We start from the raw sequence: 72,089 nt of genomic DNA, 5'->3' as shown, positions 1-72,089 counted from the left end.
ATCTTCTCTGCTGATGGCTGGGTGAGTTCTGCGGCTGCTAATGTATGTTGTTGTCTGCTGTTGTCTGCTAATCTGGTTGCTCATCTGTTAAAGTGCAGAGGGTAGCAATGTTGATGATGCTCATCTACTAGAGTGCAGTGGTCAGCGATATTGAGGATGTTCATCTGTTAGAGTGCTTTAGAGTGCTCATTTGGTATGGTGTTGTTATTTGGTTACAGTTCATGGTAAGGGTAAATGATGTATTGGTGTGGTCCCTGGTGTGTACATGCTGAAGTGGTAAGTTGTTGCTTTGGTTAGAGAGAAGACATCGCTAGGAGCTTCAAATTCTCTTTTGCACTTCCTATCATGTTGAACAAAGGGGAAGAAGGCATATTCTAGGTGAAGTATTGTATCAGTAATGGTGAATGAATGCTATGGTTTAAGTCTGGTGCTCTATTTAGTTATGTGTGAAATTGAGAAGGTGAAGTATTGTATTAGTTATTGTGGTTAAATGTTATAGCCTAGTTTGGTGTCCATCATTAGAAGCTATTGGTGGTTGAGAATGGTTTGCTGCTGTAGAGTTGAATTCAATCAGCAATATGTGCTGTGGCATTTGAGAGGAACATATCAGAATGGGATCTTTATTGTTGCTGCTATTGGTGTTGTTTTAACATACTTAGTTTTGATATACTTTGTTTTGTTACTGCTAATGCTTTGGTGATAAATGCTGCTTGGTGAGATGCTGCTTTTGCTGCTGCAGACTGCTCTAATGCCAGCTTCATGAATCTGTTCTGATCTGTTCTGTTTAGCTGATCTGAAATAGTAGTTTTATGAGCTGTTCTGTTTAGCTGAGGACTGTTATATGCTGAACTAATGCTCCAGCAAAAGGGCTTATAGAGGAATGGTCTTCAAGGGGTGTGTTATGTTAGGCTGATCTGTTTGTTAGGCCGATCTGTGTTATGGACGAATGGTCTTCAAGGGCTGCTGTGATTGTTTGTTCATGAATGAATGATCTATTTGTTTTGCTGATCTATTCTGCTACTAATGCCAGCCAACTTCACGAATCTGTTTCTGTGCTTTGCTGGATTAGCAGCTTTATGATCTGTTGGTCTTTAAGGGGTGTGTTATGGTTATGTTAGGCTAGGCTGCTATTTGTTCGATTATGAATTAATGATCTATTTGTTTTGTTTTCGTCTTTGCTCCTCTTGTTGGTTACTCACCAACTTGGAGCCTGGAGTTTGTGCTAGCAGATGATTTAGTGTGCATCCAGGTGCCAACCTAGTTGGGATCTTAATGTTTCACTATGATGTTTTTTGCACCCTCCTTCTTATTGATGTACGTTTTCATACTCTGTATGTTTTTCCATCAATAAAGCTTCTTCTTTTTCACTGATCAAAAAGAATCATATGTAATGAGGACATACAGTTTAGTATAAAGGGTTTGTTCTAATCCAAAATGATTCATGCCATGAATATTCTTAATGATATTCTTGGTACTTGTAACACAATGTATCATTAGTGTCCTAATATTAATTATTCATAAGATAAATCAATAAATCATTGTTAGAAGATTGATGATAATAACGTTAGGTCTCACACTTTCATACGAAAAACAATACGTGGTGTACCACAGTTTCATCTTTAACATCTTATCTCAATTGAACATTCTCAATTAATTTTATACCCTTAACCACAATCTTGTCTGATTGACGATCACATCTCTTATTACCCAACTTAATACCATTCAGCAATCTCACTAAACCTTTATTATTAAATTTAACGTCCTTAATTGTTCATCGTACAGTTATAACTTCCTTACTCCCCTCTTAGTCTTTTTAATATATCGGGAAAATATTATGTATGTACCGTCTGCGTACATACGCCGCCTTAAAAGATGCACGACCACGGTAACTACGCTTATATCCACTGGTCGCCGGTGTCTTTGACCTCTAGTAAGCAAGGGGAGTCCGATACTGGCTGCTTATTGCTCCTTCCATTTTTGATAAAACACTCCAAATCTTTTATCTTACAAATTTTGCAGATTCTCTTACCTCTGCTAACCCTTCTATTCAATATGCTTTTGCAGTGGGATAGCTATTGTGATGAAGTTGTTTTCTGGTACATTGTTTCGTCCCTCTTTTTCTGTCTTTCTTTTTTGTTGATTGTATTGGTATACAATGTTATACTCCTTAGAAGAGTATCTCGAGAATTACGGGCAGTTCACTCAAATGTGTGTAGATCATTTTTGACGTGGCAAATAGGACTTTGGGAAGAGAGCCAGCGGTCAACTCCGATGAAGTTTGTTCCGGTGTACGAGGAGCAGAGGGAAAAAAATATCAAAGTTAAGGTGTCTGAACAAAAAGGTTAGTAGAGGTAAGAGAATCTACAGAATTTACAGGATAAAAGATTTGGAGTGTTTTATCAAAAATAGAAGGAGCAATATGTAACCAGTATCAGACTCTCCTTGCGTACCGAAAGTCAAGGGCACAGGCAGCCAGTGGATATAAGCGTAGTTACTGTGGTTGTGCACCTTTTAAGGCAGCGTATTGTAGACACCCCATTTTTTATGGCTCTTACGACTTGGACTTCATCGCATGCACACCCAATGGTGAGTCTATGTGCTTGTCAAGTGCTCGAAGTCCTCAGCGAAATACCACAGCTTTGAGCCTTTCAAACCTTATACCCCTGTTGCCTTTGTTTTTGGACCAAACACAATGTCCTTCAAGCCTGCAACCCTTGGTGGCCTGCTGGCCACCTTTTTGGGCTACCAGCCATCACTCTTGGTTGACGGCCACTGATGTGGCCTGCCGACCACCAGTGATGGCCAGCCAGCCATTACTATCTTTTGTAGATATTTTGTGATAGTTGTAACAGTTATGCTAGCTGTTTGCACAGATGTATGCATCTACTCCCACATGTAGGGCTGGATGTTCTTGAGGGTAATTCATGTTTTCTATATATAGAAGGCCTCCCTCTCATGTTTTAAGGTTAGAAAAATTTTAGAGCAAAATTTTTCCTCTCTCTCTCTCTCTCTCTCTCTCTTCCAAATTTCTACACTTTTGCTTACATATCCTTAAACTTTGCCTATACACCCTTAACCAAATCTTCTCATCTTTGAGCTGAGGTACTTTTGAGCTTGGCTTGAGCTTGGCTTGAGCTCTAAAAGGGTGTGTTGTCTTGATTTGTTGCCTAGAATTGGTCTTCTCTTCAAGAGGTATAAGGCTTTGCTTGTTGCTTTGTTTTATTTGCTATTATTCTTGCTATTTTACAACTGTTTTTGGGCTATAAAAACTCTGTATTTTTTGGTTGAAACTTTGGTTTTAAGGCCATTAAAGGTTAAGGGGTGGCTTACCCTTCTTTGCACCTTGTTTTAGAGGCCTTTTCCCTTGTGGTTCTCATCCTTTTACTATATTTTTTTGAGCTTTTAAATACTATTTTTCAGAGTTATTTCAGTTGCCAAAATCATGTTTTGAAGTCTAAATTTGGAAGGGTAAACCTCCCCTCCTCGTGTCTTGCTTACTAGCTTAGCTTGTGCCATGTTTTAGCCTATTAATCTAGCTATTTTTGTCTTAATTCTAGCATGTTTTAGGACTTATTTTGGACTATTTTGACACTTTTTTTGGTTGATAGTTGCATTTGAGCAATGCTTTACATGCTTATAGTGTAATTATCCTCATGAGTTTGGTGTTCTGGGCCTTAGACACCATCTTGTTTGAATTGATTGCATTTATTTATGGTTTTCCATAATTGTAATCACTCTTAATCACCTCTGCAACCTCCCTCCTTTCTTGGCTTTTATTTTGTTTTGAAAATAGTTCAAACAACTTGTTTGTTTAAAGCATGAGATTGAGATGTCATGCTTAATGGTTTAATCCGTGAAGGGGTTCATTACCAATGGTATGATATCTTTTTCATGCCTAAAACAACACTTGATTTGAGCCTTCTTTCCATTTAGAGGACTTAAACTCACCATTGGACTCAATGAATTAAAGAATGGTTAGTAATCTAAATTAGAGTAATAAAATGGGACTAAAATGGTGCAAGATAATAACAAGTGTTGTGTTCAATCGGACGTTAATTGAACATATGGAAGCTTGAGGCATTTCATACTCATTAGTGATGAAATGTTTCAAGTATCTAAGGTCACCACTTCCCTTGACCAATTTATGAAAATGAGGAGGTTTGAGTCTTGTTTTGTTGCATTTATTGAAATTGCACACTTTGGTTCATAAGCCATCATGCAATGAAATTGCTTGAGTTGGTGGTTTGTGAACCAAGTTTACTACTCCTTGAATTTGTTCATGAAAAGGAGGGGTGAGTTGTGCAGACAACCTGTCACGACCCAAACCCGCCCCTATGGATTTAGCACCGTAACCGGCCAGTAATCCGAGATTACCGAAGGCCTGCTTAACAGTAAAACAGTAATACAAAGTACAGGGGCTGGCAGAAGCCAAAACAGTAATTAAAAGATGTCCAATGAGTTGTGACAGTCTGTATGCAAAAAGACTTTATTAAAACATATTCACATTCAGAACAAAACAGTACTATACATATATATACAAGCATTCGGGTCAGGGACCAAATCCCTACCATAACAGTACAGTACGAGTCTATACAGTCTATACAATACATAGACAGAAAGGGGGAAATCTAAAACGCCCCGAAGCAGTCTTAGCTTGGCAGCACTTGGAACCTCACAGTGAGGCACAGTGGTTGGCTTGACAAAAAAGGAGTTTAACCCAACACTCCTAGCTCCGATCCGGTGCCTGGACACCTACATATATATATAAACAGTAAGCTAAAGCCCAGTGAATAACAGTTGTGTAAAGGGGTTAAGAATGAATGTCCTTTCAGTATTTAAAACAGTAGTTTAAGCAGTATATCAATTATTCGATCATAACAGTCATAAGTGGTGCATCCCATAGCAAACAGTACAGTAGGTCTTAACAAACCGAACAGTTAGTCGATGGCCATCATATCAGTAAACAGTAGTGGTTCCAACATAGGAACCGACAGAGATCTCTGTAACAGTAGCAGTAACAGTTCAGTAATAGTAAATTGCTATGGATGCCACGAATACAGTTCACAAATAGGACAAATATTCATTCAGTAAACAGTGTCATTTCATAAAGCAGTATAGTCGTTTATTCAGAAAATAATCTCAATTGAGCATATCTTTACAACATAGTTACTCACAGAGCGCTGGGCTATAAGCAGCTAGAGCGTCCTCGGATGCCAACCCTACAGTTACAAAATGAACACACACTAAGCTACACAGTTGGAAAAATAATAACTTAATCCCTAATTTGCCTCGGTGTAGTTCTACATCAATATCCTCACTAAGATGCCTTAAACTAGGTCTAGGAGTGCCTAGGATGGAATGAGGATGCAAAGATGCACTTTAAAACACTTTTCAGAATTTTTAGAAAACAGGGGTCTCGCTCAAGCTTGGCTTTCTACGCTCGAGCGGACATACAGACAAAGGATCTCCGCTCGAGCGTGACTTTCCTCGCTCGAGAGGACTGTAAAAGTACTGGATGGGTGAAATTCACGCTCGACGGCCGCTCGACCCTTGCTCGAGCGTGAGACACAAGTCATCGCTCGGGCATGCATTCCTTCGCTCGAGCGGACTGTAAACACATGGAAAGTGCTAGATACACGCATTTCACGCTCGAGCTCCACTTTACTCGCTCGAGCGGACTCCATGAACACAAGGCGTACGCTCGAGCGTAGAGTTCCTCGCTCGAGCGTGAGTCCAAAATCTGGAATTTCCAGATTTGAACCTCAAGCTCAAAACTCAACTTTAATGCATCAAATTCGATCCTTTTAGGCTAATTTTCTGGAAAACACTTGTAAACTCATAATATGACATGTTTTGAAGATCAATTTGCAAAATCAAAGCCTAAAGGTAGTTCAATTAAACACAAATTTCAAAGAGGTTTTCATGAACATCAAGAACAATGCAAATTCAACACATGCATGGGTTCCTAGGAACACCAATGCTACAAAACAAGATCAAATGCAATGTTTAACTTCAAAACATGGTGAGTTCATGGATCAAGACTCAAAATATGAACATGCATGAAGAAATCCTCATGAAACAACTTCAAAATTCAACAATATGAACATGCATGCATGAATTCCTACTCAATTCAACATATTAAGCCAATTCTTGGCTTTAAAACTCTAATCTTCCAAGAGCCATGCAAGAACTAACTTGATTTCACAATTAAAAATGATGAAATCCTTACCTTGGTTCTTCAATTTCAAGTCTAGAGGCTCAATTATGCAATTAACCTTCAATATCTTCAAGTCTCCAAGCTAAATGCCTAGATGAACTCAATTTCTCCTATCTCACTCTGTCTAGTCGGTTATGTCCTCAAAATGGCTGAGCAAAAAGTATGTCTAAGTGTACTCAAGCCTCAAGGTGTTGGAGAAAGTGGCCCACTAAGCATGGCAATTTGGTGAATAAATCCAACTCTTGTAAATTAGCATTATTTAATCCAATTTAAACATACAAAATCAAATTTCAATTAAATATACCATAAAATCACATAAATTCTAACTAACACAAAACACTAATCAATTTCAGATTCGGCCGCCGATAAGGCCTTCAATTTGCAGTTTAAACATAATACACGAACAGATAATTTAGCAGTCAACAGATAGACATGCATTTAAACTAATACACTCAATCAATCAGTTTAGAATTTCAGTCAATCAGTCAGTTAACATGCTTAATCATAGATTAGCACTAATCAGTGGTGAGGGTTGTCACACAACCCTTGAGAATACCCTGTGCATGCTCTGTTTGTTCTCTATTGCAGCAAGATGAACTGGGCAGCAGTGGCTGCAGGCCACCTTTGATGGTCGGCCGGCTATCACTGGTGGCCCGCAGGACTCACTCCTGGCCGGCCAACCACTGATGCAAAATTTAGGAGTGTGTTCTTTGAGCAGACCAAAGCTATTCTGGAAGTGGGCAAAGGTGTTAGTGTTCTACTGTGTAACAGAGACCTTCTGGAAGCAAAACAATGGCTTTTCGAGTGGAAATTGAGCACGTACATGAGCATTTCTTGCGTATCGAGCATGTTTAAGTTTAAATATTTAGTTTAAATATTTGTTGTAATTAATTAGTTGTAGCTAGTTAATTTTGTAAAGTGTTGTGATTAATTAGTTAGTTAACTAGTTGTTCGATTTCATCTTGTAATTATTCATTTTGGTTTGTAATAGTTAGCTTAATTAGCTTAGTTTTAATTAGTTAGCTAGTTTATTCGTTCGGACTCTTCTTCGTGAGAGGGCAATGTTGTAATAACGTGTATGTCTTCCAACCCCATGTCTTTCTCCCTTTTATTTACTAGCTTATGATGGTTAGTTTAGGGACATCATGTTTTGTTTAGCATACTTCATGTTTGCATCCACTTGTATTGCATACACCGAGGCTCGGTTCATCATTCTAAATGCATTGTTAGTTTAAATACATTCTTTGAATACGTGCTTAGACCGCATGCTATTTAACTAATTCACATGCTATGCTAGTAGCCGAGCCTAGTAATTGCACATCGTATGTGTTGCATTAGTCATATTACATAAGTTAGGATCACGCATTTTTCTAACTCATTTATCTTTTTTGGCTTGGAGTACTAGGTGAGCCGTTACTCGCTTTACCATAATTGCATACGTGTGATTGTTGCCATGTTTAGCATGCTTGCCGTGAGGCTAATTGCTTAAGTACTATAACTAATTGAATGCTTGTAGATGAAGGCTTGTTGCTTGAATTGGAATAATTTGAGTAATGTTTTTATGCGATCACTTTTTTACGTGGTACATATTCAAAACAATTTTCAAAAACAAACATGAATCAAGTGTTCCAATTCTTGCAAGTTAGTCTCTACTTGTGTGTGCGCATCACATTTTAATGCTAGCCTAAGAAACCGGAAGAAGAGCATATAATGTACATAAAATTCATATCATGCTTAGTAGAGGCCGATCTTTGATTGGGAGAACGGGGGTGCTCAATTCATGACCTTCCCCTCTCGTACCCAAGTTCCCGAGCCGAGGCAATCTTGGTGATGGCGGACACGTGGTTGGCACGAGTTATGGGTTTCCTAAATTTCTCAAAAATATTTAGGTGGCAACTCTGTATTTGGCAAAGCAGTCCATTTTTGGAAATTTGATTCAAAATCGTTTTTCCAAAAGATTTGTCGGAATTGGACTCTTTGGTGTTTATCTATTTCACATTGCACTTGTAAGATTAGATTCAGAACCGCGGGAGTCCAAACTGTAGTGCTTATTTTGACTTCCGAAAAGGGGCGCAAAAAAATCGAGCTATAGTTTCTGGCGACTCTGCTGGGGAAATTAGAGAACTTGACTTGAAATTCATAATGTAAAATTTTATCTACACTTATATGTTTCTTTGCATTGCATTTGCATTGGTGCGTTTAAGTCACTGTGTTTGCCATCTGCTATTCCTGGACGATTTGCCAGAGGCTTTCCTAAAATGCTTGCCAAAAGGCTGACCGGTCACGGGCTCTGCCATGATGGGAACACAACCCTTGGATCTGGACTACCGTTGTACCGTTTGATCCTCCTTTCACTTCTCGGTGTTAGGTGCGAGTGGTATTTTAGGTAGTCTTGCTGAGGTACCCTTTTGACCATTTGGCCTAGTTACATATCGAAAGCCGTAGAGACTGTTCCAAACTAGGACATGATGCTCACCCGAATACAAGATTGCGTGAACCGCTTTGTTTGAATAGTGAAACCGTAGTTCCTGATAAAACTAGGACAGGGTAACCCTACCCCCTCATAGGGGTGTTTTAGCTTTCACTTAACTAGTATGTGTTTTACAATGAAACTGTACAGAAATGTGCGTATCATTGCGTATTAGTTTTTGGGGCAGAATTCAATGTTGAGTGCAGTCCTATAGCTTTGATTACATCTGTGTATTGTTAATATCTTAGCTAAGGTGCTGTACGGTTTCTGATTGCTGCTTTCTTTTTGCTTTATTTCTTTTTGCTAGGCAATATAACACCATAGCTTCGGAAAGTTCGGATATCCCCCAAGTGCTCTAGACCTGAGTCAGAAAGCTTTGCAAAGCCGAAGATCTTGTTAATGGATAGCCCATGTTTACTTCGCTTCCACCAGTTACTAGACAAAGGAAAGTCAGGCAGAGTTCGCTAGTCCAATTTCTACAGCAGTCACCCCTTAATTCACCTGCATCTAGTCAGGCTCAGGGACAGTCTCCTACATGTAGTCCAGTATGAGATCACTCGCCAATCCTGATGGCACAATATCCCCCAATCAGCATGAAAGAACTAATCCACTACCTTTAGCAAACATTTGAAACCATGTGGCAAGACGTTGCTCGTCAAGCCAAGGTCACAGCACAACAGGCTGAGGTAATAAACAGGCTGCAACAACAGCAACCACAGTCGGCAACAACTTCTGCATCTCATGCACCTCCTACGGGTATCCCAATACCTGGAGCCACTGCCCATGTTGAGAATCAGGGCAATCCAGCAGAGCCGATCCCACCACAAGCCTCCAAAGCACCTGTGTATCAAACCGAGGCTCCATTTGAGTTTGAGGTTGACCCGACCGTGCTTAAGGTCAACAAACTGGAGAAGCTCTTCAAGAGAGCATAGGGTGTTAATTCTATCCCCGACATAGAAGATGGGTATATCGACTCTGTAGTGACATTGCCAGATCAGTTCAAAATGCCACACATCGATTGATTCGATGGTTCCAAAGATCCCATGGTTCATCTTCGGCTGTTTTCAAACATCTGCAGCCAATAGGCCTGACCAGACTGCAGAAACTCACTCTTTGGCCGGACTATGTCGGGAATAGCAGCTATATGGTATGCGAAGCTAGAGGATTCTGTGAAGTAGAGTTGGGAGGAAATGACTGAGGCCTTTGTTGCACAGTACTCGTACAACACACAAATCGAGGTCACAACTTGTGATCTCGAGGCAACGCACTAGGAGCCAAATGAGGGCTTTTCAAAATTCGTGACGAGGTGGATGGCTAAGGCTTCAATGATGACCACACGACCTTCAGAGAAAGATCAGATAATAATGGTAGTCTGCAATCTGCAGAGGAAATTGCTGCAAAAAATGATCGTTCTACCTCTGTTCACATTCACCAAGGTCCATGAGATGGGGGTTCAGATTGACGATGCCATGAAAAAAGGGTTGATTACGGATGAGAAAGAGCAGGCCAAAAGGCCTTTTGTGCACAGTTCCAATGCAACCACCAGTGGTAGCACAGCTGCACGACCGTCAGATATGAATATTGTTACCACCACAACCAAGAACGCCAATCCCTTTGCCAATACTGCTCCACAAACTTCAAACAACCCTACCCGATCCTAAAGGACCCTTACCAGCTCTACATGCCCTTATCTCAAGCCATGAAGGTGCTGATAAAAAAATAGCACCTCAAACTATTAGTGCCACGCCCACTACCTAATCCTCTTCCACCCAAACACAACCCAACGAGGTACTATGCTTTTCATCAGCAGTATGGTCACGACACCGACCAATGCTTCAGACTACGTCATGAGATTCAAGACCTCATTGACAGTAAGGTGATTGCACCGCCTCAAAAAGAAAATGTAACTACCAACCCTCTCCCGGCCCACAATCAAGTTTCTCCACCCCACAATCCAAACCTAATCCATACACTGGCCATCCCCTACAACCCCAGCGTATATATTACCCTTTTCCACCTACCCAGACCGACGGTGTTCATTCTAGAAAGCACAGATTTGCCCATGATGGACACGTCCACACTTCAACCGAAACCTATGGTGATGACAGTGGCAATAGAAGGGAGGTTGACCTTAGCGAAGAGTACGAATCCATTGCCCGAGTGCTCTGAGGACTTATCTAAGGGGATGTATGATCCAAGCTGCTACATAATGTTGATTGATCAAGTCAAACCGGAAGTGGTATTGCCAACTATAATGGAGGTCAATATGGTTAGGGAGGATAGCCCGAGCCAAGGGTTGGATGATCTGGCAGAGCTTGAGGAGGACTTAGACAACCTGTAGTTCTTTGACGAACAACATCAAGGAGATGTGCAGATTGACTGGTTCAATTTGAATGGATCAGTGAAAAATTCTAGGTGGTTGAGTGATGAACCGGACAGGGTGGAAGGAACTGAAACAAAACTGGAGGAAAAGGGAGCAAGAATTGCTATAATGGCCGAGATGGCCGATGAAAAGGGAAAACTACCAGAGGACACTAGCGTACCAAATTCAGCTCAGGAACTGGGCACTGTGAGTACTATGGATACAGAACAGGAAGCTGCGCTGAAGTAGTATGCATAAGAGATGGTTGAAGATAACCAGAAAGCAGTAATGGACCAACACGCTGCAGGGGAAACTTGTGAGGTTAAAGTGATCCAAACGGAGCCGGACAACTGTTTGTTGGCTGCTGGAGGTGTATGGTGGGAGGATGACGATCTATTTCTGGCCCACGCCGACGAAATTGGGGTAAGTGCCTCCCAGACAACACATGGTATACAGAAGAGATAAATCACATGACGAGAAGTGGGCTGTATTTCAAGCCACCTCACTTTGATCAAGTTGAGGCATCTGGGAAAGACAGAGAAGTTGAGAAATAGAAAGAGAAGCGGCTGGAGGAAGAGGCAGTGTTGAAGCAACTGAAGAAAATACAAGCTGACATCTCGATTTGGGGTCTTCTCATGGCCTCTCGGTTGCATCAACAGGCAGTACTATCAGCAATGGACAAAGCTAAATTGCCCATTGACACTACTCCTAAACAGCTTGTGGGATTAGTCTTCCTAAGTGGTGTCGGACCAACCCTAACTTTTTTTCACAAAGAACTGCTGCCGAAAGGCTCAGCTCACAACAAACCCCTATACATATTAGTTGAGTGCAAGGAAAAGTGGGTACCGGTGGTGTTGATAGACACCGTTTCAGCTATCAACGTCTGTCTTTCTGGCACAGCTTATGCCACCGGCCTTAGACTGGTAGACTTTGTGCCCACATCCCAAGTAATCCAGGCGTATGATAATACAAGCAGGGAGGTCATAGACATGGTGCAAATCAGAGTCCAGATAGGCTTGGCTCAGCAGGATATCAAGTTCCATGTCCTGGATGTCCCGGCCACCTTCAACTTACTACTAGGTAGATCTTGGTTGCATCTGGTAAAAGCAGTCTCTTCTACCCTCCACCAAATGCTGAAATACCCTCACAGGAAAGGAGTGGCAATTGTTTTCGGGAATTTTTCTATCCATCCCCCACCAAAGGTAACTACACCAGTGTGGGAAATCGTTCATGGCGAAGAGGATGTATTCGTCTCAGGGTTTGCGCTAGCTGAGGTCCAGGTAGTGCAAATGGTCGTTGATGAGGGCTTGTATGTCAGAGCCCAATCAATCAATGTCATGAACAAACTGCAGCATGTGCCAGGAATGGGACTTGGAAGAAGTGATCGGAGAGGCGTCACAGCATTGGCCGATGTGCCGCATAATCCACATGCCTTTGGTCTGGGATATGTACCCACCAAAGAGGACTAGATCAAGAAAAGAGAAGAGATGACTGGCAGAGCTAGAGCTAGAGCCAAGTAGGTTGGAAAACACTATGAGCTTATCCACAGGCCATTCCGAGGAACGCTGAATGGCCACTTCATTTGAGAGGGAGAAGATTTCCCATTTTGCGACTTTCTTAAGCCCTGGATGAATTCTGTGAAACAGCATATTCCTGGATTCGAAATTTTCTTTGACTTACAACTGCAAGATAGTGATCCCGAGGAAAAAGCTGAGCCAAGTACTGAAGTTGAACAAAGCATAGAAAGTGACTCAGACAACAGCGAGCTTGGAGTAGGGGCAACATTGGCATGTCTCCTTATAGGTCCTCTGGCTGACTCAAAAAACTTAGAGGATAACCTTACCATCTCCTTGATTGGGGACCAACCGGGTGTGAACCCATCCAGCAGCATTTTGGATGCATCGGAAGCACCATCTCTTATCTGGCAGTTGGAGGAGCACTACCTGTCTAGTTCTGAGTCGGGTGATGAGCTAGAATCTAATTCCACAGAATCTGTGGAGTCAGAATCAGATTCTGGTTCTTTTGAGTCTGAGTCTGGTATTCCTAAAGGTGATAACCTAGATGCCAAGGTCTTGTCCAGGTCCTCTTTCTCTTCTTTTTTTTTTGAGTCGATTGTAACCGAAGATCTGGACCTTATGAATGAGAACGCTACCGATTCTAAGTATATCTCTGTGCCACTTGTTTATTGTATTGACCAAGATTTTCAGAATTTTAACAAAAACGAATAGGAAAGAATTCCCCTGGTTTTGAAAAAATTGATTAATCGAGAGGATGAGAGGTTTGCAAAACCCTATGCTAATGAAATCATAATTTTTAATATGGGTACTGAAAAGGATCCGAGTCTGGTCCAGATCGGGTCCACATTGTCTTTGGAGGAGCGCGAGTACTTAGTCGCTTTATTAAAAAATTTCAAAGATGTTTTCGTGTGGTCCTATAAAGACATACTTGGAATCAATCTTGAGATTGTACAGCATTAGATCCTTCTTGACCCTAAGGCCCGGCCCGTTAAGCAGAAGTTGCGAAGAATCCGTCCGGATTGGGCATTGAAAATCAAGGAAGAGGTCACCAAGCAGATCGAAGCAGGTTTCTTGTTAGTATCTGAATATCTGACTTAGTTGGCCAACATCGTCCTAGTGCTGAAAAAGGATAGTAGAATCCGAGTGTGTGTGGACTTCCGAGATTTGAACAGAGGCAGTCCAAAGGACGACTTCCCTCTGTCACACATTGATGAATTAGTGGACTTCACTACGAGCCACACACTGCTATCCTTCATGGATGGGTCTTCTGGGTACAACTAGATTTTGATGGCGCCCGAGGACAGAGAGAAAACTGCATTTACTACACCGTAGGGTACCTACTGTTATCGGGTTATGCCGTTTGGGCTGAAGAATGTCGAGGCTACCTATAAGAGAGCTGCAACCACTATTCTACATGATATGATCCATAAAGAGGTCGAGGTGTACGTGGACGACATGATTGTCAAGTCTAAAAAAAGAGAGGTTCACTACACCGCCTTGAAGAAATTCTTTCAACGAATTAGAGAATACTAGCTGAAGTTGAATCCGTAGAAATGTACTTTTGGCGTAACAGCAGGGAAAATGTTGGGCTTTTTGATCACACAGAGGGCATCGAAGTAGATCCTTCTAAAATCAAGGCCATCCTAGAAATGTCACCACCCAAGACTGAAAAATATATGCAAGGCTTTTTGGGTAAAGTGCAATTCATAAGACGGTTTATTTCCAATTTAACCTTGACTTCTAAACCATTATTTAGTCTCCTAAAGAAAGGAAAGAAATTCTGATGGGATGATCGATGTCAATTCATCCTTGAGCAGATTAAGAAGTACCTTCAGAATCCACCTGTGTTATCGCCACCAGAGCCAGAAAAGCCTTTGATTCGGTACCTATCAGTAACAGATGCGACTATAGGATGCATGCTTGTTCAGGAATCTGAGGATAGGGTGAAGAAAGCCATCTACTATTTGAGCAAGAAAATACTGGATTACGAGACCCGTTACACTCCTTTGAAAAAAGCTTGCCTAGCCTTGGTATGGGTTACTAGGAAGTTGAAGCACTACTTGTTAGCTCACACTGTAATCATGGTTTTAAGATTAGATCCCAGCAAATATCTCTTTAAGAAACCAACGCTTACAGGTAGGCTAGCATGTTGGTTGCTTCTCCTTTCCGAATATGATCTTAAGTATGTTACCCGCAAGTCGGTCAGGGAGAGAGCTGTAGCGAAGTTCCTGTCAAATCACCCAGTAAAAGGGGATAAAGCGGTGAAAAACCTGTTCCCAGATGAAGTCATTCTGCAAGTTGAGGAGGAGACTTAGATGATGTACTTTGACGGAGCGTCCAATCAATACGGTTATGGGATAGGTATGTTGCTGATAGCACTCGACGACTCCCATATACCCTTAGCCTTCAAACTCCGGTTCAAGGTGTCCAATAATGAAGCAAAATATGAGGCGTGTATCGCTAGTTTAGAAGCCGCCCTGGAACTAGGGGCAAAAAAGTTGGACGTCATCGGGGACTCAAACCTAGTTGTTTCTCAAGTAAATAGAGACTGGAAGGTCAAAGAAGAAAAGATGAAGGCTTATCACCAGACCCTGAATGTTCTGATTTCTAGGTTTGAAAAACTGACTTTTACGTATCTACTAAGAGAAAACAACAGGTTCGCTGATGCTTTGGCAACTCTATCTTCTATGGTAGTCATCCCACTAGGAGTCCGGATGTGTCCGATTATCATTAAGTAAAAGTACACACCAGCCTATGAGACTATCGCCGCAATAGATGAAGCGCAAGACAGAAACCCTTGGTACTACGATATTTGAAACTTCTTAGAAAAGAAAATTTATCCACCAGGGGCAAATGCCAAGGACAAAAGGGAAATATGGCGAATGGCCATCCAATTTATGATCTACGAAGGTAAACTGTACAAAAGAGGTCATTGGGAATGCACAAGTTATGTGTTGAAGAAGAGGAGTCAAAGCGCCTGATGGAGGCCATCCATGAAAGAGAGTGCGAAGCGCACATGAACAAAGTGATGTTAGCCTGAAAGATTCTCAGGCAAGGTTACTACTGGTCCATAAGAATTGTATTGTTTTGTTCGGCGATTCCACAAATACCAAATTTCTCCTAATCGATGAACATCCTGCCGTCAAAACTGTACAACATGACTTCACCATGGCCTTTCTCAGTCTGGGGAATCAATGTTATCGATGCAGTCACACCAAAAGGGTCGAATAGGCATGAATATATTTTGGCGACAAATGACTACTTTACAAAGTGGGTGGAAGCCCAGTCCTATGCAGTGTTGAAAGCATCGCATGTGGCCAAGTTCATCAGAAACAATATCATTGGCCAATATGGAGTCCTAAACGAGATCATATCACTTCAAGAAAGAGGTGATAGACTTGTTAGAGAAATACAATGTGGCTTTCCATAAGTCATCTACGTATAGGCCGTAAACCAACGGAACTGTTGAACCCGCCAACAAGAACATCAAGAATATCTTGCAGAAAATGGTTGAGACCTATAGAGACTGGCCAGATAAATTGTCATTCGCACTCTGGGGCTATAGAACTTCAATCCGGATGTCTATAGGGGCAACTCCTTATTCTCTCGTCTACGGAATGGAAGTTGTTCTGCCAATTAAAATAGAAATCCTGTCGCTGCGAGTTATGGCTGAGTGTAAGATAGCTGAGACAGACTGGCAACAGAGCAGATTTAAAGAGTTGATGTTGTTTGATGAGAAAAGGCTGAAAGCATTGTACCACGTTCAGAGCTACCAGTGCAGAATTGCCAGGGCTTTTAACAAGAAAATTATGTCCCGGAATCTCAAAGAGGGAGATATGGTGCTGAAAGACAACCGAGCTCCCATTCATGACCTTAGGGGCAAGTTCAGACCCAATTGGATTGGTCATTATATTATCAAAGCTATCTGGTTGGGTGAAGCTGCTATTCTTATGGACCTGGATGGCCTGAAATTTTCACAATTGATCAACATGGATAAGTTGAAGAAATACCATCCCTGAGAGGCTCGTTAGGCCGAAAACCCAAAAGGGCGACCTAGGCAAAAGTTAGAGCATGAAAAATTAGAAACAAAGAAAAACTAAGCTCACAAGGTTGAAAACCCTAAAGGGCGACTTTGGCAAAAGTTAGAACGCAAAATGAGAGAGTTAATACTTAAGTGAACCTGAACTGAACTACGTAAGGCATGATTCCTATCTTCGGGATACGTAGTCAACTTCATCCTGAAATTCGGCCGTAATCACCTCCAACTCAACTGTCCTGTCCATATGTCTGATCAGGTTATCTTTGTCTGTCTTTTACTTAGGAGCTCGGTTGTGATCTTTACTCTAAGATAAAAGTTGGTTACAATGCTAAGCACTAGTGTTCAATCAAGGGCAGTTCTGATTTTGTGATTCGGGGTTGTACATCTTGAGGATGGATTCTGTGCGTGTCAGGTGGTGATCCTTTTTCGAAAATGGTTTTGGAAAGTTTTAATAAAAGTTGATTTTGTTCAAATTTTACCTTTTACAACTTAGACGATGTTTGGACCAAAAGGAAAATTTTCAGTGCTCACAACCTTAATTTCATTGATTTCAACATAAAGTTCTCCAACTCTCTGATAAAAATCAAAGTTGCTTTTATTACATTCAAAAATACTTGAAAAGAAAGGTCAAAGCAATAAACTAAGGGCATAGGTGAGTCAGGTGCTCCTACGTCCTCTCCTCATGCTTATGGAAGCTTCTGAAGCCAAAGTGGGCCCAGTTTGTGCCTCGTCCTCGAGCCAGGCCAAACACTCACCAGAAAGAGCGCAACTAAAACTAGGGGTAGAGGCCAGGAGCTCTCTCGTTCTCCAAGCAGTGAGATACCTAGCCAAGTGTGAACCGCAGATGGGGAATGAAACCAGGTACTCTACCCCCTCCTTTGGGCGGGTCTGATCATGCCTAAACTAATGTCTGAATCAGAAAAGAAAATAGAACACACAGTGCGTAAGGCCGATCAACTGTATGCTAGGTTGCCGAGCCATGTTATAACTCATCTTAGGTAGATGAAGCTAGGGGTAACGCCAAGCTATGTCAGCAGCAGACCTTTTGCACATCCGGTGGCACCACTATTCCTCATTCAGGAAATCCACTAGTCGATGACGGAAGAAATAGCCTCGAGCTAAGTACTCAGGGCAAGAGTCCATTACCTTCAGCTTATCCATAAGCCACACCTGGGAAGGGATGAAAGAAAATAGAGATTAAAGAATAGAGAGATATATGTTGAGAGAAAAGTGAGAAAAGGACTTTGAGAGAAAAATAGAGCATGAGTGCCAAGCGATGTGAGAAACACATGCGAGAAATGGTGGGAAACAATACCTGAAAAAGTAGTCGGCTCCCCGCAAATTTGGTAGTCTCTCGCCAATGAAAGGCGTCTAAGCCCATTAAAGTCTCGGCCAGCACCAAGCCAATGCAACTCTTGAATTTTTTCAAACCTTGGGCCACTTCGATCAACCGAATGTTGGACTCGCTGAAACTAAGGGCAAGATGGAAATGAGCAAGCATACATAAGCAGAGGGCATGTTACCGAAAACCTCGCCAGAGAAGGTTGCCTCTGTCACCGATGTCGGAAAATTGATGAATCAAACTAGGGATGTCTAGTCCTCCATTATGGGCCAAAGATCGAGCCTCGTACAGAGTAAGCCCACACATCCGTCCCAAAGCTTGGGCGTGGCCAAAACGGGGCTGAGACATGATTTTCTTATCGTGCTGGGATTCTATTAATGCTTGAAATTCTTCAATTGTCGGGCATATCTCCTGTCCCCCGAAGCTAAAGACATGCATAATCGGGTCCCATCATCATGTCGTGACATGAAGGAATGGAAAACAAAATGGAGTACAACACAATAGAAAAAGTGCATTTATGTCAAACTCCTAGAAATTTACCTTTTCCGTGCTATCTAAAGTCGCTATCTAATCTGAGAGCTTTTCGGCAAAAAATGGCTCCATTTGTGGAAGAAATTGCAGTTGAAATGAGGTTTTGAAGAGAAACCACGAAGCTAGACCTTTTGTAGAAGATAAGGCTTTGAGTGGAAGCCAGCTGTCAACAATCTGGCGATTCTCATATTTGGTGGCCGGTAGGCCACCATCTATGGCCTGCAAATGCCCTCTCTACCCGGCAGCCTTCTTTTCAAGCCTACCATCCACTTGTGTGCTGAGCAGTGCTAGAAGTATGTGGTTTGTCTTGATCTTTGTTTGTTTCAAGGTCTTGTTTTGAGTCTTTTTAGTGTTAGCAAGTTTGTTTATTTGTACTTGAGTTGTTTTTGCTTTGTTTATCGAGTTGTATGTTGTAATTTGTATTTCGTTTGTTGGTCGGTTCATTACCCGATTAAGAATGTTGTTTCAATCAAGTGCTCTTGGCCAATTCAATTCCATGTCTATTTCATGCAAACATGGTGCTCATGATGCAAAAACGACAACACTTTTTTATAAAAACTGCAAGGTTTTATTTGGATCATGGTTTTTACAAAAGAGAAGTACAAGTTTCAAAGCAAAATAAACCTATCTGAAGCTATACATCTGCTAATGCTATCAAACAAAAAGAAACTAAGGAAAAAATCAAAAAATCAGTGCTAATCGCCTCAGGACCCAGAGGTCCTCTTCGTCCTCTTCCTCGGAGGAGAGGACTCGGGAGCCCTATCTCCATCAGCGCTGCTGTCTAAATCAGTCTCTGAGCCAAAACCAGAGCCAGTATTGTCTCCGCTCTCTACCCCAGAACCCACATTGGCATCATCGCCTCCACTCTCGGAACCCGAGCCAGCATCATCGTCTCCACTCTCGGATGACTCAGAATGCCAACTCACTGCCTCTTCAGAGTCACTGGTCTCAGCATCGTCATCGCTCAAGATGGGCTCTAGAGGACTCCTCTGGCCTTGGGTGCCCCTATTCCTCTCTCTCCTCCCTGCTACTGGAGGAGGTACTGTCGGTGCTGGTGATACTGCCGCCATCACTGGAGCCATCGGTATGGATGGGATCTGAAAAGACAGTTGTCAACATATTAGTTACAATGTGTGTATACAAGCACAATGTGCAGAATAAGTGGTATGCATAAATTAGATACAGTATGAGTACAGTGTGCCAATGTAGTGTATCAGTGTAGTTTGGGAAAGACTACAGTTGAAATGCCAGTGTATCAGTAGAAATCTGATAGCATGAAGTGCAAACTGAAGGAAATTACCTAGATACCGTGGAGACCAAGTAGCGTCTCCCTCCTCTATACCATACCCATCAAGGAGGCTATCAGCTCGAGAGGACTCCCCGTGTACTCTATGGATGCCTGCAAATGCATTTGGATGATTAGTCTCTGTAATAAACATATCTAAAATGAAATTTGGGATGCAAATTGTAAAGTATGGTCCATACCTGAGACGAACCCTGGACTCCGACAAGCTCGTGACCAGCCGCTGCAGACTCAATCGAAATCTGATAAGCCGCCCCAGTATGCCGCCAGCATGTGAGCGCGGTAGGAAGCTTTGGCCAACGGGTCCTCTGCTCTGTAGGGGGAGCCCCTCTAGCACGGGTCCTGGTCGCCCTAGTCACCTCTCTCATTGCAGTAGCCCTTGCCCCCTCATCTCCGCAAACGCCTGTCAAATGTGGCATGAGGTGTGCCTAAATGAAGGTCACGTAGTCGCCCTCTGCCCTAAAATAATCAACATCCAAGCCCACCATGAAGTGAGTGACTGCATCAACGGATAAACTGTTTGCTGATCTGATAGACTCCGGAAGTGGCATCGAAACAATCAGGTCCGGCAAGCCCACGGTTTGGAGGACGAACCGCTCATTCAGGAATCAAGCCTGGCAGACTAGACCCTCAAGCAGTATTTGGAAACGAGAAGTGGCCCAAGCCCCAACGTACTAGTCCCATACCCCAGTCAGCATCATGGTTCAAGGCTACCATATGATCTGTAAGTAGAGAGTGTACAAATTGTTAGTTTCTGTCAGTCGCTAAAGTGTGAATTAGAACAGTTGTAAAGCAAAATGACTATGTTTTAAGTTACCTTGTGGGCGGCCACTGTGTCAAAATAATGGCGAAATAATGCGAAAGACTCGCGGCTCCTGTGCTGACATCTACCATCATACTGCTTCGAGTAGGGAATTGCCAGTAGGAGCTCCTCCATGGGCTCTGGGGCAAGAGCTGGAAAATATGCATAAACCCATAGCTACAAGAAAAGTGCAGTGATATGTGATCAACAATGCATGAACAAATATAGAAAGTGCAAAGCAGAAAGTAGAATGCATGAACAGATATAGAAAGTGAAGCACAATGCATAAACAAATACAAAGCGTGCAAAGCAGAAAGCACAATGTATGAACAGATACAGAAAGTGCAAAGTAGAAAGCACAAGTGTTGAACAGATATAAAGCAGAAAATGTAAAGTGCAAAAATAGAACTTAAATGCATACCTCTCAGGCTTGCCAGTAGCCTCCGATTAGCTCTCCCCTCAGGCGGGAGGTAAAGCTCATATATCCGTACAGGGTGCCAAGGCTAACTCTACCCCAGTCATAGAAGCACACCCGGGGAAAGGTTACCAGGGCGCTTAACAGATATAAGCCCACAGTGTTCCACCTGTTCGAAAACAAGGTGGTATAGAGGACAAACATCAAGAAGCCCTTGGCATACTGCTTCATCCCTTTTAATGTCTCTAGCTCACTCCCTCGGAACTGCTCAGTGAACTAGTTATATCTGACCATAGCGGGCCAGTACAAGAGTGGATGCACTCCTAGTAGCTCGATCTAGGTGGCCTTCCATTCCCCCATGTCGGTGTCGAAAGGGATTGGATCACCTCCTACTTCTAAGCCGGTGATCATGGCAAAGTCATAAGAAGTCATCGTCATCTCCCTGGTAGTGGAGAAGTAGAAAGAGTTACTGGTGTTCCACCACCTCTCCACTAGTGCTCCTAGAAGAAGACGGCTCGCAATGACCCATGTTAGGCCAGAACAGAAAAGACCAAAGCCGGTCTCGTCAACAATAGCTCATTATACCAATCTCTCGCCATCGTAGCTCCGTACCCTCTGTGGGCACAGGACTCTCCCTGTGGCAAAGAACAGATGACTCAGATAAAGCAGTGATGAAAGTACAGTCAGATAAAAGGTAGTGCAAGAAATGCAGTGAAAGAAAGATAGGAATGCATGAAAACAGAGTTCATACCTCAGTGGCGCTGGATGAAATGTGGGAAGCCGGCTCCCTCAGCAGCAAGTCCTCCGGTACACCTCGAGCAAAGTCGCTGAACCACCTAATGCCTTCAGGTGGCAAGATATGTGTGCGGGGATGGTACCTCGTTAGATCAAAAGGCCATACCCTCAATGGTAGCGGCTCCAGCTTAAGCTCAAGCTTAAACTCCGCCTTGAGGTCGGCCTCAATGCCCTCAGCCGTTTCGTCGGCGTCAGCAACTGCCGACTCGTCTGTCTCAGCAACAGGTGAGAATACAGGGGAAACCTCGAGAGGAGCCCGTCATGTGGGAAATCATCTGCCATTTGGAAAATGGGTGAAAAGTAGGTGAAAGGTGAAGAAAAATGGAGAAAAAAGGATAAACTTTGAAAAAGTCAACCCTAGGAGAGAGAAAATTAGAGAAAAAGTCAAAGCCCGGGAAAGTTCACGAAACCTGAGAAAAACTCGAGGGGAACAAGCCTAGAAAGGTGGAGATGAGGAAAAAAACGTCGAAATCAAAATCCAATCAGTTCAAAGAGAAGAGAACTAAGAGGGTTTAGCGAATAAAGTTTGCGTGGGGCGTTGGACAACGTGTATAAAGCTCAAATATAGAGAGAAGAAGCACCTAGAGAGAGGGAGAGCAATTTCAAAATTGTGGGTGTGTGGAAATGCAACGTCTTGGTCTATACTTAAAGTCCCGTGCACGAAAGGACCAAATTGCCCTGATCTACCATCGGTGGCCAGCAGGTGGCCGACAGGACACATTGGTGGCTGGTAAGCTGTTTTGATGGCCGGCAGCATCCCCTGGTGGCCAGCAGGTGGTCGGTGGTTCTCAGGTAGGTCTTGGTGCTGTTTGGGGCTTCTTCTTCCTGAGTGATTTGTAGAAGGTTCTATTTTGGAAGCTTGCAGTCGCGTTCCAGTGTGTGAACATGTCCCACTTGCTCCTCTGAATAACGTGTATCCTTTTGAACGCGTTGTAACTCTTCCGAGAGGTAAATCGGAAGTTGTTATTAAATATCGTTTTATTTGTTTTGTTAAATTATGTCTTTGCTCTCTTTCAATGCATAGAACGTGCTATCAATCATGCATAGAATATGCTTTTGTATATTGCATAGAACATGCTATCCAATTTCGCAGAGAACATGCTTTTGTTTCTTGCATAGAACATGTTTTCACTTAACATCATGCGTCGGTTGTTTATCTTACATGGAATATGCTTTGTGCATCTATCGCACACCTTCACTTTGTGCATCTATCGCACTTGTTCACTTTGTGCATCTATCGCACACCTTCACTTTGTGCATTTATTACACTTGTTCACTTTGTGCATCTATCACACACCTTTATTTTGTGCATCTATCGCACACCCCTCTGTTTCATCTCGGGACGAGTGAAACGCGAGCCCGAGTGGTTTTCTTTTATCTTAGGATGCGTGATGTGTGGCCCTGGGCGTGTTTCACCTCGGGATGCAAGAAGCATGAGCCCGAGCGATTTTTCTTGTATCTTAAGATGCGTGACGTGCTGCCTTGGGCGTGTTTCATCTCGGGACGCATGAAACGCAAGCTCGAGTGGTTTTCTTTTATCTCAGGACGCGTGACGTGTGGCCCTGGGTGTATTTCATCTCGGGACGCGTGAAGCACAAGCCTAAGTGGTTTTTCTTGCATCTTAGGACGCGTGAAGCGCGACCTTGTGCGTGTTTCATCTCAGAACGTACAAAGCGCGAGCCCAAGTGATTTTTTTCCACTTTTCATGATTTCAACGTGATTAGAGTATCTCAATACGCATGACGCGTAGCCCTAGGTGTGTTTCATCTCGGGACGCATGAAGCACGAACCCGAGTAGTTTTCTTATATCTCAGGACGCGTGACGCGCGGCTCTGGACGAGTTTTATCTCGGGACACGTGAGACGCAAGCCTGAGCGGTCTTTCTTATTTTTCAAGATGCGTGAAACACGACCTTGAGCAGTTTCTTATTTCTTGGGATGCGTGAAGCGCGACCCCTAGCAGTTTTTGTTCTTGGTTTCTCAAGATGTGTGAAAAGCAATCCTGAGCGGTGTTTTCTTTCCTCGTCTCTTGTTTTGGCATGATCAGAGTGTGTTTTAGACCTTTTTGCATGAAACCTGTGTTGGTTTTAAGCTTAAAGCTGCTCATTCATTTTGTTATCTTGTTATTGCTTACTGTATTTGTTATTGCTTATTGTATCATTTTGCATGATCATGAGTTTTCAAAATAGTCGGCTTCGCGAAACATATGAGTCCAGCTTTCAAAGTTGTATTGCGCATATCATTTGCATCTTGCTCCAGAACTACACTAGTTTGATTCCTTGCAAAGGGATACGTAGGCAGCATACGGGCTCAACTATTTATTTCTGTCTTGATTGTTTGTCCAAGTCTTATGGCCTTATCAAAATGAGTCGTCTCCAGGCTTTGACATTCACTCACGTCATTTCATGACTCCGAGTTCTGTCAAAGAGGGGCAACTGTAGGCACCCCATTTTTGACGACCCTTACAACTTGGACGTCATCGCATGCACAACCAATGATGAGTCTATGTGCTTGTCAAGTGCTCGAAGTCCTCAACGGAATGCCACAGCTTTGAGCCTTTCAAACCATGTACCCCTGTTGCCTTTGTTTTTGGACCAAACCTAGTGTTCTTCAAGCATGCAACCCTTGGTGGCCTGCCGGCCACCTTTTTGGGCTGCCGGCCATCATTCTTGGTTGTCGGCCACTGATGTGGCCTATCGGCCACCAGTGTCTTTTACAAATATTTGGTGACAGTTGTGCCAACTGTTTACACACATGCATACATCTGCTCCCACATGTAGGGCTAGATGTTCTTGAGGGGAATTCATGTTTTCTATATATAGAGGGCCTCCCTCTTATGTTTTAATGTTAGAAAAATTTTAGAGCAAAATTTTTCCTCTCTCTCTACAATTCTCTCTCTCTCTTCCAAATTTCTACCCTCTTGCCTACATATCCTTAACCTTTGCTTATGCACCCTTAACCAAATCTTGTCATCTTTGAGCTGAGATACTTTTGAGCTTGGTTTGAGCTCTAGAAGGGTGTGTTGTCTTCATTTATTGTCTAGAATTGGTCTTCTCTTCAAGAGGTATAAGGCTTTGCTTGTTGCTTTGTTTTATTTACTATTATTCTTACTATTTTTCAACTGTTTTTGGGCTATAAAAACTCTATATTTTTTGGCTGAAGCTTGGGTTTAAGGCCATTAAAGGTTGAGGGGTGGCTCACTCTTCTTTGCACCTTATTTTGGAAGCCTTTTCCCTTGTGTTTCCCATCCTTTTACTATCTGTTTTTGAGATTTTAAACACTATTTTTTAGAGTTATTTCAGTTTCCAAAGTCATGTTTTGAAGTCTAAATTTGGAGGGGTTAGCCTCCCCTTCTTGTGTCTTGCTTACTAGCCTAACTTGTGCCATGTTTTAGCCTATTAATCTAACTATTTTTATCTTAATTCTAGCATGTTTTAGAACTTATTTTAGACTGTTTAGCACTGTTTTCGTTTGATAGTTGCATTTGATCTTTGCTTTGCATGCTTATAGTGTAATTGTTATCAAGAGTTTGGTGTTCTAGGCCTTAGACACCATCTTGTTTGAGTTGATTGCATTTATTTATGGCTTTCCATAATTGTGATCACTCTTAATCACCTCTGCGACCTCCCTCATTTCTTGGCTTTTATTTTGCTTTGAAAGTCGTTCAAACAACTTGTTTGTTTAAAGCATGAGATTGAGATGTAATGCCTAATGGTTTAATCCTTTAGGGGGTTCATTACCAATGGTATGATATCTCTTTCATGCCTAAAACAACACTTGGTTTGAGCCTTCTTTCCATTTAGAGGACTTAAACTCACCATTGGACTCAATGAATTAAAGAATGGTTGGTAATCTAAATTGGAGTAATAAAATTGGACTAAAATGGTGCAGAATAATAATAAGTGTTGTGTTCAATCAAACGTTAATTGAACACATGGAAGCTTAAGGCATTTCATACTCATTAGTGATGAAATGTTTCAAGTATCTAAGGTCACCACTTCTCTTGATCAATTCATGAATATGAGGAGGTTTGAGTCTTGTTTTGTTGCATTTATTGAAATTGCACACTTTGGTTCATAAGCCATCATGCAATGAAATTGCTTGAGTTGGTGGTTTGTGAACCAATTTTACTACTCCTTGAATTTGTTCATGAAAATGAGGGGTGAGTTGTGCAGACAACCCTTAAGAATACCTTGTGCATGCTCTGTTTGTTCTCTATTGCAGTAAAATGAACTGGGCAGCAGTGGCCAGCAGGCCTCACTCCTAGCCGGCCGGCCACTAATGCAAAATTCAGCAGTGTGTTCTTTGAGCAGAGCTATTCTGGAAGTGGGCAAAGGTGTTAGTGTTCTACTGTGCAACAGAGACCTTCTGGAAGCAAAATAGTGGCTTTTCGGGTTGAAACCGAGCACGTACATGAGCATTCCTTACGTATCAAGCATGTTTAAGTTTAAATATTTAGTTTAAATATTTGTTGTAATTAATTAGTTGTAGCTAGTTAATTTTGTAAAGTATTGTAATTAATTACTTAGTTAACTAGTTGTTCAATTTCATCTTGTAATTATTCATTTCAGTTTGTAATAGTTAGCTTAATTAGCTTAGCTTTAATTAGTTAGCTAGTTAGCTAGTTTATTCATTCGGACTCTCCTTCGTGAGAGCACAATATTGTAATAACGTGTATGTCTTCCAACCCCACGCCTTTCTCCCTTTTATTTACTAGCTTATGATGGTTCGTTTAGGGGCATCATGTTTTGTTTAGCATACTTCATGTTTGCATCCACTTGTATTGCATGCACTGAGGCTCGGTTCATCATTCTAAATGCATTGTTAGTTTAAATACATTCTTTGAATACGTGCTTAGACCGCATGCTATTTAATTGATTCACATGCTATGCTAATAGACAAGCCTAGTAATTGTATATCGCATATGTTGCATTAGTCATATTGCATAAGTTAGGATCGTGCATTTTTCTAACTCATTTATCTTTTTTGGCATGGAGTACTAGGTCAGCCTTTACTCGCTTTAGCATAATTGCATGCGCATGATTGTTGCCATGTTTAGCATGCTTGCCATGAGGCTAATTACTTAAGTGTTATAACTGATTGAATGCCTATGGATGAAGGCTTGTTGCTTGAATTGGAAGAATTTGAATAATGTTTTTATGCGATCACTTTTTCAAGTGATATATATTCGAAACAATTTTCAAAAACAAACATGAATCAAGTGTTCCAATTCTTGCAAGTTAGTTTATACTTGTGTGTGCACATCGCATAGTAATGCTAGCCTAAGAAACCGGAAGAAAAGCATCCAATGTACATAAAATTCATATCATGCTTAGTAGAGGCCGATCTTTGATCAGAAGAGCGGGGGTGCTCAGTTCATGACCTTCCCCTCTCGTACCCAAGTTCTCGAACCGAGACAATCTTGGTAATGACGAACACGTGGCCTTTAACACGAGTCATGGGTTTCCTAAATTTTTCAAAAATATTTAGGTGGCGACTCTGTATCTAGCAAAGCAGTCCATATTTGGCAATTTGATTCAAAATCAATTTTCCAAAAGATTTGTCAGATTTGGACTCTTTGGTGTTTATCTATTTCATATTGCACTTGTGAGATTAGACTCAAAATCGCGGGAGTCCAAACTGTTGGGCTTATTTCGACTTCTGAAAAGGGGCGCGAAAAAGTCGAGCTATACGTATGTACGCAGACAGTACGTACAGAATCTTTCCCGATATATTAAAAAGATTAAGAAGGGAGTAAGGAAGTTACAACTGTACGATGAACAATTAAGGGACATTAAATTTGATAATAAAGGTGTAGCGAGATTGCTGAATGGTATTGAGTTGTGTAATAAGAGATGTGATCGTCAATCAGACAAGATCGTGATTAATGGTATAAAATTAATTGGGAATGTTCAATTGGAACAAGATGCTAAAGACGAAGCTGTGGTCCACCATGTATTGTTTTTCGTCATAAGTGATAATAGTCCGTTAGATTCGATCCTCACACCGGAAAAGATATTTATTAGAGTTGGCAAGGGTAATCCTAAAACCTGGATTGTTGATCCTGACCAATCCGACCGATTTCGGATGCTAAAGAAAATAAGATTCAAGCTCGTTGGTGGCAAGGACAAAGAATATGTTTGCCACGAAATAGAAGTTATGGACCGGTTCTTCCCAGTTGATGTCTGGAAGGACTACAAAGACACGTTGTTGGGAAATGTTGGAAGTATTCAGAAGGGTGCCATATATTTAGTGGCTGTTACTGTTAGCGGAAAAGAATGCAAAATTACATTAAGGAGTCAAATGTACTTTAAAATTGTTTAGAATTGTAATTTATGTATTTTTATTTGTAATGTTCTGGTGAATGGAGGTGGACAATATAAGAACTGGTGTTGTTGAAGGTGTTTCAGCAAGTGATTTCAATTGTATTGAACTTGCTTTGCCTAATTTATTTTCTCAGTTGAGGTTAAGATACAAACAAAAGAGTATTAAGGTTGATAAAATACTGATAAAATGTTCTCTCCTTTACTCACCCAATGCCAGTGGGTTGGTCAAAGTAAATGTGTATGACAGGAGGTTAGATAGTAATAACAGTTTACAAGCATCCTTTATTTTTTCCGTGGATTGCCAGTGCGAATTAGTGTATTATGGGAATGATTATTGTTCAATTAATGACAAACAGGTGTCATGGATGGTGAAGTATCGACTTGAAAATTCTAATATTAAAAGGGGGATTACGTATTGTAAAAATGAAGGGGTATTTGAAGTATTCTACGAATGACATGCCAAAAGATTCGCAGATGAGAGCTCCATTTATTATTGTGTTATCTTAAAAATATACTAATGATAATGTTGATGTTTGGTACTGTGCTCCAACTAAGGCCATTCTGATTCTAACACGGACTATGTCTATGGGTTTACCGAAGAGGCGAAGTGATTTGTTGTTAGGAGGTTTTTGGGAAAGTGGTTCAGTTATTCATGAACACAGAGGTTGTTTGAGTTTGTCTAAGATTGATGTATGTAGAGGTGGTGATGAAACTAGTGATATTGATCCTGGTATGTCGATTTCGGAGGTTGGTGTTAGAAAAGAAAAAGTTGATCGGAGAGGATCAGTTGTTATAAATCGAGCAGAATTTTCTGATATTTTACGAAATGTAATAATTAGTGTAAAAAATAGTGATGTGACTCAAGATGTAATAGTTGATGATAAAGGAAATGTAGTAAGTAAATAAAAGTTTGAGTGGTTTCATAAATAAAATTAATAAAATTTTTCATTAATCATGACAATGGTTACATTAACATCAAACCATTCTCTCATTTTTGAGGATATTGCATCTAACCAACTGCTGTCTCCATTAGTTAATATAATACAATGAATTCCTCCTCTAATAGTGAGATCTGGTTGGAATTTAACAAATACATGGAAGTCTCTCTGGCAACCTACGAAATTTTTCATTAATTCAATAGGGACTGTCGAGTATTTGATGTCATCTATGACGTTGTAGATGGCATCTTGATCGTAGTCCTTGAAGCTTATTTTGCCAGACAAGTAATTATGTCGTTCGAGACTTCTGGCCCAGGCTGTTTTTCCTGTTCTTGGGGGTCCTTCAAGGTAGACGGAGATTGGGCGGATGGGCCACTATTATGGATCCTGTTATCAAAGCAAAAGGAGAGTTCTTCGTCAGTACATAAATTGTTCATATTATTTTTGTGTATCCCTAATCTAATCTAGTCGTCTTCCCTCCAAACAGGGAGATAACAATTTTGACATAACTTATATTATACAAAATTTTGACTTACAAACAAAATATTATTTTCTGTCCATTTTTTTACTTCTTCATTTAAAAAAGGAAATGAATTAAAGGGGCTAGTATATGGGAGCCTCTCTCGTTTGTAATGATCCCTCGAAAATGTTTTTAATTAGGGATATTTTGTGATGTAATCAGTTGGACATCTTTCTTTGCAAAGTGCAAAGAATTGTTCCTCCGTTTCTGCTTCTGCAAGTATTTCCCGCCAGAGTTCATCTCTGTTCTTCGAAGGACTTTTCCCCGTAAATGAAAATTCTCCCCATTCTAGAAAGTTGCCCCCTTTGTGTATATACTGTCGACTTGCTGTTATAGAATGAAGTTTTTTATATTTAGATGATAGATCATGTTGTTGCTTCTAGTGAGATCAAAAAATCTTGGGTTGGAGGTTTAGATCTTCTTCATGCATTGAACCATGGCATGAAGGTGAGGGTTTCTATCTTCGTTTAGCTCCCTTGTAACAAGTGTGTAGTATGCCTGACAAGCTAGTTGGAGAAGGGATTGGAGGAGTTCTAAGAGTTGTTCTTTTGGACAAGGGCATTGTGGGTAGGTGAGGAAAACATTCTTGGCATAAAAACGGAAAGAAACTTGGCCAGGCATTTTATAGTGGTAAACAGTGAACTCACACCAGTCGTACAAGGCCTCTCTATTAGTTAAAAAACGTGGCGTGAATGGTGTGAGTGGTGTGACTGGGGGGGTTATATTAATATTACCAGCGCCCCCCCTCCCGGCACTGATCTGGGCCGTCCATTGTTGTACTTGTGGACACGTGTATGGATGGGGTTAAAAGGAAGTCACACCTGAGCCTAGGTGTGAATGGTGTGAGTACTTTTGATTCCTTTGTCAGATAGTGCGATACGCGTGTCGAGTTTTTGGTGGTTTGCGTGGTTGTAAAGTAAAGATTTTTGCAAAATGATAGACATAAAGCAAAGGCGGGAAAATGATTATGCTTTTGAATTATTTTGATTGGGGAATCTTCATCCTTATATGCGGGCCACTTTTGCTATTTATTTGGTATTAGAAAACATTTGATAGCAGAGAGGAATATGCTTTTGCAGTGGGAAGCTATTGTGGTAAAGTTGTTTTCTAGAACATTGTTTCGTCCCTCCTTTTCTATCTTTCTTTTTTGTTGATTGTATTAGTATACAATGTTGTATTCCTTAGAAGAGTATCCCGAGAATTACGAACAGTTCACTCAAATGTGTGTAGATTGTTTTTTGACATGGCAAATAGGACTTTAGGAAGAGAGTCGGCGATCAACTCCGGTGAAATTTGTCCCGATGTACGAGAAGCAGAGGGAAAAAATATCAAAGCTAAGGTGTCTGAACAGAGGGTTAGCAAAAGTAAGAGAATCTACAGAATTTGTAAGATAAAAGATTTGGAGTGTTTTATCAAAAATGAAAGGAGCAGTAAGCAGCCAATATCAGACTCCCATTGCGTACCGAAGGTTAAGGACACTAGCGGCTAGTGGATATAATGTAGTTACCATGGTCGTGCACCTTTTAAGGCGGTGTATGTACGCAGACAGTATGTACAGAATATTTACCGATATATTAAAAAGACTAAGAGGGAAGTAAGGAAGTTACAACTGTACAATGAACAATTAAGGGACATTAAATTTGATAATAAAAGTGTAGCGAGATTGCTGAATGATATTGAGTTGGGTAATAAAAGATGTGACCATTAATCAGACAAAATCGTGGTTAAGGATATAAAATTAATTGGGAATGTTCAATTGAGACAAGATGCTAAAGATGAAGTTGTGGTCCACAACGTATTATTTTTCGTCATAAGTGATAATAGTCCGTTAGGTTCCGTCCTCACACCTGACAAGATATTTATTGAAGTTGGTAAGGGTAATCTTAAGACTTGGATTGTTAATCTTGACCAGTCTGACCGATTTCGGATGCTAAAGAAAATAAGATTCAAGCTCGTTGGTGGCAAGGACAAAGAGTACATTTGTCCCGGAATAGAAGTTGTGGATCGGCTCTTCCCAGTTGATATCTAGACGGACTACAATGATACGCTGTTGGGAAATGTTGGAAGTATTCAGAAGGGTTCCATATATTTATTGGCTGCTACTGTTAGCGGAAAAGAATGCAAAATTACATTAAGAAGTCAAATGTACTTTAAAACTGTTTAGAATTGTAATTTATATATTTTTATTTGTAATGTTCAGGTGAATGGAGGTGGACGATAAAAGAACTGGTGTTGTTGAAGGTGTTTCAGCAAGTGATTTCAGTTGTATTTTGCCTAATTTTTTTTCTCAGTTGAGGTTGAGAAACAAACAAAAGAGTATTGAGGTTGATACAATATTGATAAAATATTCCCCCATTTGCGCACCCAATGCCAGTGGATTGGTCAGAGTAAATGTGTATGACAGGAGGTTAGATAGTAATGACAGTTTGCAAACATACTTTATTTTTCCCGTGGATTGCCAGTGTGAATTAGTGCATTATAGGAATGGTTATTGTTCAATTAATGATAAACGTTTGCCATGGATGATGAATTATCGACTTGAAAATTTTAATATTAAAAGAGGGATTACATATTGTAAAAATGAAGGGGGTATTTGAAGTATTCTATGGGTGACATGCCAGAAGATTCACAGATGAGAGCCCTATCTATTATTGTGTTGTCTAAAAAATATATTAATGATAATGTTGATGTTTGGCACTGTGCTTCAACTAAGGCCATTCCGATTCTGACACGGACTATGTCTATGGGTTTACCATACTAGCGAAGAGATTTGTTGTTAAGAGGTTTTGGGGAAAGTGGTTCAGTTATTCATGAACGCAGAGGTTGTCTGAGTTTGTCTGAGATTGATGTACACAAAGGTGGTGATGGAACTAGTGATGTTGTTCCTGATCCGTCGATTTCAGAGGTTGGTGTTAGAAAAGAAGAAGTTGATCGGAGAGGATCAGTTGTTATGAATTCAGCAGAATTTTCTAATGTTTTACAAAATGTAATAATGAGTGTGAAAAATAGTGATATAACTGAAAATGTAATAGTTGATGATAAGGGAAATGTACTAAGTAAATAAAAGTTTGAGTGGTTTCATAAATAAAATTTTTCATTGATTATGACAGTAGTTACATTAACATCAAACCATTCTCTCATTTTTACGGACATTGCATCTAACCAACTACTGTCCCCATTAGTTAATATAATATAAGGAATTCCTCCTCTAATAGTGAGATATGGTTGGAACTTAACAAATACATGGAAGTCTCTCTGGCAAACTACTCAATCAACCCACTGAATTTGATCAAAAAGTTGCTGCACCATCCACCAAGCAAACGAATGCCACTGTGTATATCTTGAAAGAACAAAAACAATATATTAGGGAAAATAGATGATTTCCCACAAGTTAATTAATCAATGGGAATAAAAACTAGTGTGGAAAAATTAAATCACCAATGACACAAGAATTTTATGTGATTCCCTCAATGTGAGATATGTCTACGAGATCGAAATTCGATTCTACTATAAACCAAAGAGTTTTCAAACAATTACAATCGAGGCATGAATGGTCTCACAAAACCATCCTTAGGTGAATTCCAAATAATCAGAAATAAATTAGAGGAAAGACGTCACCAAATAGATGAATAAAAATCTTCAAAACAGAGTTGAAGAAAACCCAAAATAATAATCCAAATCAGAACCGAAAACTAAACCAAACAAAAAAGTAGCACTATTACTTGTTTGCCCAAGCAATACACACACAGCCACACCTTGAATATGCACCCAAGAACAGCACCCTTGAATAATGCACCCAAAAAAACCAATCACACAGCAAACTTGGTATATATTCACCGAAGCAGGCACTGTCTCACCGAAAAAGAATTTGTTGTTACTACTCTCAAAAGAACAAAAACAATATTTATATATATTGTTGAATCTTGGACTTTTTTTTATCAAAATATTAGTTGTCACCAAACAAATTATTAAATACCCATTGGGCTTTCAAAGGTTAGATATAATATATTATAAATATATTATAACCAAAACCAAACCAAATTAAATTCTTTTAATAAACCAATTGGGTCTCATACTTCACTAAGGAGGTATACCCAACAAAATAAACTTATAACCACAAAAGATATTAAATTTCTCTCCATAGAAGTTGAACCTAAGACCTCACATCACGAAGGGTGTTATACAACCACTAGACCTGATTCTTATTATATATGAAAACCCACTACATATAAAATATATTAATGATGTAACCTCACGAAGTATAGTACAATAATCTTATTATACATGAAATATCTAAAAACTCTTGAGATTTTGATTTGTAATTTAGATTCAATTTCAATAATGAACAACAATTTTCAATCAAACAATCATGATCTAATCCAATTATAAAAGAAATTGAATTGGATATATCATCAAGCAACAATAAGATGATAGAACAATTTAACATGGAAAAAATCACAATTGGACTTCTCCAATTGTGATAAAAAATTATGGGCCAAAACTATAAAATAATCTACTAGGAATACAATAACTTTACACAAGAGAATCCTCAATTATCTAATAAATCCATGCCCAAATTAAATCTAATTCATTGTGCCTTTTGCAACACCATCTTGATCTCAGAATTGCTTCACTCAATATTGAATCCACAACGCCAATGTCGAATCTATGATGATGAGCCACTTCGGACTCCACTAAACCTTCCAAGCTTAAGTTCTTGAGAATTCACTGATGAACATCCCTCTAGAAAGTGTATTTGAATAATAAATCCCTTGATGGTCTTCAAAATAAATCTCGTTGATCTATATATTATTATCAATTTATCAAGGTAAAATTGCTATGTTTTCGCACTGCAGGAATGAATAACTGAGAGGCTCCCTTATATCTGATCCAAAAACGGACTCTTAAGTGACTGTAACTACCTTGATCGCTCAAGCACCAAATTCACCCTTGCAGTTTTCTCTGAGATTTTCTCGAGATGCTACAAACACACAATGGTTGCTTGAGTGTTAAGATGATCACTCGAGCGAAGAAACTCCCTTTGTTGTATTTTGAAGCACAATTGAGAGCTTGCAAGACATTCCAATCCGCTTGAGTGACACTTCTTTTGCTAGAGCAAGAGATCAAGCTTCGTGCTACAAATATTCACCCACTTACCCTCACAATGATACAAGGAAATAAACAAACTAGTACGTGGACATAAGCGAATACAACTCGAAGTTTTTGTCACTTGGATTGTTAGAAACAAGGACCTAAAATATATATATATATATATAAGGAAATTTTATAATACACATTTCAAAAAAGGTGTATACTATATGATTCAAATATGGTCTTTTGTGATATTTAGTTCTGATCTTTTGTGGTGCTAATAATGACATGATTATGACTCATTGTGGTGCTAGTTATAACTTACTTACGACATTTTGTAATTATTATTTTGGTTATAACCGAATAGGTTTTTGGTTATGTCTCAAGTGATCATTTTGATGTTAGTTATGACTTATTATAGTTGTTATTTTAGTTATGACCGAATATATTTTTAGTTTTACTTCAAGTGGTGCTTGGTTATATTTCATTGTGATATTTTTAGTTATGATCGAATTGAATTGGTTATGACACTTTCAGGTAGTAACAACGTAATTTGTATGCAAAGGCTTATGTGGATAGTTTTCACGAATTTCAACCAATTGTGTGGTGATTAGCTAAAAACTATTTAATCCTTTTATTATTTACACTATTTTTATATTAAATTTTATTGCGTTTATTTATTTATTTTATTTTTTAGATTCAATACATATATTAATACTTGTGTATTTTTTTATTTATTTTTTTACTTGAATTATATACGCATCATGTGTGCCTAACCGATAGTACCTAGAAAAGATAAGGCGTGTTTCTGACTATAGTTTAGTGTAGACGCCTCATGAAAATAAAAAATGATTCATGTCCGTAAATATTCTTAAGGATGTTATTGGTGCTTTTAACCATAATGTTTCATTGTCATTATAATATTGATTATTCATAAGATAAATCAATAAATCAGTATTAGGAGATTGATATTGGATTCAATAACTATAAGGATCTCACTCTCATATATATAAAATCAATTTTATCTCACTTTCATTTGTTTTAGTTTTTCATTAATTTAGCTACCTCCATTCGAATAATCTCTATTGAATTGATTTAAAAATGGATTTATGAAATTCTTAGTATTTTGATTGTGGATCAACATTTGCATTTTAGACGCTATTCAACTAATCTATACTATTGCGAGATTTATAAATATTAAAATTATTTTTGTTTACAGTAAAATAAATCATAAGGCGGCAGTAGTAATGGTGGAATGAGTGAGTAATTATAGTAATGGTAGAAGAAAAGATGATAGTGGAAGAGATGGTACCTATTTGTGGTTCACTATAATGAATGGGAATGAAATGGGATGACCATTCCTTAGGTTCTCATATGGAATGATCATTTCTTTGAAATGGTAAATGATAATTCTATTTATAATGTATTTTGGAGTTGTTTGGGATGACTTAAATAAGTACATTTTTTGTCTTTTTACGAAAAGATGTGCAGAAAAGTAGAGAGGTGATGTGATGGAAAAAAGATAAAAAGATAGATTATATTGGAGTTGCCAAACTTGGCCATTATTTTATTAGTCAATCAAATATTGAAATGATCATTTCTTTGAAATAGTAAATGATAATTCTATTTATAATGTATTCTGTCATTATTTTATTAGTCAACCAAATATTGGAATGAATATTTTGATGGAATGATCATTCTATTCTGTTTCATTCTAATGAACCAAATTGATGGATATTTATTAGGGATGTAAGAAAAATTGATGGAATTGAGCCGATTGATTGAGAACGACTGAAATTTCAATTTTTGGTATGTTTTTCACAACATAAGGTTTGTTTTAATTTTGAAAATCTTTATTCTAATACAAGCTAAACCAACTGAATATTATATTAAAATAATTTTTATATTATAATTTTTTGAACATTATATAATAAATTATTTGATAAGTAATTAATATAATGGGAGTTTTTTTGATAAGTCCTCTTTTTAAGAGTTTTATTCTATCCAACTCATATTTTTTTTTAACTATTCTATTAGATCTTATTTGAGGTAAGAAGAGCAAAACACCCTCAATCTCTCATACCCTTATTAATGTTGATTGTCATTATGTTTTGGTAGTTCTCATCTATTAGAATGTTGACTGTCATTATATTTATAGCGATCCCGGTTGTCCCTTTTACTGTTCTGTTGTATTCCGGACTCGATTCCGTGATGTTGGTGGTGGTATACCTTGTTGTCATCCTTTAATTCCATTTGTTCGGGTTTTAGGATGTGTTGGGCAGAGTTGTTACAGGTTGGATTGGGCTTTGGTTTTAATTCTTTGTTGCCCAGTTTTTAGGAGGTCCGCTTGAGCGAGTCTTCTTGCGCTCGAGCGGAGATTGCACGCACCCAGTATTTTGGTGCTCTGCAGAACTTCTGCAAGCATGCTTTTCACGCTCGAGCGGGTTTCTTTGCACTCAAGCAGGTATTCTGGCGCTCGAGCGGGTAGTACTTTTTGGTTTAAGTTTTGGGAGGGGGAAATCTACGCTCGAGCGAACTGGTTTTCGCGCTCTGTACTTTATTCTTGTGTCTTGGCGCTCAAGCGGGTCTTATTGCGCTCGAGCGGACCTAGTTTTTGTTCTTGACGCTCGAGCGTTATGTTCTCCGCTCGAGCGGGAATGTCGTATATCAGTTGGCAGCTAGGCATTTTAAAATCACTTTTTACATTCACACTCTCTCTCTTACTTTTCCAAAACGCCATTTAAGAGCTTCTCTCTCTAGAACCTTGCCTTCTCTCTAGGTATTGATCTAGTTGGAGTTGTTTCCTCACCTTTGGCCTTTACAAAAAAGTTGTTGATCGTCGAGGGCTATCTTTTGATCCGAGAAACTTGTGATTTGGAGCAACTTCGTTTTTATCATCTTCTTCGTTGGGTGTCAACTTTTGAGGTAGGGATTCCTACTCACTCTTATGAGTTTTAACCTAGATTTTGAGCATATTGTTTAAATGGTTGATTTTGGGACTTACGGTTTCAAAATGTGTTAAAGAGGGTATTGTGATTTTGGGCTCATAATATGTATTTTGGGTTTCAAAATGGTGTTATTGTCGTTGGTTGTTGAAATATAGACCATTGGGTCAATATTGGAAAATGGGGTAGAAAACCTTAATTGGTTGTATAAATTAATTGGTATGATTAATTTGAGAAAATGGTGGTTGTACGGAATTGAGTTGGAAATAATGAAATTGGCTCGTTATATGGTTGAATAGTGGAGTTAGATTTATTAATCGCTCACTTTTGAAGACATTGATATTTTATCTGTTGGAGCTTTTATTATCTGTTTAGAAATAATTGCTTGGGCTACCGGTGGAGGGTAGTTTTGATTGTTGTAGACAATGCATGATGATTAGGCAAACTAAAACTAATCAATTGGTTATGTCATAGAGTATGACGGTTGATAGAATACATTAACGTTATGTATTGATTGATTGTGTATATGACCCTTATGTATATACGTTGTGCGTGTGGGAGGAGATAGGGGATGTACTCCACGGTTTAAGGGAAGATAGGGGATGGACCTCTAAACCGGATGATGTTTGGGAGGACATAGGGGATGGACTCCACTAATACAGCTCATATGCTTGTCAGATAATGTGTTGATATAGCTCATATGCTTATCTTTGGAAGTGTTGATACAGCTCATATGCTTATCTATGGAAGTGTTGATATAGCTAATATGCATATTTGTTGAATTGTGGATACAGCTTGTATGCTTATCTGTTGAGATGTTGATACAACTAAATGTTTATCTATTGTAAAATGGGAAGTGTTTAATATGAGTCATTGTCTCATATAAGTGGTTGGCCAGGTTCTGAGCCGTTGATGTAAATTGTGAAATTGATAAGAAATGGAAATTGAAATGAAATGGAAATGGGTTATGAATTGATTTATGGAAGTTGAACATTTATCAATTGCTAATGTCTTAGTTATTACTTATACTGTGTTTAGCATATCTCTACTGGGCGTTGGCTCACCCTTTATGGAACATTATTTTCAGGTACAGGTAGTATGCCACCTCCAAGGACATAGCTTGGATGATGATGAGAGTTGAAGACTCTTTTTGTTTATTTTGATGTATTACATGTAAATTCAAGCCAAGGGCTTAATATGTATTGAGTTAGTACTCTTCCTTTGTGTAACCAAGTGTTAACTTGGAAAGCTGTAAACCCATAGGGCATTTACTTTTGTTATTAACATGTAATACAGTTGTAAAAATTACTCTGATAAATAGAAATGGTTGATTTCTTTTATATCAATGCATGTCTAAAGTGATGGGTTTTGTGTATTATTTTGAGGGCGTTACAATATTCATATTAATTTGAAATGAATTTTTATCATTGTATTGTCAATTACATGATGTGAATATTAACATCATGTAATTGAAATGAATATTCACATTATTATATTCATATTAATTTGAAATGAATTTTTATCATTGTGTTGTCAATTACATGATGTGAATATTCATACTAAAACATATGAATGTGAATATTCATCACTAGATTAGATGAGAGAAAATGTTTATATGTGGTGAACGTTCACATCACTACATGTTGTGAATAAGAATATGTTGTCAATTAAAAATATGTTGTGAATAAGAATGTGTTGTCAATTAAAAATATAATGAATGTTATTTTTAATGTGTTGTCAATTAAAAATAAAAAGGTTCACATGTTGTGAGCATTCACATTACTACATTAGATGAGAGTGAATTTTTCGGAAAGGTGTTGTGAACGTTCACATTAGATGAGAGAGAATGTTCACATTATTTTTAATGTGTTGTCAATTAAAAATATATTCACATCAGATGAGAGAGAATATTCACATTATTTTTGTAACGCCCCAATTTTCATACCCAAATGGTAATACAATAGTCATGCCTCTTTAAAGTAAAACCGATAATAAATCATCATACTTGCATTACATGATGTAAATAGTCTTTATGCGATAATACAATTAATCCAACAACAATTAATTAAATAACAAATACCCCCAAGGGTTTACAAGTTTTCAAGACTTGAGCCTAATTACACAAAACGATTATTCAAACTCATACATAGAAAGCTCTTGGCTTACAAATAAAATCACAGCAGATGAGAACCTTGTGCTCTCAACACACACATTTCCACGCCCTCAGTTAGGCGGATTCACGACGTCTTTTCCTACACAAAAATCTCGTAGGGTGAACATAAAACCCAGTAGGAAAATCCTTCACAAAGTATAATTCACATCAAGAGATGAATGATGCCATGCAATTTTCCATTGTTGATGAATGCATATGCCATACTATACCATTACAAAGTATAATTCACATCGTAGGGTGAGCAATTTTCCATTATACAAATCTTAAGAGATGAATGCATATGCCATGCTATACCTTTTAGTAAATAATTCACATCATCTTTTGAAAACCATCATGTTCAATGATGTCATGCAATTTTCCATTGTTCAAAACTTAACAATTTAACTTAAGGGGCGGTAAATACAACTCTGGTAGTCCCTAGGTCTGTGTCTGCAAGTAGACTATATAAGTACTATCAATTTGTCATTTTTACCAGTACTAACTGGAGGGCTCGACACCTATAATCTGTCATTTTTACTAGTATTAATTGGAAGGCTCGACACCTATTCTCTACACTACCTTTCAAGACTTACCACTGTATTTACCCCAAAACCATTTCATGAAAACTTGCTCCTTAACATTCCTTTCTCAATGCAAGTTTTCAAATCAACTTTCAAAATTTAATGTAATCAAATGAATCGATATGCCAATGCAACAATTCTTCCATTTCCAATTCTTCCACACAATGCTACCATTGTGATCAAAATTCTCATTTCTCCTTTCTATGCAATTTCACAAGATGAATAAATATACATTTATTTCAATTCATCCAAGGAATACACACATCTTCCATATTTCGAGCATTTTCAACAAATTAGCTATTTCAAGACTAAATCAATATTTTGAATAACAATTTTCAAAATGAACAACAACTCTCATATTTCTCAAAATTTATCATTTATACAATATAAATAAGAAATTTTCCAAACATCACTTATTTTGGGCATTCAAAATAAGTATAACAATATCAACCATGGATTTTCAACTTCTTTTTAAAAAAATCCCCAATTTCTAGGTTTTCTCACCAAAACCATCCATCTTCAAACAATTGAGAAAAATCTCACCAAAATCATCTTTCTTCAATCAACATAGTTCAAAACTCTCAATTTCTATCTTGAAGGAAACAATAAAGTAAACTCACTTTCAAAAATTACTATCTTCTTGAATCAACTACCCATTTTCAAAGCAAATCAAAGGATGATTTCAAAATCATCTAGATCTTGCAAAAACATATATATAACTCAAAGAAAATTCCTACCTCAAGTTTAAAGAAGAAAAGAGTTGAAACCCCTAAAATCAATGACGATGAAACTCAATCTCCACCGCACACAACGAAGCCCTCGAGAAGTTACACAACCTTGACGAAGAAACTATGGCCAAAATCCCAATGGATTTGGAGAAATCAAAGAGAGAAGATGGTTTCTAGAGAGAGAGTATGAGAACCTGCGTTCTTGGAGAGTTTTAGAGAGAAAGTGAGCTGCCAAAAGTGTTCTGAAATGTCTCATTCACGATATGATATGAACAGGCTCGCTTGAGCGACCAGACACAAAAAGGTCGCCTCCCTCGAGTGCAAGAAGTGTCGCTCGAGCGTAGAATGCAAAGCTTCAGGTCTGCTACCAACGCAGACGCACGCTCGAGCGCAAGAAGTCTCGCTGGAGCGAAGAAACAATTTCACAAGGCTCGTTCGAGCGCAAGAAGCCTCGCTCAAGCGACGAAGCAGATTACACAAGGCTCGCTCGAGCGCAATAAGCCTCGCTCGAGCGAAGAAGTCAAAATCTGGGCAACAACCTTCTAGACCAACTAACAACCAACCTGTTCCAAACACGCAAAATACAAAGAGTTAAAGGAAGGAAACAAGACATAGACAACAGTATACAATCACGGAATCCGAGTCCAGAACACAACGAAAGTCGGAGTAAAACCGAGATCGCTATAATTTTTAATATGTTGTCAATTAAAAATATATTCACATTATATAATAACATAAAATAATAATATCAATATTATTTAATTTGTGTGTGAAATTTCTTATGCCTTGGTCCTTTCGCTTCTCTCTCCTCCCTCCAACATTAAGAGTCTAAGAAAATAATATAAATTAAGAAAAACGACTTTATGAAATAAAAGTATAAATACATAGGATTAAGTGGGTTAAAAAATTCCTTCATGAATTTCTTGGGTTAGAATCCTTCCAAATGAGATTTATCGATAAAAATCCCAATACACTTTTTTGATAAAAAAAAAAAGAAAAAAACATTTATAGAGCAATTTTCATATATTTCAATATAAAATTTTATAATCCATTATAGAACCCTTTAAAATTTTATGCAAAATTTTTTTATACATCACATCAACAAAATCGAACCGTAACATATGATCTGTATTAGTTTCTTAACTACAAAAACTAAAAAGATTGATTCGGTACTAAACATATTTTCAATACTGATTGAGCTGAACGACTGCTACCATTTATGTCTGGCAAAGGCTATTTTTTAGCTTTTTGGACTAAAATTTACAAAATGACAAAATATGTTAAAATAATTAATAAGACAAAATGTCTCATCAAACCTATAATCATTTTACTTTTTATCTCACAAATATCATATCTAATTATAAAAAAATTTAACTATCTTTTTAAATTACAAAAATTTTAATCTGATAAAATAGTCAAAAATTAAAATAACCTACTAAAATAACAATTTCCCACGCACAAAGGGTAAACAAATTTGAAACCGATAAAACCCCTCTATGTTCTGTCCCACAAAGGAGCTTCACTCATGGAGTAGAAACTAACCAAACAGGCCTTAATAAATCGAACCTTTCCATTCAAACGGTGCTCACAAGAACCTCTAATAAACACACAAGCTTGGTGGCTCTGTTATTCTTTCCCAAACCCTGAAGCCATATTTAGGGTTTATTTAGGGTTTAAATGGATTTGAATACCCAGTAATAAAAACGACCACCCAAACAACGCCTCCGTTCTCGCAATTCAACAACCCTAACATCCCCAAAGAGCTCCAATGGTCCGCTCCAATGGCGTCAGACTCGTCCACTGGTTCGCTGGCCGCTCTCTCTCTCGCAACGCCTTCCAAGATTCCCCAATTGCCGTATGCACCTCTCTCTCTCTGTCTCTCGCTGTACATGTATATGTATATACTCATTCCTGGTCAATTGTCCACAGATATATGAATCGTCGTTGCGAGGGGGTTATAGGAAATACGGCTCGGCCATCTTCAACCAACCTAGGGTTCTTGCAAGTTTCAATTCTAGAAATGGTATTTTGTTGTTGTCTTGTTTGGGCTTTACTTATATATTACACCTTTTATTTTATTTTTGTTTTTTTTGGATAATTACTGGCAAAGTTGTAAACTTTTTCCCTTTCCCCCCTTAAAGTTTAGTATTGATTGTTGTGTTTCAAGAAGCAGTTAATAATAGAAGCTGGTTGCGAATCGGAGTATTGAAATCGAATTTTGGGGCCGGCACTGCAAGATCAATTCATGGCACTGGTATGTACTTTATGTTGTTTCTTGGTACCACGGATAGCATATACTTTGCTGTAGTGAATTTTATGCACCTAATTGAACTAGTTGTGTTCATTTATTTGAAACTAAGACACTAGAAAATGAGTCACTCAAAGAATTTGACTTTGTGTTTATTTTTCTGCGATCAGGTTTTATGGCTGCCAGAGATTATTATGACACACTTGGTGTGAATAAGAATGCAACTGCATCTGAAATCAAGAAAGCTTATTATGGGGTATGCATTCTTCCTCGTCTCTTGCTATAACAATACAGTTTCACGTTTCAAAATGCTCAAATATGCTATGTTGATTCATTGCATATGGAAGTGAACGTCAAACGTTTACTTCCAAATGAAGCTTGTAGAATTTTGTTTGGTTTTCCATCCATTTGTTTTCCAATTTTTCATATTGTTGTCATCATTCTCCAGCTTGCAAAGCAGTTGCATCCAGATACAAATAAACATGATCCTGAAGCTGAAAAGAAATTTCAAGAAGTCCAAAAGGCATATGAGGTACTTATTAGTTCGGCAAGTTTTCAGTTCTGGAATGTTGATATATACTCTCATTGAATGTACTAAAATATATATATTTTTTTGGTGGTATTGTTGTAGGTTTTGAAAGATGAAGAAAAACGTGCACAGTATGATCAGGTCTCACAAATTTCTTGTCTTATTTTTTCAAATGATGGCATACTTTGAAGATTAACCTAAGTAGGTTATTCATAAAGCTATCTTGTATTGCATCAAGTCTTTGTAGTGGACCAGGAGTTCATTATTTTAGGCATTAACCAATGTGTTCTGGAAATCCATCCTATATTTTCGTCCAGTGTATTGGAAAGGTGACAGATATGTTGTAGCAGTTAACTGTACTGCTGCTTTAATGATACATGATCGAGCAGCTGGGATTGGTAATGAATAGGGGATGACTTGATGTCCAATCCACCTTTTATCTTATTGTGCAAGTCCTTACTTCATGTCAACAAGCAGGGACACTAGGAATTACTTGTGTGAATTGATATATTGATATGTATCTGTGTCATGTCTTTGTGTATGTATGTATGTATACTCTTGTCTGGATATAATTGCTTTGGACCTAAAAATATTGAATTAAAAACCCAATAACTTGTAACTCTGGCCTTTTGGATGGATATAATTGCTTTGGTGTGGACCTAAAAAAATCAAATTAGAAAATGAAAACTTGTAACTCTGGCCTTATGTCTGATTTGTACAATTTCCAGCAAGAAAGACTTAGAAATTATGTGCTATGTGCTATGGGGCTTAAAATCAAGGCCTAAAAATCTGGCAGAACTGGCGGGAATAAAAAATCTCTTAAACTTGGAAGAAAAGAGGGGTGGATGAAATATCTAGCTCTAAAAAAAAGGGAAAAAATTGAAATCCTCTACAAACCTCTGGTAAAATCTTTGTTACTAACTACACATAAGCATAGCCGCTTTTTATTAGTGGGGTTTAAAATCAAGTTATGTGTGCCCAAAGCTACCTAATATGGAGTTAAATGTTGGAGTGTGGTGAGAGAAGAAGTATGGGGATGGTGAATTTCTTTGATGAGAATGGTACGTGTGAAAAGTGGCTAATGCATCAATTGAAGCTCTGATTCCAATGAAATAAGGTGTGGAGATTGTTAGAAATTTCAAATCTATTAGCTTGTTGGGTGGTGCCTATAAGTGATTGGCAAAAACTTTAATGATCTATTTGAGCGAGGTGTTGAATGGGTTGATTTCAAAGTCTCAAAATGTGTTTGTTATGTAGTTCTTGTGGCTAATGAGTGCGTGGCTTCCAAACTGAGGAGTAGGAAGGTTGGGGTGATTTGTAAATTGAACATTGAAAAGGTATATGAGTGTTGTGAAAATATGCATGTGAGGGATAGATTCTAGAGGGTTGATGACCAAATGTGGTAGTGGGTGATATTGACAATGTTCTGGGATGTTGAACTAAGATTGGAATTGTACTACTTTAGAGGTGACTATATGTCCCATGATAGAGGGCTTTGGAACGGTGTGAATCAAGTATCGGAGGACTTCTCCACAGTTTCTTGCTTCTTTAAGGTGAGAAAGGGTGAAGTTTTGGCTTTCTTCTCCATAGGTATTGTGTGATGCCTTATATTGATTTTCCTTCTATTTTTTATCTTTCCATGGATAAAGAAGACTTAATGGAAACCTATATTTGGAGTGTAGATAATGATGTGTTTTGGGATGTTAGGCTAAGAAGGAATGTGCAAGATTGGGTGATGGAGTAGTTGATCGATTTGCTCTACTTTCTTTTTGGGGGTTAGGGTTTTTTTTGTGAAGGCTAGGATTCATTGAGATGGGTTGAAGGCTTGTAGCTGAGAAAGGGAGGTTTGGTGCAAAGTCTTTTATTGGCTTTGTTAGGAAGTTGAAGGTTCTGCTTCACTTGAAAAGACATTTGGACTGTCGGGGCTATATCGAAAGTGGCATTTTTTGTGTAGAATGCAACCCATGAGAGGATTTTTACCATTTATAATCTAATTAGGAGGCGGTTCCTTATCGTTAATTGGTGTTGTATATGTAAGTGTGATGATGAATAAGTCTATTTGCTTATTTACTGTAACGTGGCCGGCGGCTTGTGGGGTATTGTTTGGAATGGAGTGGGTGTTTCACAAGGATGTGGTAGGGTCTATGTTGTGGTTGTGGGGTGGAAGGTAGGGAATCGAAGGAAGAAGGTGTGGCGGGCTAGCGGCTAGCTCTTTCATGGAGTTGGTGTTTCACAAGGATGTGGTGGGGTTTATGTTGTGGTGGTGGGGTGGTACTGTAGGGAAACAAGGGCAAATGGGGTGGTGGGCTAGTGGCTAGCTCTTTCATGTCTGATGTGACTATTGTGGATAGAGCAAACCATTATGAATTTTTCAAGTTGTAGAGGAACTTTGCATAGGGTCAAGGTATTCCTCTTGTCCATTTTGTTAAGTTGGTTGTCAGATAAGGTCTTTCGAATGCTTGACTAATTTGTAGATTTAGTGGGTTCTTTTTACTTGTGAGAATTTAGGTCTCTTTTGTCTTTCGAGTGTAAATGCTTCCTTGTGTTAGTGTGGCTAAGGTTATCATAGTTAACCTTCTATAAAATGGGTAGGCATGCTCTTTTGATGCTTCTTTTTGTGAGATTACCTTATTGAAGAAAAGCTACCCAATCCTCAAGTAGCTTTAATTAGTAGTAACTATGTCTTGATTTAAATCTGTTATAATTATTTTAATTTGAAATTCTCAGGTTCCTAGAAATAAATTTTGCTTGCTCTGAAAGTTGGAAATGTCTTAATTTGGTTCACACATCTTGAAAATTTTTAGACAGCCTTAATGTCGTGAGCCTTACCATTGCACCAAGAAGCGGAAGACAAATAGAATGCGTAAATTTCAGCTCTATAATCTTTTGGGATCATAAAAGATCAAAATGCTATTTTGCTTTCGCTGTTAGCTCTTTCTCTTGTTTGCTGACATGCAGTACTTTTCCCTTTGGGATTGGCTCTGATTTTGCTGCCTGCCCTAGGTGGTTTTTTGGTTGCACTTCTACTTTAGGTGTCTTTCCTGTGCTGGGGTAGGTGCCTTTTTATCCTATAAGATGTCACTTGTACTAGTCAAGGTGCTCTCTCTTAGGCAACCCTCTCCCTTGCTTGAACCTGAAATGTGGCATGCTTTTTTATGGTAGATATTTTGAATCTAACCAGTACACCAAAAGCCACATAACTGATGGAGCATGTGAAATTGAGCCTTTCCACCCTTTGCCATCATAAATTTTTATCCCTCCTGTTGCAGAGATTTTTATCCATATTTACTTTTGTGCTTAAAATTACCATATGATCATTATTATGTATAGAAACAACTATGCTTATTAAAAACTTAAGACCATAAAACTATAGTTTGTGAATAAAAGCTTAGAATAGTTCAACATTGTGCATCTCTCTCTCTCTACATTTTTTTGGCTCTCTTATATATTGTTGGCACTTTTTATGCATATATAGCCTTCTTCAACGAGTTACATGGTCTTGTTTATTGGTTTGTTTGGTTAAACTTCATGACAGCTTTACTTTTCATGCTGAGCAAGACAAAAGATATTTTCCGTTCCTTATGATATTTTATTGGATAGATCAATTGTTTTTGCATTCACATCTTGTAAGGCTAGTCTAATATAGTTAGCAGCAAAAGTTAGATTAGTGAAATCTCTCTCTCTCTCTCTCTCTATATATATATATATATTGTCATTGGTTTTTTTATTGTTATTATTTTAATAATTTTCACATCTAAGTTTTTCTTCTCTCAGTTATTTTCATACTTATGTTGTGCATATGCATAATCTTGTAGCTTGGCCATGAAACATATGAACATGGTGCTAATGGTGGTGGCATGGGTGGTGGTCAATGGGGCCCTGATTTCAATCCATTTACTGACATCTTCAATACTGACAATGTAAGTATTATTTTGTTTTTCTTCAAGTTTGTTCTGATACAGAACTGTATCATTTTGTGGTTTCTCTCCACCTATTGAAAAACTTGAATTTTCTTGTATCTGTGATGGGATGTTGAGAATTCGACGTTGTTCAGAGATGTCAAATTAGTAGAGCTGATATCTTTTGGGAAAATTGAAATTTTAGGCACAAATTTGCTCCATTGATGATGCTTAGAGTTAAGTGTTACGGGGAATGAAGATGTCTGGTGTATATTCTTTTGGTGCTTAGGTGGGAAGCCTAGTTTTATGTAATACGACGGTATTGCTTTTGTTCTGTTAGATGTAATTTGGTTTTGTGTAGAGGAGTGGTGGAGGATACTACTGGAAGTAGTTGAGGTTTTTATGGAGAGGCTGCACCCAAAGTTACCCCAAAAGCAGCACTACCATCGACATTGCATGACCATGCCATGCGAGAAGTTCTCAATTGGAAGTAATTCTAGTTTTAGATGCACCTGATAGCAGCAGTGCTCACAGGTAGCGTTTGCAAAGTCAAACGTACCCTTTTGTGAAGGCCCTAAAACGATTATAAATTGGTCATAGGACCTCAATAGATACTTGTTCTTATTTTATTTATTTTATTTGTGTTGTTTTAGCCTTTTAGGGACCTATTGAAGGGTTTTATCTATTAAAGAAATTTGTTCCTTGGTTTTTCTGTTGAATTTAAGGAGTTCAGTTGACAAAGAAGAACCAGGATCATGTTACTTAATTTGTATTGTCCAATTTTGGAAAACTTTTCAATGCCCAAAGAATTTATGTTCATTGGCAAATTAATTCTTCCTTGCAACAAATAACTTGGCTATTCCCCTGGTGGTGGTCGTTCTCAAAGTACCATTTTTTTTTTTTTGCAGAATATGTTGAATATCAATTTGTGTTTCTGCATTTATCTTGTTGTCTGTAACATCATCTTTAAATTATGATATGTTATATAGCTATGATTAGCCTTTTAAAATTTAAATTTTCACAGCTAATGTGGCATTTTGGTTTTGGTTTTGTTGATGTTATTTTGCCAAGTGGAATTAGTTGCATGCATATTTGCATACAAGTCTATTAGAGTTTATCCTTTTTTTTTTGTCACAATTATATCACCCATTCCTATTCACTCTTGTTTTACTCCCTTGTAGGATGTAAATCAGAGCTTTGAGTATTATTGGTCAGAGAGAGTTAGAAAAATATTAGTAATAGTAATATATTATATATTGTCTGGATCTCAGGATTTTTCTCTTGCATTTGTCATGCATGCTGTTAAAGACACTGCACAATAAGATGCTGATTATAGAATTTGTCCTAAATCTGTTTTTCCAGCTGACTTTATTGCTCCCAGCTTCTGTCTGTTGATTCATTGCTCGTGGTGTTGTGTTCAATGTTCCAAATTCTGTATTTTATGTATGCTGATTGTGGCATAGAATTTATATCAGGCTCTAATCCTTGGTTTATATATATATATATATATATCAGCATTTCTCTCCATAATATCTTGTTGACTTTTGAAACTTATTTGTCTTTTTCCTTGTGCAATGGTGCATATGGTGGCATTCTCTTCAATGGAGATCAGATCTTCAATACAATCTTTAATAGGGGCATGGGCGGCAAAGATGTCAAGGTTCTTATCTTATCCTTCAGTGTTGGTGATTTTGTTTTTGTGTGCTAGAGTTTGTTATTTGACAAACTTTTTGTCTTTTATTGATCAAGCATAGGTTTCAGTTGAATTGTCCTTTATGGAAGCTGTTCAGGGATGCACCAAAACGCTGACGTTCCAAACTGATTTGCCTTGTGAAGCTTGTGGTATGGCCGTATTCTCTGAACTTGATGTCTCTGCAATTATGTTTCTTTGTCAATAGACATTTTAGCACATTTTAGTAGTAAATAACTTTTGGGACAATTACCCAAAAACTTTAGGGTTTGACCCTCGTAACAAAATAAACCCATAATTTTTAATTTTATTAGTTTAAATCCTAATATTTTTATTTGTTTTCAATTTAAACCAATTGCCTATTTTTGTAAACTAAAATCAATTAAAAAAACTGTATTTTAGTCATTAAGCTCAATGTAGGCATTCATAAAATGTCTAAAATACTCATTTTCATTGAGTTTAATGATTAAAATATCTATTCTTTCATTGATTTTACTTGACGAAAATAGGCAAATTATTCAGGTTGAAAACAAATAAAAACTTTAGGGTTTAAAGTGACAAAATAAAAAATTCAAGGTTTATTTTGTTACAATAGTCAAACTCCGGGGTTTTTCTTGTAATTTCCCCATAACTTTTCTTCATTGTTTTTCTTTTTCTTTTTTTTATGGATGGATGGTAATTTAGCTTAATAACTGGCCCATCATAAAGTTTCTTGATTTTGTTATTTTATTTTTCAGGTGGAGCTGGTGTTCCTCCTGGAACCAGGCCTGAAACTTGCAGGACCTGTAGAGGCTCAGGCATGGTCTGTTTTCTGACATCCATGTTTCTAATCGTATTATAACATAGTGAATGTCTGTAGATAACACCTAGTTTTTGCAAATTTCAGATTAACAAGTCAACTGGCCCATTTAGGGTCCAGATTACGTGTTCTTATTGTCATGGAACTGGGAAAATTGTTAAGGTATGATAAAGAACTTTTATTATTTTGTGTTTTTGGGCGTAGTGTACAATTTTTGTTGATAATTCTGATGCTTTCCTTACCTACGTCTTGGGGATATGCTGTGCAGCTATATATTTTGTTGAATTTAATGAAATGGATTACGCCACTGTATGTTTTGTGTAGTAAACATTTTTCAGGGTTGGTAAACCAGAAGGATCTGTAGGCACTTTGATGGGTGTAGAATTTCTTTTGCTTCACTTACCAAATTAATGCTTTGGTATGATACAATGTTAATAATAGTTAGTTGTTCTACTATTTGGAGGGAAAAAATGAGGAGGTTCATTAGCTTTTTATCTCTTAAAATGTGACAAGAAATACTAACGAGCATTGAATTTTCTCACAGCTAGAGCTTCTCTTCATCTATATCTTTTGATCTTTGTCCTATGTCTGTTGAGAGTGGTATAGGTAACGAGGTCTAGAATTCATGCCATCTGTTGATCCTAATATGGCAGTAATCTTTGAATTTATGAAAAACATCAAGCAAAAATTGCAACATAAGAAGGATGTCCCAGTTGATTCTGGGATGAATTAAAAATGCATGCATTTGGGGTGGGGGCAAAGTTTTGACCTGAAATGTTTAGGCAGGATGAGTGTAAAATAAAGAAGGTTCTTATCAATTGCCGTTGTGAGTGGTTTATGATTTCATTGAAGTTTCTTATTTTGAGGGAGTAAGTTGTTCCTTTGATGGTTGCTATGCAAAACATTAATGTCGAATTTTACTGCCCGTCAGTATCAGCAATGTTTGAATTGAACTTCACAATAAGTAGAGACAATGTCGCAGTCAAGTTCTCACTACATCAGATTACTGCTTGATGCTTTTCTGAACTTTGTGCCAAAACTAACATAAACGTATTGATCCATAGCTGGTCTGTGGCATGTTAAAACATTTCACTGCAAGACCTTTTATTGGATTCTTATACTCTAGATGTCATTTATACGCAAGTGGCATCTCTTCAACTTAAGTTATCTTTGTGAAGTATAATGGTCATTTTATACAATTTTTTTGTTCATTTTCTGTTTACTAGATTGATATATTGATGTAGTTATCTTACAAATGGCATATCAATATGGGTTGAATACAGAACTTTTGCAAGTCTTGCAATGGAGAGAAAACAGTTAGAGGACCAAAGACTGTCAAGCTGGATATCATGCCAGGTATTTTGAGTAGGTTCATATGTTGTCAATGGTTTTGTTTTAATCTAGCAAATTGGCAAAACTGGACTGACTTCCAGTGTTTAATTCTTTCCGAGATGTCCGTTGACGTTTCAGAATTTAACAGAACAACCTGTGTTTGTCAAATGTTAGTGAGAGCTCTAATAAAGGGAGTTTAAATGACTAATGCCAGAACTTGTATGAATTATTTGGATCGGAAGCTTATTCAAGAGCTGCCTGAATATCCCTTTTATTTGAACAACCTGACTTGAAGTAGGGAAATTCTACTTGCACCACCAAATTTTTTATTTTTATTTTTATAATTGCTGTAATTCCTTCATTACCCTCATCCTAACCTTTATCCTTCTCCTTAGACCCAAAACCTAAAAAATCCTAACACCCACCACCATCACCTCCGACCACCATCCTGCCGCCAGAGCCACCCCCCCTCCATCGCCTCACCACCGCGACCATCACCACCATCATGACCACCACCTTCGCAGCCCCTCACTGCTGCAACCAGCCCTCACTTCAGCGCTCCACGACCGTGACCTCATTGAGAGAGAGAGAGAGAGATGAAAACCTAGGGTTTTCAGATTTGAAAGAAGAAGAAAAAGAACCGCCATCTCCGACCACCGCGAGCCCCTCCCACCGTTGTGATTGCCTTCCTAGCGCACCCATTGCGTCTCCCTTTCCACTTTCTTCCTCCGCCGCTCTGTCTCACCCACTATCGTGCGCTCGAGTGAGCAAGAGAGAGAGAGAGAGAAGTTTCAGATCTAGATGGCCCTCGCCATTGTTGCGGCCCTTACTCTCTCTGTTGCTCACTGGCACGACCATCATCACCAATTGAAATTAGGGTTAGGTTTGGGGAAGAAGGTGGGGGCGGCTGCGGCGGTGAGGCGGCTGCGGCGGTGAGTAGTGACTGCAGCAGTGAAGATGGTGGTTGGAGGTGATGCTGAGGGAGAATTAGGCTTAGGGTTTTGAGCATGTAAGGAGTAAATTGGTAGCGCAAGTAGAATTTCCCCTTGAAGTGCTGTGAAGAACAGGCAAAGTGGGAAGTAGTTACATGCATATATGTGTGTGTTAAACAATTGAATAATGTTAGGAATCTGGATTATCAAGCTACTTTATTGAATCAATTGTTTTGCGATTTCATCCCTTCATGTATTTTTGTTATTGTATTTGTGTTCTAACTAGAGGACTGGGTGTATGATAATTTGCGCTAAGTTTGGTTTGTGTTATTATTTCTGAATTATCTAGAGCTGTCCCTACAATTATTCTTAATCCCGCCTTGGGGCAGGTAGGTGCTATTTCCCTTGCAATATTTTAGTTAATGGTCGTATAGTATACATACCAAGTTATTGTTGTGAACCCCCAAGATATTATTACAGCAAGGGAAAAACAAAATTCAGACAAGAATAATATTCTACAACTAGCAATTCATTTATTTTTAAACCGACCCATTTACTATCTATTATTTGATTAGCCAATAATCCTCCTTACAAGCCTCTTGAATCCTCTTTTTTCCTATTTCTTTTTCGTTGATTTGTGTTTGTGCGTAATGTGGCATTACTATGTTTTGTTTATTATTAATAGGAATTCTTTTGTTAAGACCCTATCCATTTATCCGCGATCTAGGCATAGCTAGCAATCCATTTTATATTTCTTCTCATTACCTCTCGTGGGAAAATGACGCAACAAAGAATAGAATTGTACAATATGAAACAACATAAAACCATATTCTTTTCCACAAAAAAAAAAAAAAAGAAAAGAAAAAAGAAAGGGGCTTTCTACTCAAATTGTTCTTTTTTGACAGAAATTGATTAGAAACAAGAAAGATTTGAACCCCTTTTCGGTTCCTTGTCCATTATGAAACTTTCTGCTGAAGTTGTGCAAGCAATTTTTGGGGCCTGCATCAATTTTGCAGTTTATTTGCTGTGAGATGGTGGTATGTTAGAGAGAGTAACACTTCAAGAATTTGTCACGTTAGCACCACTCTAGGGTATCTTTGGTTGTTGCACCTGTATGAAAACCTCCGAAGTTATTTGCAGAGAGCTAATACCCCTATGTGCTATGTGTATGTCCCAGTCAGGATAATTAGTGTTTGCAAAAGGCTAAAAGAGAGGAGACGGTGAATAATGGTGGTTAGTAGTTCCTTAAAATCTCCCTCCGTCCCAAAATAATGGTCCCTTTTGGAAAATCCAACTTTTACAATTATTGCACGTTAAAAAAATTAATTTTCCAAAATTACCCTTTGATAGTACATTTTTTGGAGAATATCAATGTCGTAATTATATTTTTTATGTTGTTAATGAATTTAAAAGAAGGGCAAAATAGGAAATTTATATTATTTTTATACTTGATTTTTGAAAAGGGACTAATATTTTGAGACAACGAAAAATGGAACAAGGGACTAATATTTTGAGACGGAGGGAGTATTAAATTAATCATTTTAATGCCTAGACCTACGTAGCACCGACACTTCAAAATTGGTATTGTAGCCACATTGGACACATATGGGACAGAGGCTTCGTTTGGCAACCTTCTTTTTTAGTCAAAAAGTCAAAAAGTTACTAAATTAACCAAAAAGTCAACAACCCATACCAAAAAGTCAAAGATTCTTTTTTCTCTCTACTTTTTGCACATCTTTTCGTAAAAAGTCAAAAAGTCATCCCAAACATACTAGTTTTTTTTAGCTCATATTTTAGCCAAATAGCCAAAAAATTACTAAATTAGCCTGTTCCCAAACGAGGCCAGAGTCATGCAAGGACATGTATGAGACACACAATATGGTGTGTTCACTTAACAAATATAAAAAATTTCAGGGGACACGTTTCAGGACATGGTGATGTCTGATTTTAATTTTTCAAAGCCAATTTCAAAGGTCATATTATAATATTTTGAATTTGACGGTTAAATTTTTTTTTTTTTTTTTTTTTTTGAAAAAATAGAGCTCATAACAAAACATTGACAATACAACGCATATTTAATCTCTAGCTGATAGATTGCTTTTTATGTTTAACTTAGAGTTACTTTTCATTAATTTTAAATGTTTATGGATATAATATTTATATAGGTAACAAATAAAAATATTTTTTTTTCTGAGAAAAACAAGCACAGACACAGATGGGAAACACAGACGGGGACACAACAATTTTGAAAAAATTAAGATACAGACAAGGCGCTGGAATAACGACAATATATATATATATATATATATATGTATATGGATATAAGTTTAGGACACATAAGAGGCATTAATGTATGTGGGCGTATTTTTACTTCTTTCCTTATTTTTTATTTTTTATTTTTTTCTTCCCTTTCTTTGTTTCTATATATTTTAGATTCTAGTTTCACCCCTAACAAGCTTTCTAAAATTATTAGGGGGAAAAAAAAAATCAACAATGATGTTCTGACACGTGTCCATGAAGGGTCCCTAAGGTGCCCTAAAAATAATGATTAAAAAATTGACATGCCACGCGGCGTGTCAGTGTCCAATTTGTGTTGAATTGGGATACGACACTTCTTTTGAAGTGTTACTGCTCAATATTTTTGTTTTTCACATCCCTGCCGTTGTCAATGTCAATGTCCATGTCCGTGTCCATATCTATATGTAATGTTCATACCATATCAGTCTTTGTGATTCCTGGACATGGGCTAAATAATCATAAAGTAAGACTGCTAAAACTAAAAGCTCGAGTAAGCATAGTTTCAATATTGCTTTGAAGTCGTGCAATTTTTAAAGTTTTCCTACGTTTTACTCGGTCATGTGTGGACTGCATAACACCCTAAAAAGAGAAATGATCTTCCCATTTTCTTAACCATAGTATTCCAGGGATGTGCCACTCACTAATGACATGACCAAATAAACTTGCTAACTTACACAAAGATCTTCTCTGGCATTAATGCTCGCTATGGAACTCTTGTCCTTACTTACTTTAAGCATTAAAAATCTTTTAAGAAATTTTAGGAAACTAATTTATTAGTTTGCTGTCCTAACTAGAAGAGAGGATAATGCAGAACAACTATTAAAGTCTTCGTTCAACTATTCAATTAATCCCAAAACCCGAATATATGGAGAATTGCTCTGAAAGGGAAGAGCAAAAAATCATGAAGAAGAGGAGAAAGGAGGAAGAAGAACACAAGGGCCACAACCCTAATCTCACAATGGCAACAGCCATGGTTGTTAAAATCGCGATCTGAATCGTACGATCCTACAATCCTACTATGCCAAAACGATCCAGATCATTGTAGGATCGCATGGGATCGTGTAGGATCGTATGGGATCGTAGGTAGGATCACAAGTAGGATCGTAGATTTTATGATTTTTCACCTTATTTTTAATATGTATCATTTTAATTTTAATTTTTATCTTTTTTTTTTAATAGAAAGTAGGATCTTACGATTCTCGATCCGATCCTACGATCCGATCCACCACACCCTCTCACTGATTCTACTTAGGATCCCGATTTTAACAACCTTGGCAACAGCTTACTCAATATCTCATTATTCAAAACTAAACTAAAACTATTACAATGCAAAACCTAATATTTATAAACTAGAAAACCTAATTTAAAATAGGAAACTAAATCATAACATTATTTAGAAACTTAATCTCTAATAAAATAAGTATACTAAGATCCTAATTAAACTATCTATAAAACATAAATATAAAATTACAAAATAAATAAAATTTCAATGTCACATTCCACATAAGAGGAAGATAGTGTTGTGGTTTCTGACATGTTCTGGTTTTGTTTTCCATGAAATTCAAATAAATGAAGAGGAAAAAAACAAACTAGTATTCCAGTTTTGTTAGGTGTTTGGAGGCAGTTCATGGGATCATGGTTATACACACCTCTATGATGAGAGAAATTATTGATCTCATCAGGAATATAGGATGGAGAATTGGATATTAGATGGATTGTGGGAGGTCCACCATGACTGCTGATGCTGGGTAAGTTGGGAGGCTGTCCATGAGTTCATGACTGCCCAATTAGGGTTCGCTTCTATTGTCCTTGAGCACCTTTCAGGTTGGGATGGACAGCAGGAATACATTGTTGTGGGATGTGGCTTTCTGCTTGTTTTTCTTCTTTTGTTTAGGCCTTTATTTGTTTATGCCATGGATGTTTCTGGACTTCATTGTGTTTATTGTGTCATCTGCAGGAGTAGATGATAATGAAACTATGAAGGTGTCTAGGAGTGGTGGAGCAGATCCTGATGGCAATCAACCTGGTGATCTTTATGTTACTATCAAGGTACCTTACATAAGTTCTACTGCCACCTGTACTCTTACTACTATGATATTGTTTTGTTAGGATGCACATCTGTACTCAGAATTTATTACTTAATATTTCTTCAAGGTCCGGGAAGACCCTGTTTTCCGACGAGAAGGACCAGACATTCATGTTGATGCTGTATTGGGTATCACTCAGGTAATTACTTCTCTATTACCATAACCGCAAAAGAAAACTTAGGCATTGCTTGCTTGATGAGATTTCTTGGAAGTTGTTACATTTTAAGGTTTTTGTGCTTTTTGCGAAGACATAGTTAAATCATTCCTTTTGACTGAGAGATATGTTAGTCGTCTTAGGGGGCATTGTTTGGTGGGAATCTCCAATTGAGAGCTGCAATCCCAATCCCATTCCCCATTCCTGTCTTTGAAGGGAAAAAAAATTAAGTTGGCAGTTGTTAAATTTGAACAACATTAAGATAAATTAAACTTAATCAAATTTGTAAATGAAATAGATTTGCATCAGTAGCCCACGTTCACTACCTGACTTCATTAAACATGGGTTGTGCAAGTCATTACTGATGTGTGCTTATTTTGTTTGCCTCTACTTTTTTTTTTTCTTTTTTTTTTTTTGGTGTTTATGTGGTAAACACGAAAAAAGAAGTTATTTCAAGTGTGCAAGCTTTTGTGCAAGTTATGACTGTTTCTTGTCCCTGGTTTATGAGCTCTTCTGCAGTTTCTTGTCCAGTTCCCTTCATAGAATTTTTTTTCATTTAATGAATGATGTCTGCGAATTTACTCTGTTGCAGGCAATTTTAGGAGGAACCATCCAGGTCCCAACTCTAACGGGAGATGTTGTTCTTAAGGTTTATTTTTTATTTATTGCGTGCTTTTTTTTATTTATTTTTATTTTTTATAAATATAATGTTGCTGTTTTTTATGCTCAAGTGACATGATTCTGTTGGATTTGATTTGCAGGTCCGCCCTGGAACCCAACCTGGTCAGAAGGTAGTCTTGAAGAGAAAAGGTAAAAATGATATGCAAGAGTGTTTTTTTTTCTTTTTTCTTTCTTTTTAATTTACTCTTTCATGCTGTTAAATGCAAAGAGAAGACCTGGCCTCCTTGTTCAGGAGTGAAAACACTTAAAGGCGTGTGCGAGCAGGCATGTCATGACCGAGTACAGATGCCTGCTCATGACCGAGTACAGACCAAGTGTGATTTGCCCCCAAGTGCTGAGACTAACTCCTATTATATTCTTGTGTGCAGTCTATAGGGAAAACTGCTGTTACTTAAAAACTATTTCCTAGTTGCAATGAAAATGAAGCAAGCATTGAGATTAAATGTAGAGAATATGGCTGAAAAATAAACTAAAGATAATTATCATTGCTTGGAAAAGTAAATGAGTACAATGAATAAACCTGAAATTGAAATAAAACTGGAATTGAAATGACAGAGCTAGGGTTAAGTATGGAAGTAATTTGGAAAGGAAATTTGATAGAGCTTCGATGTGTTTGCGATGCAGAACCCTTTCTATGTCTTCATTTCTCCTTTTATAGAGTTTGGCCATGGCGATTGGCAGCCATATTCTCCATGATTTCCACCTTCCTTATGCCCCACATTTGGCCTGAATGGCTGCACCATCTTCAGTTAGTGGGCTTACATTTCTCATACCAAGTGCCACATTCCCCACTATTTCAATCAGGGGTTGGTCGCTGATTTCATCCACCGTCAAAATTAACAAAAACACTAGTTAAATATAAAAAACAATTGCTAGATTTAAATAATTAATAAATCATCCATAAAAAAGACAAATACAAGAAGAGTTTACTTTTGTAGAGGCTTTGTGTAGTTGGGTTGTTGGGCCCTATGTGGGTTGGTTTTTTTGTATTCTTTGCATCGTCTTGATGCTTTTCTAATAAATTTTGATTATTTATCCAAAAAAAAAGAAGAGTTAACCTTTAGACAAAGAAGTTATCATCCAATGCATCATTAGTTTATTACAAATTTACAATCTAAGCAAAAAATAGTAAGCATATAACATCCAGCATCCATCAAAAGCAATAGAGGGGGAAAAAGACTAGTTGGCATCTCCCTGGTGCTGGAAAACAAATTAATTACATAAAAGGACACGTATGTGTCCTCATGTCCCCAGCGTATCCCGTGTTTGACACCTCTACGGCACCTGTTTTTGAGTGCCCTTGTTGCATAGTTTGGGACATTCGCTCTTTATAGACCACCAAGTTAATTTTTTTGCACCGCCGTTAAAATTGGAATCAGCTAACACAAAACTGTACAAAAGTCTTTTATCACTTGAAACAGATTTAGTGTCAGATATTAGGGTACACTGGCTACTGAGACCTCCCCCTTAATCAAAGCATTCAACAAGGTTAAGAAGGGAGTCCTAACCGTGCCTAGTTTTCTCACTCAGGCCTAAGAAGGGAGTCCTAACAACATTAAATGTCTGGAAGCCTGGTGACTTTTAGTCTCACTAGCATTTATCTAGTGTGTAATGCCCAATACACAACCATAATGGTGACCGAACCTGCCAATGAGAATGTGGCAATTATTGGAAAGGAGCAGCAACACTAATACTGCCACCTCCTTTATGTATACATCTGGCCATACTAATATAGATGCTGGATAAATCAATCTTATTATTTATTTTCCACAAAAATGCACACACTTGTCAACTATATACACATATTTGTGTGTTTGTATTGTATCAAAATGTATAGGTAAATATATTGCTCTGCCTTTTTGCCCTTGCTTTATGGAGCTCTTCATGTTGCCATAGTCATGTAGCATCTGTGTTGTTTTTCTGTCCGTCTACATAGATGGCAGAAGTAATACATGTTAAAGATCATCGTTGAATGTCAAGCTTATAGCTAATACAAATGGATTGGTGTTATGAGTTTCTTTGTAGGAGAAGGCATCAAATATGTTTTAGGGTTCCAAAAACATAATGGAGATTGTTGTTTTTATGACCATCAAAGAGTATAGTAATGGTGCCGATGGCCTTGTGGCCTTGTGGCCTTGTGGCATGGGTGCAGCACTTACGTGCTTGCAAGGGTGAGGTTGGGGTTTCAACTCTCTCAGGGTGTTAATCTAATAACTAACTTTTGCCGAAAAAAAAAGAAAGTGTAGTAATGGCATCAAAGCTTCAAATTTATCTTTAGGCTGAGTGTAGCCAGAAAATTTTCCATCAAGGTCAAAATTGCTTGGTAGCCCATTGGGAGTGGCACTGGCAGTACATGAAAATAAAGCAACAAGAGAGCAATGTACAGGGCACTGATTTTTGTACTCGTTAATATATTAATTACATGCTAGTAACTTCTTTGTATATTTATAAATTTTTAGTGGATAAGAATTTAGTTGTGTAATCTTACTACATTATATGCCTTTCTTCTTAATATTTTTTATTTTCATTTTTACAGGGATCAAAACTAGGAATTCTTACTCTTTTGGGGATCAATATGTGCACTTCAATGTCAGCATCCCAATGTAGGTTCTCTTTCTCTTAGCTATTGTTATGAATAGCGAGGTTCGTGCTTCATTGCTGTTTTATATTATTTCATTGAGGATAATTACTATAAAGTCAATCACCTTTAGTTAGGTATCTTTTGGGACATTTCAAAATGTTCCCTCTTCCCCTTAGGGTAAAATTACAATGCTTAGCGGTTGATGGGGGTATTTTGTGCAGAAATTTGACTCAAAGGCAGCGTGAACTAATTGAAGAGTTTGCCAAAGAAGAGCAAGGGGACTATGATAAGGGTGCTGCTGCCGGAGGATCTGTTTAAGTGTGATGTGGTAACTCTGTTCTATGCCCCCAATTCATCCTTAAAGGAAGGTGAAAGAAAGTGAAAATTATCTTTGCTGACACCTTATTCCTTGAGCTTGGCAATTTTGTACTAGTAATTATAGGTTGAGCTTTGACCTTGTTTTTTACAAGGCTTGTAATATTTTTTATTTCTCAGGAAATACAGTTTTTAATTATTGGGATTGCGACTAGATTACTTACCAATAATGTACATATCACTATATTATTCTGTGACGGTAAACTGCCTACACGTTTGCATTTGGATGATGTAAAGTGGTTTAATGGAAAATATGCTTTTGATCCGGAGCTTGGGGAATGTTTGAGCTGGTGGCAGACTTCATGGAGAGATTATCATGAAACATGCCGCTGGATCTTGCTGTATGCTTTCCATTTCACTTCACCCCCCTCCCCGGCTTCTTCCAGTGAATCAATTTCTACCTCTTCCATACACCCTGCAAAGCAGTTATTATCAGCTGATTCAAATTTCTCAACTTGTGTTTGATAAAATAGAAAATTGTGTACCTGGTTACCTTAAGAAAGGTACATTGCAAAGTTGTCTTATCATCCTAATGAAAAAATATTGTAGAACACTATATATATATATATATATATATATTTGGGCAACAGTGAGTGACAACATTTTACTGGGTGTAACCGGTCGGTAAAAAAATTGCCAATACATTAAGTGGATAACTCCTCTCAATAATCCAACAATATTGTTATCTTTAACGCAAATCAAGAATGCTCATCGTGGTATCATCGTTACATTTAGTACTTAATTGTAAAACACAAATCTAGCATTCATAACTACTACAATATTGGGTAGTGTGTATCTTGGCTTTGTGTAATGAGCCAAGCTCCTTGAGGGATTGTGATTCGCTTCATTGTATATTTTATAATTTTACATTATCTAATTATCTAATGGTGAGTGTAATAATTTTTTTAATTTAAAATAATTATAAATTTTTATTTTTATTTTTATTTTATAACCAGTAGTGTTCAAGCTCGAGAACTTTCACAAATATAAGTTGGTTTTTTGAGTGTTCAAGCTTGAGAGCTCCCACAAATATAACAAGCAACTTGGCCTTGTGTAACGAACAAAAACAAAAGCTTTGATAATTTTTTGGCAGACGAGTTTGATCGAGATTAAAAGTGGCATACTCTACCTGAAATTGTGAAATGGCTTAATTAAATTTGTTTCAATTTGTACACATTCATAATTCATAAATGGGTTCAAATTAGTTATGCTTTTATAAATTTAATTAAAATTGAGTTTAAATAGATTGGACATGAAGACTTGTTTAAATCTGTGTAAATAAATATCATCTTCTCCACCACACATAGTCATCACTGCCATCTCCACCACCCCCATCTCCCATTATCCATTGAGAAGAAGGAGAAAACAAAATAAATTAAGTAAAAGGGTTGGTTGGGTTTATTTCTCCAACACGTATCCAATTTAATTCAACATATTTAAATTCTTTATTAAATAGGTGAGTTTGAGTTCAGTTTCTTTACATGCATAAACCTCATGCTAGATGACTTTCATCTCCCACTTAAACTTATTTATTTTATTTATTTCTCTTGAAAAGAATGTGCTATGTCATGTATGGATATTGATTGTTATTTGAAGCATTAAGGAATGTCGAAGGTTGTAATTCACATTGACGAAAAGTGTTGAGAATTGTGGGATTTATATATTTGCATTTGCATTTCATCACTTGCATAATTTTTGAATATTAGTTATTATGGCTATATTTTGAAAATTGAGTTATTGTTTTGAGAAAACAATTGATGATCTTGAAATATTTTGGGATAAATACATTTAGTAAGTCTGGATAGGAGGAGGTGTAGTTTGGTATTGGTTAAGTTGGCCTAAGTATCTAGGGTGAAAGATCGAAAACTGGCGCGGAGTAGCTACCACGTGCCTTCCGATTCAACGAGGTAATGATGTCGTGTGGGTAGTTGTCGACCGATTAAGTAAATCTGCACACTTTATGCCTATGCGCACGAGTGACTCGGTAGACTATATCTTGTCGATCTGTATGTTAGAGACATAGTGCGACTTCACGAGGTCCTCATGACTATAGTTTCGGATATGGATTTGTGTTTTACGGCTTAGTTGTGGCAGAGCCTACAAAGTGGCTGGGGCACTAAGTTGAGTTTTAGCACTGCCTATCATTCTCAGACCGACGGGTAGTCTGAGCGCATTATTTAGATTTTAGAGTATATGTTTTGAGCTTGTATTCTCGATTTTAAGGGATTGTGGGAGAGGTATTTGGCTTTGGTAGAGTTTGTCTATAATAACAGCTTTCAAGCGAGTATTAGAATGGCACCTTTTGAGACCCTGCATGGTCGACCGTGTAGATCTCCTGTGTGTTAGGCCAAAGTGGGTGACAAACCTATGTTAGGTCAAGAATTAGTCCGGAAAACAATAAAGAAGGTCGCACTTATCCGTAAGAGATTGGTTTTGGCTCAGTTATCAAATGAGCTATACCGACCAAAGGAGGAGACCCTTGTTTTTTGAGGGGGGAAATCACGTATTTCTTAAAATCTTGCCGAGATAGGATTTGATGAGATTTGGAAAGAGTGGGAAGTTGTCTCCCAGATTCTAGGGCCGAGCAAGGAATCCGTAAAATCCGTAATCCGATCCAGTCCAGTCCAATCCGATAGGTTTGGATTGATTTTTTAAATCCGTGGTTCGGTTCCGGATTAAAGAATTAAAAATCCGTAGTCTACGGATTGGTTCCGGATTGGAATCGATCCGAGTCGTATACAAATAGTCTATATTTTTATTATACACCCTTCCGCATCGTATCTTTGCTTATTCCATATATAACCTAAACACAAACCTAAACCCACATAGTATCTTCTTTTATTACTTTTGTTTGTTAGTTTTTAGTTTTGATTTGTAATGATCTAAATACTTATGGTGGAACCAGTTTTCCTATGGTTATTTACATTCTAAAACAGTATATCGCTATTATAGAAAAACATGTTACTATTGTAGAACTAATATAGTGCTATATTTATATTTTTATGAAATTAAAATGTTATATATATATATATATATGTATTTTATTATTTAATTATGTGAATCCGTGGTCCTAAACCGATCAAATCTGTGTTTAAATGGATTGGTTCGGATTGGTTCCACGATTTAAACGGATTGGATTGGTTCCAATTTTTCAGGAACCATAGATAACAGATTGGTCCTGATTTTACCCCAATTCGATCCAATCCGGACCATGCTCACCCTTACTAGATTCATTAGGCCCTTTGAGATTCTAGAGCAGATTTAGGAGGTAGCTTATCATTGGGCATTGCCGCATCAACTTTCTGGGGTTCACGCTGCATTTCATATCTGTATGCTCCGGAAGTACGAGCACGATCCTTCACGCGTATTGGATTGGACCGATTTAGAAGTAGATGATGATGCCTCATATGAAGAGAGACTGGTTTGGGTGTTAGATACTCAAGATCAAGTTTTGAAGGGTAAGACTATTTCATTGGTTAAGGTGTTGTTGCGGCACCACGAAGTTGATGAAGCGACTTGGAAGCGTGAGGCTGAAGTCCGTGAGAAGTACCCGGACCTGTTTGTTGATATTTGAATCTTTTATACTAAATTTCACTTGAGTTGTAATATGGGAACATTATGAATGTTTTGGAGATTTGAGATCAATATGTTTGGAATAGATTATTATATTTTTTATATTGTTTGTTAGCATGAGTTATCTATTGTCATTATTGTAGATAGTTTATTGCGTTATCGTTACATTAATTCAATTTCGGGGACGAAATTTCCTATGGAGGGGAGATAATAGCGGTTTGGGTTAAGACCTAACCCTTTTTCATTCATTGATCCGGGATCTAGTACTCGTTATTGTTTATACTCCTTGTTATCTTGTTGTGATGTGGGATTGATTATTTAGAGTTGGTCGTGTTTTGAACAGGTTGGTGTGGATACCCCATTTTTTACCAATCTTAAGACTTGGGTGCTCTCTCTTCGGTGCCCAATGATGAAAACGAGATGTGATAGTCCTATGAATCCCTCGGCCAAAAGTCTAATGTTTGAGTTTTTAAACAACCAAGAAACTGTTTTGGCCGAAGTACTTTTCGACTAGTAGAAAAACCTTTTTCAAAATGGGTTTGGTTGTGTAGTTCCAAACATTACCAATATGTCCTGAGGCTCGTCTTTTCAAAATCAAAATATTGTATTCTTTCAAAACAAACAGAGGAATAGATGCAACAAAAATGAATGGAAGGGGTGAACTCCTTTGAAATGCTTGTTTCTCCTCTCAATTTAGGCTAACCTTACCTTGTTAATCTAGTGATGTACCTTCTGACATGTTAGACAACATTTTATGGCCGGTTAAAAGTGTATTCAGTCGGATATCAAAGGGAACGACCCGCTGAATTTTCCAGATACAGAGCATTTTCGGGGATTTTAGCTTGCTCAACACACTTTACATAAATATCTTAGATATTTACGCCTTGTGCTCTATAAATAGAGCTCACCAGCCTCTTTCTGAGGGTTGGAAATTTTTGCCTAAAGCTTATACAAGCCTTTGGTCCTCCTTCTATCCCTACTTCATTTTTTACCTACCACCTTCATTTTCCAACACTAAAACTCCATTGAAGCTTAATCCTAAGCTCTGGGCTGTGATACTTGGACATTATATAACATATCTAAAAGGACTTGAGGGAACCAAAGGAGAGTTTGTAGAACAAAAAGGATTCGCCCTTTTTAAAAGGTGATATTTTCAAGCTTTTCATCATCCCTCTCTCCTATGCTCTTCATTTCTGGTCTTAGTTTCATTATGTAATTGTCGTAAATATTTAACAAGTCCTCATGGATGTTGTGGTGGCCGAATAAATGACATCTAGAGATTCATGAACTGACCAAATACAAGTCGGCCCATACCGGATCCATCAACTGGCCGCAGACAAATCGGCCCATGCCAGGCCCAGTGAAGGGCCATAGCTGGATACAACCGAGTTGAAGGGTCGTCGAAGCCGTGTACCCCATGGGCTATATAGAAGGCCCAGAAATGAGGTCAAAGCCCAAGAGGAGGCAGTGGGCCCTTAGAGGGTCATGGAAGAACAATATAAAAGGAAGAGCCATAGTCAGGAAGAAGAGGATGAAAAAAAAAAAAAAGAGAAAAAAATAAACAAGATCGTGGAGGAGGATTAAGGAGTTCGGTTTGGACGAGAGAGTATTTCTAAATCCATTACATCATAATTGGTGCCGTCTGTGGGAATACTCAAGCGCGTTCATGGCAGACTTAACAGACAATCCTTTGTTCGTTGCTGACGACATTATGCCAAGAACCATGCTTAGTCTGGAGAATATCAGAGCACGAAGTGTTTTGAATTTCGATCCATTAACTTAGTCTTCACCTTCAACTTTGATGCAGGAAACCATGCAGACGATAATGGACCAAGCAAAATGAAACAAGCAACGACTGGAAGAGATGGTGGCTGACAACGAACGTTTACGTAAAGAGCTGGCTCTAAAGTTAGCCAAATCTTAGCAGACCGTATAGCATCACGAGTGGGGTTAGTCGCCTGAAAAGAAGGATAATCAATGACGTTGGCACTTGAGACACAATAGTAGCTCTACCTCCAACTCGTCAGATCAAGAACCTAGAAAAAATGGTGGGTTGGTGCGTCCAGCTTATCTGATGGGAGTCCACATGTGCAACACATACAAGGAAAAGGTGATGGTTTAGACGGGGAAGATAGACATAATCCTTTCGCCCGACGAATTGCAAGGGCCGTCCTACCTAAGAAATTCAAGGCACTGACGTTTACGCAGTATAATGGTAAATCGAATTCTACGGATCACATTCACCATTATAAGCAGGTAATTCATCAGCTCCAAAAATCCTTCCAAGCAGGATTTATCACCAATGAGGTTCAACCTAAGCAAGCTGACTCACTCTGGACGATGTAAATTAAGCTAGAAGAAACCCTCTGTGAGTATTCGGTGCGCTATTAGGAATGTTTCAACCTGGTTGACGATGCATGGAATGACTCCATGGCCATCATTGCCTTCAAGATGGGCTTGCACCCTGACAGTCCGCTCCGGAGTTTGTTGACAAGACGACAACCTAAAACTGTGTGGGCCTTAATGAAGAAGGTTGAGGAGTATTGCAAGGTGGAAGATGATGCCCTCCGCGTCAAATCAGGTCAAAAGGTCATAGAAACAGCGGCACCAATCCTGGTACAGCTGATAAGTGTAGCCCCGTTGGAAAAGAGCCTCGAGCCACGAAGCAGGGTAAAACGAGAAAGTCGTCGAGACCCACGCCGATCGAGGGACCAGCATTCGTGCCCATCAAGCGAGCAATATCAAGTGGAAAGCAGAAGCCCCAGGTGGTTTGACAAGAAGTATACCGAGTTGACTGAGTCGATTAGCAAGATACTCTCCAAAATCCAGCATTTACCCTTCTTTAAGTGGCCGGCCAAGATGATTGGGGCCCCCGACGTAGGATGAAGGGATCAGTGATGTGAATACCATAAGGACCATGGGCATGAAATCGACAAGTGCTACGCCCTGAAGGACCATCTTGAGGAGCTGGTACGGGATGGCCGACTGGCTCAATACCTCCCCCATAAGATCAACACACCCAATGCAGTGGCTTTGCGCCCCGACTCACCTCCACTGTGTGTAATTCATATGATATATAGTCTTTCGTCACCAAACAGTATCCATATGATTCAGTCTCTACAGTTTCAACCATGCCCATCCAAGCTGTCCACACCAACCAAACGGCCTCATCAGACCGGCAAGATTAGCTTTGACGACACAGATCTCGAGGGGGTGATCCTTTCCCATGATGACCCTCTCGTCATCAAGTTACGCGTAAAGAAATTTGTTATTGAACGCATTCTGCTTGATCAGGAGAGCACATCAGAAATAATGTATTATAAAATGTTTCTTAAGCTCAGCTTCATAGAGTCAGACCTATTGCTGGCAGAATACCCCTTGTTCGGCTTCAATGCAAATCTCGAATACCCTCTAGGAAAGATCAGGGTTGCGGTGCATGCAGGCACTAGGACACTCGAAGTGGAGTTTCTGGTCGTAAAGCTTCCATCGTCATACAACTTATCATGGAGAGAACTTGGTTGCACGCAATGCAGGCCATACCAAGTACTTATCATCAGCTACTCCGCTTCCCAACACAACACAGCATAAAGCAGATTCGCGACTCTCAAAAGTCGGCAAAGGAGTGCTACCTTACAGCTTCGGTAAAAAAGCCAAGGGAGGTGGAAGTAAACTTCATCGAAATTTCAGACCAAGAAAACCTCAAGGATGTTGGGAAACTCCCCACCGATAAGGCAACTGAGGATCTTCATTGGATTGGACTTGCAAATGAACCAGATAAATTCTTCCTTATCAACATTTCCCTCAATGGCAATGACCGCCAAGAGTTGATTTCCTTCCTACTCGGCAATATTGATGTGTTTGCCTGGACCCCTTATGAGATGCTGGCAATGGACTCCAGGATGGCACAACACTGGTTGAATAAGGCTAAGCCTGTCGTCCAGAAGAGTCGCCGATCTATAGTCGAGCATACTTCGGCCGTTGTTACCGAAGTGGACAAACTTCTGGAGGTCGGAGCAATTCACGAAGTGAATTACCCCACCTAACTGTCTAACACTGTTTTTGTTAAGAAAAAAAACAGATCCTGGCGTATCTACGTGGACTTCACGGACTTGAATAAGGCCTGTCCCAAGGATTGTTTCCTTTTCCCCAGAATCAATCAACTAGTTGACGCAACTGCACATCATCAACGTATGAGCTTAATGGACGCGTACAGGGGTTATCATCAAATCGCCATGCATCCTAAAGACCAGGAAAAAATGACATTCTTCACCCCGAGGGGCATTTATTGCTATAAAGTCATGCCCTTCGGCCTAAAGAATGCAGGGGCAACTTACCAGAGGCTTGTCACTACCATGTTTAAGGATCAACTTGGCCATACCATGGAAGTGTATATCGACGACATGGTGGTAAAATCCCAGAAAAGCATGCCCACTTGACCAACTTGTCCACAACGTTCGACATTCTCTGTAAGTACATGATGAAACTTAACGCCTCAAAGTGTGCGTTTGGCATCGGATCTGGCGCATTCCTTGGCTATATTGTGAACCATCGTGGAATAGAGGCCAACGCAAAGCAAATTACGACAATCATGGAACTCAGCTTACCTCAATCAGTAAAAGATGTACAGAAGTTAATAGGGATAGTCGTCACTCTCAACAGATTTATCAGCCGTTCTTCGGATCGTTGCGATTGTTTTTTCACACCCTTCGATAGGGAAAGCTTATCTCTGTTCGATACCACTTTTAATAACCCCATCACCGAACGACCCACTCATCCTTTATCTTGTGGTATTGGATTGCGCAGTCAGCGTCGTGTTGCTAAAAGAAGATTTAGGCGAGCAAAGGCCTATTTTCTATGTTAGCAAGGCAATGGTAGACGCCGAAACACGGTACCTGTCGTTGGAAAAGCTGATTTTGGCCCTTGTAGTGGCCGCAAGGAAATTAATGCACTATTTTTAGGTCCATATAATAACTATGCTAATGGACTACCCTCTCCAAACAGTACTTCGCAGTGCAGAATCATCAGGGCGCATTTCGAAATGGGCTTTAGAACTCGGCCAGTATGACATCCATTTCTCTCCTAGGACGGCTATCAAAGACCAAGTTTTAGTCGACTTCGTCGCCGAGTTCACTGGCTGTCATGCCGACTTTGAACCTGAACAACCAGCCTTCCGACCCCAACAGGAGTGGAGAATGTATGTTGGGGATATTTGGCAGATGTACTGTAACAGTTTATCTAACCAGCGTGGTAGCGGGGCAGGAGTAGTGATTATCCTGAGGGCGCAATAATCGAGCAAGCAGTCAAACTTGGTTTTGACGCATCCAATAACGAGGCCGAGTATGAAGCTTTGTTAATCGGCCTTTGTAACTCACTTCACCTTGGTGCTAAGTGATTACAGGTCTTCTGCGATTCAAAGCTGGTCATTAATCAATTAAAGAGGGAGTATGCCGCTAAGGACGACCAAATGACAGCTTATATAAGGACGAAAAATTCACTTCTCATACAGTTCGACCACCACGAGTTGAATTAAATTTCACGTGACCAAATACCCATGCAGATGCTCTCACTTGCTTGACTTCTGCCATCCATTCGGAGGTCAAACGAACCACTGAGATGGGATTCGTTCCCGAGCTGAGTATTAGCAAACCGGAATCTGCTAGCGTCAATGTCATTGATCTAGGATTGAGTTGGAAGGATCCCATCATCGCATTTTTATCCTCAGAACAGTTGCCAACGAATAAGAAGGAGGGCCCATAAGCTGCGGAACAAAGCCCTACGCTATTATTTGGATCCCCACAGAAAGCTCTACAAAAAGTCTCTCATAGGGCCTTATTTGAAATGTGTGCATCTAGACCTAGTGGAAGACTTTTTGGCCAAAATACATGAGGGCAGTTGTGGCGCCTATTCTAGAGGGCGTTCGTTGGCCCATCGAGCCATAACCCAGGGGTATTATTGGCCCACCATGCAAACTGATGCAGAGAATTACGTAAAGAAGTGTGAATAGTGCCAAAAATTCTCCCCATTGACTCATTTGCCCACGAAAGAATTGAATGTCGTCACTAGCCCTTGGCCTTTTGCTCAGTGAGGACTGGACATTGTTGGACCACTTCCGAGAGCTCCAGGAAATAAACGGTTCTTGATTGTTGTAACGGATTACTTCACGAAATGGGTCGAGGCGTAAACATTGGCACATATCCGAGACATAGACGTCAAACGTTTTATGTGGAGAAACATTATAACATGATTCGGCATACCACAAGCACTTATCTCTGACAACGACACCTAGTTCAACTGTAGTGTTTAACCCGAATTGTGTGACACATATGGTATACGGTCATACTTCTCCTCACCGGCATAACCATAGAGCAATGGCCAAGCCGATGCCTCCAATAGAGTGATCTTGGATGGAATCAAAAAGCGGTTAAAAAAGGTCAAAGGGAAGTGGGTTAAAGAACTCCCCAGTGTACTGTGGGTTCATCGCACCACACCAAGGCGACCAACCGGCGAAACAGCATTCGCCTTATGCTTTGGTACAAAGGCTATTATTCCTCTTGAAATCGGCCTGCCTACTTTACGATCAAAGGCCTTTGACATAGGGAAAATTAATATGATGCTGGCCTTAGATCTCAATTTGATTGAAGAGCGTCGTGATTGAGCTCTCGTACATATGGCACGATACCAGCAGCAGCTCGCCAAATCGTATAATTAGCGCGTGCAGCAGCGCCATTTCACCCTAGGAGAATTGGTTCTCAAGAAGGTGCTTCCTGCCACCAAAAATCTAGCAGACGGCAAATTGGGCTCCAACTGGAATGACCCTTACCAAGTTGACTCAATTGCTAGGGCAGGAGCATATCGACTCTCGGACATGGCTGGCAAGAAACTTCCCCGACCATGGAATGTGACTCACTTATGCAAATTTTACCATTAAACGACATGGAAGCCAGCTTTTTGTTATGATGTAATGATTCAGTTTTCTTTCTGTGAAAGTATCTTCCCTGAATGTATCTACATAGTTTGTCAATGAATCTTCATGGGTTATATGTGCTTGAATCTTACTCTGATGACTGGCCGAATAAGCCTCCGAATTCAGAGCGCCCTTTGTGCTTGGCACAATTGGCCATTACAAAAGACTCTGAATTCGGAGCGCCCCTCATGCAAGTCATGATCGGCCGAATAAGCCTCCGAATTCGAATTGCCTTTTGTGCTTGGAATAATTGGCCATTACAAAAGACTCCAAATTTGGAGCGCCCCTCGTGCAAGTCACGATCGACTGAATAAGCCTCCGAATTCGGAGCGCCCCTCGTGTAAGTCACAATCGGCCGAATAAGTCTCCGAATTCGAAGCGCCCTTTGTGCTTGGCACAATTGGACATTACAAAAGATTCCGAATTCGGAGCGTCCCTAGTGCAAGTTTCAATCGGCCGAATAAGCCTCTGAATTTGGAACGCCCTTTGTGCTTGGCACAATTGGCCATTGCGAAAGACTCCAAATTCGGAGCGCCCCTCGTGCAAGTCACGATCGACCGAATAAACCTCCGAATTCGACGTCCTTTGTGTTTGGCACAACTGGCCATTACAAAAGACTCCGAATTCGGAGCGCCCCTTGTGTAAGTCATGATTGGCCGAATAAGCCTCCGAATTCGGAGCACCTTTTGCCTGCACAATTGGCCCTCTATAACCGGCGAAGTGCCATATCAGAATCAGGATTGGGTCTTTCCCAATTAAGCATGAAATTCTTATAAGTGGCACACTTCATATTGCACAAAAGAAATAGGAACAATAGGTATTAAAATAAATAGTTTATTACAACAAATGGCAATGTTGGTTACAAATCTACTAA

General features: G+C 38.7%; 1 protein-coding gene across 3 annotated transcripts; it reads left to right on the top strand.

The window, feature by feature from the left end:
- Positions 1-42,586: 42,586 nt before the first annotated feature.
- Positions 42,587-60,945, top strand: LOC114321969 (chaperone protein dnaJ GFA2, mitochondrial). 3 transcript variants are annotated; one of them, XM_028269230.2, is made up of 18 exons: positions 42,587-42,928; positions 43,003-43,096; positions 43,247-43,327; positions 43,492-43,577; positions 43,770-43,853; positions 43,953-43,991; positions 47,666-47,770; positions 49,362-49,409; positions 49,504-49,591; positions 50,177-50,241; positions 50,326-50,400; positions 51,522-51,594; positions 56,758-56,849; positions 56,955-57,026; positions 57,634-57,690; positions 57,803-57,851; positions 60,259-60,325; positions 60,525-60,945. In XM_028269230.2, the coding sequence occupies exons 1-18, from the start codon at positions 42,842-42,844 to the stop codon at positions 60,619-60,621; spliced, it is 1,359 nt and encodes a 452-aa protein (XP_028125031.2). In that variant the 5' UTR covers positions 42,587-42,841; the 3' UTR covers positions 60,622-60,945. The 3 variants fall into 3 exon arrangements, with proteins under 3 accessions (XP_028125031.2, XP_028125030.2, XP_028125028.2); XM_028269229.2 differs by having other exon boundaries at positions 43,244-43,327; XM_028269227.2 differs by having other exon boundaries at positions 42,613-42,928; positions 43,241-43,327.
- Positions 60,946-72,089: the final 11,144 nt, after the last annotated feature.

Source organism: Camellia sinensis, chromosome 2 (genome assembly GCF_055761805.1).
Source record: "Camellia sinensis isolate YWXY chromosome 2, ASM5576180v1, whole genome shotgun sequence".
NCBI lineage: Eukaryota > Viridiplantae > Streptophyta > Magnoliopsida > Ericales > Theaceae > Camellia > Camellia sinensis.
The sequence above is the reverse complement of the archived record's forward strand: the minus strand, read 5'-3'. Positions and strand labels throughout refer to the sequence as shown.

What these genes read in the sequence shown, in the direction of transcription:
- LOC114321969 (XM_028269227.2), top strand. Translation starts at nt 42,842, where the DNA reads ATGGTCCGCTCCAATGGCGTCAGACTCGTCCACTGGTTCGCTGGCCGC. An exon ending in AACGTGCACAGTATGATCAG is followed by an intron (nt 43,992 to 47,665) that starts GTCTCACAAATT and finishes ATAATCTTGTAG; the next exon opens with CTTGGCCATGAAACATATGA. An exon ending in ACATCTTCAATACTGACAAT is followed by an intron (nt 47,771 to 49,361) that starts GTAAGTATTATT and finishes AATGGAGATCAG; the next exon opens with ATCTTCAATACAATCTTTAA.